The following is a 72,089-nucleotide window of genomic DNA, read 5'->3' as shown; positions in this document are numbered from 1 at the left end:
GTACATACAAATTATTATTATAATTTTTACAAAAGAAGAAACCTTTATTTTCATCAAAATATTTACCATCTGTAATAAATACTTGTCCACACTCGAATCAATGACCGTGTATATTTTCTTTCCTAGCAAACATTCAAGTCTCAGAATCATTTTAAATGAGACAACAGAAATATTTGATTTTCTAAAGATATTTTTATCAGTTCAAATTCGAATATTCCGCTGGTCAAAATGGACGGAACATGTCTCAAGTTTATGAGGAAGTTCTTTTCTAATGTAACAACTATTGTCATTAGTTGGGAAAGTTTCCTTTGGGGATATAACTTTTGAAAACTAACTCTCCTAAAGACCTTCAACATTATCGATGAGTTATTAACGGAGCACTGAAGGAAATACCCATCAAATCTTCAATAACTTGTCTCTCATCATTACACTAGAAGAATAAGATACTTAAGTACTATTCTTGCCGTAGAGGACGACTTGACTTACAAGTACGGCGTCGCGGTCAAAGGACGACGATTAACTAATCGGCCATCGCCATCGCCGACTTCTTCATTATTAAATATTTTCTTACTATTTATGTACCATTCGCTCGAGTACACATGCTATTTCACTAATCCAATTGAGTTTCAAAATGGTAGATACTCAATATTCCGCCAGAAGCCGTCTCACACTACACAATCACGCTAATAAATTCATTTCAAAATACATGATATATATGTATATATTATCAAGCCATATAACTATAGTGTAAAGCGTGGACCGCACTCACCCGATGCAACGTCATGCGACGCTACCCGATGCTACCCGACGCAAATCCTACGTCCATTTTTCAATAAGATTGTATTACCCCCGTGCACATCTGCCCGATGCTATGCAACGCTACCCTACTCTACGCTCTGCGATCCCCACTGTCCAGATTTTCGTCGGGTCGCATCGAGTACAGTCGAAAACAAAAGAACCGGACACTCATATTTTTATTCAAACTACATGTATTGTTGTAGTTATGTTAATTACAACAAACTTATTTTATTATAAAACAAATCAACCGAGATTATAAAATTCATGTTTTTATTTTTAAAAAAAATTAATTTTAATGGTTTGGTAGAAAATTGATCAAAACACCGGAATACCATTTTTTGATATAATTAAATTAACTAACAATTTATTACACGGTTTTTCTCATAAAATTTAACTAACAATTTATTACATGGTTTTTTTCATAAAAATTCACCATTGTCATCGAGTAGCGTCAGAACAGGACACTCATATTTTTATTCAAACTGCATGTATTATTGTCGTTATATTAATTACAACATACTTATTTTAATATAACCAAATTAATCGAGAACAAAATTTGATTAGTATTTATTTTTTAAAAATTAATATTAATGGTTTGGTAGAAAATTGATCAACACACCGGAATACCATTTTTTGATATAACGAATTTAACTAACAATTTATTACACGGTTTTGCTCATAAAATTTAACTAACCATTTTTTTTATGGTTTTGCTCATCAAATGACACCATTTTCCTCGAATAGCGTCAGAACAGGACACTCAAATTTTTTGTAATTTATTTCAAACTAAGTATATGTAATTTTGTCGTTATATTAATTACAACAATTTTATTTAATGTAAACCAAATTAAACGAGATCAAAAATTCATGAGTTTTTATAAAAATTATTTAATTATGATGGTTAGGCTTAAAATTTATCAAAACAGAGGAATAACTTTATTTAAAACCTTTTCAATTAAATAAGGTTTTGGTTGAGACAAAAAAGCCAGTGACACAAGCGGGATTCGAACCCACGACCCTCGGTTAAATACGCCGCTGCTTAATGAATTTAACTAACAATTTATTACACGGTTTTGCTCATAAAATTTAACTAACCATTTTTTTTATGGTTTTGCTCATCAAATGACACCATTTTCGTCAAATAGCGTCAGAACAGGACACTCATATTCTTTGTAGTTTATTTCAAACTAAGTATATGTAATTTTATCGTTATATTAAAGTTATTTTAATGTAAACCAAATTAAACGAGATCAAAAATTCATAATTTTTATAAAAATTATTTAATTATGATGATTAGGAAGAAAATTTATCAAAACACTGGAATAACTTTATTTAAAAAAATTAAGTTTAACAAACAATTTATTACTTGGTTGTGCTCGAAATAATGCATTAAGAATAAAAGAGGCGTTGCGAACTACTAACGTCGCATACAGGAATCGGACACCCTAAAATTCAAATTCAACCTGTTATTTTGGGATCAACTTTTTCTGGCAAAATGTTTCTATAACTGAATTGGAGATGAAAAATAACTACTTTTTGATTTCATTCTTTATCCGGCGTCTTAATTGTTTTCAGATCTGGTGTAAAAACCTTGAATAACTTTTTTTTCTATTTGTTAGTCAATTTTTCATGTAATTCTTTGCTTCATTAATTAATTAATATAAAAACTATTAAAAAGCAAACCGTTGAACATAATTTTTTGTTTCTATGTGCAAATTACTTTATTATTATTATTTTTTTTTTTTACGAGGTTTCCTAACAACAGAGGTCATTTCAACTTTCGGGGTGTCGGTTTTTTGAATGCATGTCGCGCGATGCTAGATTCGAAGCCTTAGGACATAATATAAAGACACACCGTTTAATTAAACGCACACCGCGATAGTGTAACATTTAATAAACTTTTTATGTAAGATTTTGGTCGAAATGAAAAAGTTAGTGTCACGAGTAGGATTCGAACCGACGTTCGGCTCAATACGCCGCTGCTCTAACCACTTGAGCTTTCGTGGATTCGAATCCCGCTTATGACACTAACTTTTTCATTTCGACCAAAATCTTACATAAAAAGATTAATTAATTGAAAGAAGTAATTTGGTCAATAGACCACTAAATATAATGGATTTGATAAACTATTGAATTTACTATCCTGATCATTTTTTCAATCTATAATGCGTATTGAATCATGAGATGAAATAGCCCAAAGCTGGCTCATGACCTTCAAATGAAATCATGAGCTGAGACCTAGCGATTTGCACTGGACGATAATAGGTATTATCTCAGGACCAAAAGACGAACAGTGTACATCTTATACATTTTATAAAAATTAAATCTCGTCTTTAAAAAATACGGGTAGGGAAAGTGTTGAAATTCTATATTTAGACATTTCAGCAAATTGTATGCACCATTTAATCAGTTCAACAAAAGCACGGGCTAACAAGTGCTCACAAGCTCGCACTCTTCTCTCTCTCACTCTCTCTCTCTCGCTCTTTCTCTCTCTCTCTCTCTCTCTCTCTCATCTCAGTAAGTAAAGAGGGTATTTTTAGGCCGAGGGGAAAGCGGGTTTGTACGGTTTCAACTCTTTTACGGTGAGAAGAGCGAACCCTAAACTTTACCAAGGGAGGAAGGAAAGCCGCCTTAAGGACGGAATCGTATAATTTTCAGAATCAACCTTACTCCAACCCTAAACTTGCATAGATATACTTCCTACTTTCCTGGCACTTACTATAGATTTTTTCCGACCGAGGGATAAACCTACAGTTAAAACTTACCCGATAACCAGAAATTTACTCTAATTAGTTTGGAGATTCAAACAACTTTTACATTTACAACTTTTTAACGTAAGCTTCTCTTCGAATACTGTTTTTCGGTGTTTCAATTCACAACGTTAAAATTTATTCTGTGAACTAAAGCAGAAAACTCAGATACTGAATAATAAAAAAAGAAATAATTTGTTCAAAAGTAAGAAACACAGTTCATTGACTATTGTAAAATAATAAACATCAAACAAGCTTAAATAAAAAATTAATTAAAGAAAATGGATACTCCATTGAATAACTACGTTTACAGCTATAATAAAAAAGTAATGTTTTATTAAATTAATTTAATCATTAACTGAAGGAACAATGGACAAAGCCATGGCTTCATTTTATTCGAAATTTTACTGTTACTATAAAAGAACTGTAACTTTTTCGTTCCCTTCTTAACACATTTCCCCGAGGAAAAAAATTATTTCACTGTCGTGTTATGGTTTCACAGTAAAACTGTACATAAATATGTGTGCGGGTGTGAGTGTGTAAATTTTTAATATAATATTTTTTTTTTATGCTTGTTAGATTGCTGTACATGAAAATTGCCCCGCCCATTTTTTGTATGTTTAATAAAGAGGAGGTTTGAAGGAAGGATAATCCAATTGTTCAGGCCATATACCCTGGATAATCCCTAGGAGACTGTTGCTGCCCCGGCGAAGAACATAATTTACTCCCGTGCGGTCGACAGTTCAGAAAGAAAAATCCAGCTTTTGTGGAACTAGTATTAGAAACTCGGAACGATGCCGTCTGGCGACAACTAACTGTAAATAAGTACGGGCACGGTTATCGCTTGAATTGTCTCTAATATTGTAGTACAACGTTGTTTTACAAAATAAAATACAGTAGGAAAATCTGTAAGCTAAAAGGTTCACTATGGCCGTTTATGCGGGATTTTAAGCAGCGATGATAACATGTAATTAAGGGTTTTCATGAATAGACAATCGTCGATGAAAGGTGGTAGAAAGGGCTTTTGGACAAGTTTATCATGCAAAGTGGGAGAAAGGATTACGCAAACAATATACGAGACCGTCTTTGTGTAAAACACCGAATGAGGGCGGGAGAGGCAGCTCTACTAAACTGTGAAGAGAAGAGCCGAGGTATATAGTCTAATGGAGGTCCCAGTGGAGCATTTCACCACTTAGGAGCTAACCCCATTAAGCTATAGAAACAGAAGGGCTCCCACAACTAACGTAAAAGGCCTGTGGCTCGCCTTCCATATTTTTTGAACCCATGCCAAAAGTTTTTGTACGCCCTTCATACCGCCACACTAGGCTGAATAATATCGACTTTCAATTCAAGCTATATTGCTCCGACTCATCAATCTCTCAGCCCTTATTAACGAATGAAAGCTGACGTTACTTGATAATAGAGTTTTTGACACTCATAACTAAATAAAATTTACATTTATAATGATTATGTTCTGAGTGTGCTTTGCCCCAAATATTACGGTAATTTAAGAAGTCATTTATATTAGGAAGGAAAGTTTCAACATTCCGTTGTTAGATCCTTTTTAAAAAGATAGTTCATACTCACAATAAGTTGTTTTGCATTGATAGCACTACTATCTAATTATTGTAAATTCAATAACAAATTTTACGAAATGAAAGGTTTACCAATCGGGTCTCCATTATCCTCACTTTGTGCCGAAATATTCATGGACAATTTCGAAAAAAATCTTTTCAAATCAAAGAACAAATTAATTAAATCTGTTCATTTTTGGAAACGCTATGTAGACGATATTTTATGCATATGAATCTCAACGGATTCCTCCAAGTAATTAATTCTCTACACCGTAATATAAATTTCACATTGGAAATTAACAAAGATGGTTGTTTGAACTTTTTAGATCTAAAATTGTCCATAATAAACAACCTAATAGAAATAGACGTATATAGACCACCCACCACCACAGACACTATGATACCAGCGGATTCTTCCCACCCATGGTCCCAAAAGGCTGCTGGTTTCATTTGGCTTATTATGGACCGTATGTTAAAACTTCCATTAACACTTGGTAACTATAAAAAAGAATTAGAAACGATTAAAACCTTACCAAAAAACAATGGGTATCTAGAAATATTTATTGATAGGTTGCTAATTAAAAGAATGAAAAAATGAACTTCGAAAGAATCAACATTAGGACTCAGCCAAGTCTGGTGTGACGTAGGTTTTAGAAAAACATTTTCTATATCGTGCCAACGTTTCGATCTTTATTGAGATCATCTTCAGGGCCTGGGATTTACAAACATTGTTTAAATTTAACAAATACATGTAGGATGTGGAAACGTGTGGTTTCTTATTAAGGTTGAAGGATGACGATCTTTGTCGATTCGTCGACGATCTCTGCTTCTACCGTACTGATACTTCTACCATATGGCGGAGGTCGGCGATAAACGTTGTGGCTGCTAGAACCGAGGAAACCGGGTTTACTTTATTCACGTCGAAAACGGTGTGTGTCCAGTTTTGCAGATTGAGCGGGGATCATAGCGCCCTCAACTCTGCCTGAGAGGCACAGCTGTGCGGTACGTCGAGATGGTGCGGTTCCTTGGCCTCTTGTTTGGTGAGATGTTGAGATGGCAGACACACATCGATTGGTGGTCACTTTAGATGGTGAGAGGACATGGAGACCCTGTTAAAAATATCTGACTCGCTGCTTCGTTCCAGAATCTTTTATGGATGAATGGCTTCAGCCAGAAACACACTTACCCGATGCTACGCCATGCGACGCTACCCGACGCCTTGCCACGTTTTGGTGGGGTGTGCACATCTATCTGACGCAAGTACACGTCGCGTACAGTCCACAGCGTTTGTCACAATGGTGGCATATGGTCAACTAGTGGTAACAATACAACCATCGAGCTGCATTAGAGGTGAAGAAAATCAATTTTTTTTTTTTTTTTTTTTTAGTCCAAACAAGCGAAACGATGATCCCATCTGTAGATTATGCAATAAGAAGGAAGCAAAATCCACCCATAATATCTTCGAATACGAATCAACAGCTCAATGGAGGTTAAAGCGGAGAACTCACTTACCCGATGCAACTTTATGCGACGCTACCCGACGCCTTGCCACGTTTTGGAAGGGTGTGCACATCTATGCGACGTCAAATGCACGCCACGTACAGTCAGACAGCGTGTATGACAAGTCAATATCACAATCGCAACGCATCTTTTGTTCTTAATGCACTGTTTTGAGCAAAACCTTGTAATAAATTGTTTGTTAAACTTAATTGTTTTAAATNATTTCGAGAGACCCTTCAACCTGATGATGAGGTAAGGGCTCGAAATCCGGATCGTTGCAAAACAACTTACTGTGAGTAGGAACTATCTTTTTAAAAAGAATTCAGCACGGCACGCATTCCATCATCCATAATTTCTATTCCATTGTTAGATTCCCGATTGTTTCACAGTTATTTCATATTCGTTTTATCTGAATTCTCAACATTTATAAAAGTAAATAATGATTTAAATTGATTTTATCATCGCGATCATAATAATGATTATTTGGAGATAGTGACATGCGGTCTGGTGTGACGTAGGTTTTAGAAAAACATTTTCTTTGCCGTGCCAACGTTTCGATCTTTATTGAGATCATCTTCAGGGCCTGGGATTTACAAACAGTTTAAATTTAACAAATACACGTAGTCAATTTGAGTAGAAATACTTTGATTGAATATAAATAACATTTTTTTGCATTGTATCCAATCCACATCCTACATGTTTTTGTTAAACTTAAACAATGTTTGTAAATCCCAGGCCGTGAAGATGATCTCAATAAAGATCGAAACGTTGGCACGATAAAGTAAATGTTTTTCTAAAACCTACGTCACACCAGACCGCATCTCACGATTTCCAAATAATCATTAACTAACGGTCACTAAACACCACACGATGATAATAATGATTATGGAATAATAATCATAATACAAAATAATTCGCGTCCATCAAAATACGAAGGTCGACTTTTTGTTTTGGCTCGGGATCCGATTCTGACGGTGAGCTACAGGCCGATATTTTTGACAACCTGCCAGAAAAAGATCCAGAAATCCATGGTGAGCGGTTTTCAGTACCTTGAGACGAAGGGGACTTTTCCGCCGCATCGTTCCGCAATTTTTCAAGTCTGCGTCAACGAAAGAACACGTTTGCCTTTTTTTCACTTTTCTAAACATCATCTACAACAAACTATTCACTACTAAGAAAATGTCAGTAGTACGAATAAACTGCGTACCCGTCACATGTTTTATTTTAATTTATTTTTATTTATTTTTTTTTTGCTGTGAGTGAAAAAAGAGATTACTAGCTTCAAATCAAAAGATTGAGTCCTCTAATCTAGCCCACACCACAGATTCGGAGAAGTAATAAATTTTGTTCATCTAAGTACTTTTATCAGAGCTTTAGAGATATCAGCTTTCATTTGCTTTACGCCGTTCAATCCTAGACTAACACTTAGCAAACTATGGAGACGGAGAGTGAATGCTAAAATGAGAATGATAAAAACAATATTAGACAAACCGATAGGTAAGTAGAGATATGAAGAAGAATGTGGGGAGAGAAAGAGAATGAGAATGAGACAGAGAGTGAGAGAGGAAATGATATGTTTTGGAGGAGAGTGAGAAGGAGTGAGGGGTGGAATTAAGAGTATTATTATAATTTTTTTCGATTAATTAATCTTTATGTAAGGTATTGGTTGAGGTAAAAAAATCAGTGTCACGAGCGGGATTCGAACCCACGACCTTCGGCTAAATACGCCGTTTTTTTATACAACTTCTGGAGAAGTAAATAGCGCACTATTGCTGTTTTATAGATTAATTTCTTATTATCACCGAATGCCAAACATGTTCCATTGGAATGATGTCAAGACTTTGAGAAGGACAATCAATTGATTTTGGCGAACCGTTTTGAAACTTGGCAAAGGGCCTGCCAACAAGTTTTGCATAGAAGGGTGGAGAACTTGGTCCAGCGTATAAGTGTGCTTTTTGCTCTTTGTCATGCCGTCACAAATAAAATTCCGGTGTGTAAAGCTGAACTATACAGCAACCGTGATAACACTTCAAAGTTTTTCAGTATGGCGAGATATTCAGTAACTTTTCACGAATGAAGCACCTCGATTACAGTCTTTATTATATTATTATAAATTTACTAATTAAACAGTTTTGAAAAAATCAAATAGAATTTTTTAACTTTCTTGCAGTCCAGAATATCAATTTTTCAATGTTGGAAAGAACTGCAGATTTAATAATTTAATTTTTCAAACTGAGACCGTATAATGAAAAAGCTAGATCATATAATGTTTATATGATACTTTGAAAAAAATAAATAAAATAAAAATAAAATTTTTAGGTGAGGATTATGACAAAAGCTGCTTAGCAAAAAAAGTTATTAATTGTACTCTGAATATTGATATGTTACTCTGAAAGAAGGTAATATATTATTGTATGTGGATTGCAATAAACGTTACGCTTTTTGAGTTTCTATGTGCGTTAAATAAAATCGTTTGTGTCAATTTAAGTAAAAAAGTGCCCAGCTGTGTCACGAAGTTTATGAAGTATGTGGCTGGAGGAGTGGGCGAACATCCACTTGACAACAACAGAACCTGAAAATTCACAGCGCGGTTGCAGATTTATGCAGCAGCGGCTTTTCTCCCATATTTTCCATCATTGAAAGAACGAAGTCTGTAATTTGAAACCTCTTTTATTTATTTTTTACGTAGATATTCAGAACTTTTCGTCAAAAATGTTCGTGAACTTTCTCATCGATGGTGTTACCAGTTTATGGACCACAGCATTTCAGGTTATATTGTTTTATACTGTCATCAATATCATAAATTTTGATACATACGTGCTTTATAAAAATACCATAATCACAGTATAGAAACCATTAGACAAGTCGTTAAGTTGGCGAGAGTGGCCGAGAAGTAGAACTAACTAAGCATTACAATGAAAGCATTTCATACATAACGATTATGGAACATCATGGAACAGCAACATGGAAAAACATTTAGGTGACAGTACATCTAATGTGGTATAGAATGCTGTAAACTTCATGGTTTTATCTCAATCTGTTCAAAAGTTATATTCCTTTTAGTGTTTATTTAACAATTTTCTCAACTCTTATGTACGTTTTCCCAACTTTTGACCCCATTTTTAGGTTTATCACTAAATTTCCATTTAGATTAAACCATTTTTGTTCTAAAAATTGCGAAATGATAATTTTGGATCAACGTCTTGAAATCTTACCTCCTTTACATTACATCGTTATAATGTCAAACGAGCTAAAACTTCAACATTTTATAAACTTTCCAACGGTCTATTCGAATCTTCGATTATTTTGATTTTTTTTAAGGAAAATTCAGTTGGAATTTGGGAAAGGACGTATCCTGGGAATTAATTGCACGGCCCAAGAGTTGATCTGACATGTAAATTAACAATTAGCAAATACATTCTGAAATAATTTATTAGAAAAAAAAGCTGTTCTTCAGAATAAAAATCAAAAAAGAAAACGCACGACGGAAAAGGAGCTTAAGAACTTACATGTAACATTCTTCCTAGATCTGCTATCTAAAATATTTTGATTTTTCATATGGTAAACTAATGTGCTTACACGCAGACTCAAATTTGAGGCTGTTGACAAACTAAGTTTCAATTAATAAAAATTCCACCTCATAAAGACGATAACATAAATATCTCTTTGTTAGGCCATATTTTGTTGGTCCAATAAATTCTTCTTAACTTCAAATAAATTTATTTTAATTTCAAATCTATCCTTTTTAACTTCAAATTAACATTAAAAATGACCAATTAATTTGGATTTAATATCAAATTAACATCTTAAAAGCGTTTAAAAATACTTAAGAATTGGTATGAAATATGAGCATGTAAAGTAAAATTCCTGCATGTTTGTGATAATAACAATCATTTGGCTTTTAGAAAACTATATGAAAATTAATTACAATTAAAATAAAAGAATAATATAAAATTAATAGTTTTTAATTTGAGATGAAGTATTTGTTCATTGTTCCTAAAACTTGGTAACTTGGGTTTTTCATTTATGTTGATTAATGTACTGAAGTCATTATTTTCAATCCGTTTGTCTTCCGGTGTACGAGATCAGGAGGGAGCTTTAATTGTATTTTGAGGTGCAGTCTGGAGTTGGACAAGGTTGCTTATTGAGTCCAATACTGTTCACGTTGTCCCTCTACATTCGAATTTAATTAATTGAAATAACTTATTTGGTCAATCGGACAACGCAATATAATAGACTTCTCAGAAGGTTTAACAAAACTTCGAAAGTGCGATAAAGCAAGTAATTAAGAGTAACTTTTAAAACTGTAAAAATATTATTAGTCTTTCATTTTATCTTATTAAAATCACTAGTTTTCGTGGGCCGCTTGACCAACTAATATCTTTCAATTAATTAAGGTTTTTAGTTGAGATAAAAAAGTCAGTATCAAGAGCGGGATTCGAACCCACGACTTTCGGCTAGATACGCCGCTACTCTACCACTTGAGCTATCGTGACTTCGATTCCACTCGGACACTAACTACCCATCTCAACCCCCTCATTACTCTTAGTAGTAGAGTAGCGGCGTATCTAGCCGAAGGTCGTGGGTTCGAATCCCGCTCTTGACACTGACTTTTTTTAACTCAACTAAAAACCTTAATTAAGTGAAAGATATTAATTGCTCAAACGGACCACGAAAACTTTGAATTTAATATTATTAGTCTAAACCTTGTAAAATTTTACTGCATTCACAAATGATAATCTCCATGTCGAAGACTACAAAATATTAACTGACAACTGAATGTGTCTTTTTTTATTACTGTTTTAGATTATCAAAATAGTTAATAAAATTGAAAAACATTAATCGTGGACCAAAAGACAAAAATGAAAAATGTCTATCTTGGGGAAAACACTCAATAGAGTAAAAATTCCACCAGTTTTACAGGTTAATTTTTGTAAAATGTTGGGATTGTTAGTTGAAACAATTTATCTCAACCTAGTTCAAAGTGCGTGACGTAGAGTGTGATAAGATAAATACAGACACAAGGATCAATTACAATAGTAACGAGCTCCGTTTAATTTTAACTGAAAAAGTGGCTGCTTAAATCTAAGGGAAGAAAGGGGCTACACACGAATGTTTTCTTCACGCTCGAATTCCCATTCCTATTTCATTCGTTGCCTTAGGACCCGTGGACGTTTAATCCTGAAAGCTTGCCCTAAGCGACCTCTTTTAAAGAAACTAAATGCAGCTTGGTATCTACATTAGGCCAGTTAGGATAGATTAATAATAAATTCGGTACTATGTTAAAAGATTATAAATATATAATATAAATTGTCGGCAATTTTGTGATTAAAACGGCTTTTTTCTTTGTCTACGACTCCGTTTTAAATAATCAAGCATGTAAAAATGTTAAAGCAACAAGCAGACTCTTTATGTAAGCAGTTAGTTCAGTAACATAATGAGATAGCTTGGCAAACATCCCCCTATGCAAAAATTGCATGGCTTTGTTCACTCAAATTGACCGTTTTTAAATTATATACTGGGTGGCCCCAAATCATGGGTCGTCCAATTGGAAAAGTTCCATCATTCGGCTGGGGTTGGTCTAATTTGACGGAGAATTCCATCGCCGACAAGGTTTTATTCGAAATATTTTTTAGTAGGGGTGCATCTTTCGAATTAATCGATAAAATGTCAGAAACGGTGAATCTTTTGTGACCCTCCCCCTGCGAACTTTGAAAAATCAAGAAAATTACAGTTCTCAACCAGTCAGGCATTAATTCAGTTTTAGACTCATTCGATGCTGAGATAAATGCACTATGAATGTTATTTGGAGTCGATTTATGGGAGTAGTGGCGGTTTACTTACTATTTCACAAATAAGTCAGAAAACGTGGTTTTTCTTAGTTTTTCCACCCTAGCTCTGTACTGAAGGCGGACCCAGGTTTATACGACCTTCTTTACTCAACGTTCAATTACCTATAAGAACTTGAATTTTTGACCCATGATTTGGGGCCTCCATCCTTTTCAAATTACCCCTTTTTAACCTCAAAATAACATTTTTAATTAAAGCATTAGGGGTATTCACGATGTTTGTAAGATGTTAACTCGTGTTAACTGGAATAGAGAAATGTCCAGTAAGATCGTGAACGCACCCTTCTTTTCTTAGCATGTTAAACGTTAATTTTTCAGCAAAGCTGCGCGTGGCGATTGGTAGAACAGAAAATAATGCCTTAACAGTCATTGAAGACTTGTTGTTTGTTTTGGTCTTGTTTTCTGTTAAATTGTAAAATACCAGAAGTTAATAAAAAAGGAATATTAATTCATTCAAAATGCTATCTATGCACTCGAAAAGTACTGACAAATAACACGTTTCAATTCGTGCCGACATCCTTAACTTGTATCATAACATCTAACAGCCTACAACTTTATAGGATGGGGATATATCTATTATGAATGAGAGTATAAGGACAGGTCAGAAATTAACAAAAGAAATACATTAGTCTGATTTAATTAATGCGTATTTAAGAATAAAAATACGTGTAAACAAAAAACAGCTGTTAAATTCATGGCTGCCATGTTGGTTACCTACGCCCTAACGGATAGCAATGTGACTACATTTTCGACCTAACATCTAACATTGGCCCTGGCCTGTTAGAACGACAATGTTAATTAGCCGATTCTTACAAGTCTACGTCATCATTTTTCTCAATCTAACAGGACCTAACACAGTTAACAGGGTTAAGACAAAGATCGTGATTACCCGTATTGTCTACAGTCTGATTGTTACTTCGGGCTTCCTTTATTATTACTTTATTCGATAAAGTCCCTTATATCTCATTAAATGCAAATCTTACTGTAAATTTGATTATACCACTGGAAAGAATATTGAAAACCCTATGAGGTACATATTTTTTTATTGAAACCCGAAAAATACAGGATTATTTAGAAGATAAACTTTTACGAGTTTCCAAGTTCTAGCCTAAAGTTTAAATAAGCTTACAGGATCGTTGGCACTACTAATGGATTTCGTTACGTGTACGTAATTTCTAAAAGGTCAGTTATCACAAGTGTAAAATTAAAGTTTGATCCGTAAAAATTTGATTTTTTTCGATTGCATACTGTTAAAAAATAGCGATTGACATTTCAAAATTTCAATTAAAAGTTAAAATAATAGAAAGTAAAAACACATTGGTAGTACAAAACTAAACATAAATGTTTCAAAAAACTGAATTAATGTTCAAAATGTCCGCTCTCTTGAATTTATTTGAATGAATTATTAATTTAATTTTTAAAAGCTAAAAACTAAAACCATCTTGATAAAATATTTGTGTAAGCATTTTTCCTATTGGAAATGGACATTATTGTTGTTTATAACTAGTTGTTCATTTAAAGAGTTTGGGAAAGGTGAATCTAATACTCAAATTAAGCAGTTCTCTTTTCAGCATGTAATTAATAAAAGTTAGAACTGTTGAAACATAAAAAACTGTAATTTTTATATGTTTATTTACTATAACTCGGTAAACTTTTAATGAGTTCAGAATCTTTGAGCCGTTTGATTCTTGTTTATTCTGAAATTCCAAATTTAGTTGTCAACCCAAATTGTTGTTGTAGTATCAACCCGCAAGGCTAAAAATACGTTAAGCTTTGTTAATAAACTGGATTTGATTAAATTTGGACCGTTTGAAAAGTAATTTATCGTACTTTTCATCAAAATTTGAATGAAATTTGTCCCGAGCGCAAAATATCTAATGCTTTGTGTGTGACCCTAGAAAAGCCTATTTCTTTTGTATCATAGCAATGGGAAATTTGTAAAATTTGGGGTGGGATTGCTGAATAGTTGGAATTTATCATGGCATTTTTTCTAAATTACGATTGCTTTATAATCAGAGCGGAAATTTGTATTGCTTTAATCATGCTATTATTGGAGAGGCGTTTGCCATTGATAAGTGAGGCCAACCGTTCCAAACATATTTCCTTAGCCATCTCACGAACTTTGATTATGAATTTTTATAAAAATACAATTATTATACATTTGCGATTTGTCAGAGAGCTGGAAAATATAAATATCATAAATAAGAGTCTTGATTTAATTAGGTTTTATACTTGAGGTATAAAGGTACTTCATTGAGCTTCGCAAGGGATTACTTTTAGTTTTTAAATCCATGCTTATACAGCTTAAACGATTAGATGTACTTGAAACGATCGAACCCCATCAAATTGTTGAAAAGGTCAATTGATTTTGTAATAATGCACTGTAATAAATTGTCTATTGAAATTTCGCAGTTGAATGGTGTTCTCGTTTAAGTGTACACGTTCATTCCTGATGGTGTTAAAAGTTCATTTTCTGCGTCCAACTCGGCCATGTAATGGCCGGCCGCATTGTTTCCACTTAAATGCAACAAAAAAACTGGTATTGTTCACCAAGTTCATTAAAGTGCCAGTGGGGATTCGGCGAGTAACAAAACTAATAGGTTCTACATACGAGGGGCGGGCTAAATTTAGCAATTTATAAATATAGTTTTATTTTCCGTCAAATCAAACCTTAATCAATTCAATTTTACTTGAAAAACCTTTATCTAAGGTGTTGAAGTTAAAAAAGGCTAAAACAGTCAGTAACACAGTTGAAGATGGTCTTGGATCAATGAAGATTTTTGCAAAATGCGTTTCACCGGCGGAGAAAGAAAAAACCTGACTTTTATTTTTCTACAGTGTGTAGGCACATCGCCTTTTTTAACCTCAGATGCAAAAGTTATTTGTTTAAGGATTATCCGGAGATCGTGAGATGCGGTCTGGTGTGAGGTAGGTTTAAGAAAAACATTTTCTTTATCGTGCCGCCGTTTCAATCTTAATTGAGATCATCTTCAGGGCTCAAAGTGTTTGTATTCCGTGTAGAAATACCTTGTGTTGTCTGCATTTCAGCAAAAAAGTTCTCTGATTGATAGCCGATGCAAGTTTCTTCTCATTGTTGGCGATGTCCTTTAGAATACTCTTTGCTTGGTGTCCGTATGTAGTTGAAATTTGTTCATACTATCCCATGTTTTCGTTCTTCTCGTGTAGAAATGTGTGGTGTTTAGTGACCGTTAGTCAATGATTATTCGGAGATAGTGAGATGCGGTCTGGTCTGACGTAGGCTTTAGAAAAACATTTTATCGGCCATGCCAAAGTTTCGATCTTTATTGAACCCTGAAGATGGTCTTTTGAATTTTGAATTTTTGAAAAATGGCAAAAAGGAGGGAAAATTCAAAAGGTGTGGTTGAGATGGGAAGTTGATGTCCGAGTGGATCGAGGTCACGATAGCTCAAGTGGTAGAGCAGCGGCGTATCAAACTGAAAACCTTAATTAATTGTTCTTTTCATTGTGTTTTTTCCAAATATGAAAAGTACAAGAGCTACGCGTAGATTTAAGAAGAAACCCATAAGTAGTTTAAAAAAAAACTTAAAATGTTGAATATCGGCGAAAGGGTTGAGAATCGGAACTTAGCTAAAACGAACTTTGCGTTGTTGCACCACAAATGCAACAACACAACAAACAGTGGGATTCGAACCCACGACTTTCGGCTAAATACGCCACTGCTCTACCACTTGAGCTATCGTGAACTCGATCCACTCGGACACTAACTTCCCATCCCCCCCCCCCATATTATAGAATATTATAATGTAGAAGGATTCGATATGTAATATATATAATGGAGTTCGTGGTATGATTGACCAAAAAACGTTTTTCAATTAATTAGTCTTTATATAATGCATTTGTTCAGAAAAAAAGTCAGGGTCACGAGGGGGATTCGAACCCACGATTTTCGGCTAAATACGCCACTGCTCTACCACTTCAGCTATCCGACTTCGATCCACTCGGACACTAACTTCCCATCTCCCCCCCATATTATAGAATATCACAATGTAGAAGGATTCGATATGTAATATATATAATGGAGTTCGTGGTCTGATTGACCAAATAACGTTTTTCAATTAATTAGTCTTTATATAATGCATTTGTTGAGAAAAAAAAGTCAGTGTCACGAGGGGGATTCGAACCCACGACTTTCGGCTAAATACGCCACTGCTCTACCACTTGAGCTATCGTGAACTCGATCCACTCGGACACTAACTTCCCATCTCCCCCCCCCCATATTATAGAATATTACAATGTAGAAGGATTCGATATGTAATATATATAATGGAGTTCGTGGTCTGATTGACCAAATAACTTTTTTCAATTAATTAGTCTTTATATAATGCATTTGTTGAGAAAAAAAAGTCAGGGTCACGAGGGGGATTCGAACCCACGACTTTCGGGTAAATACGCCACTGCTCTACCACTTCAGCTATCCGGACTTCGATCCACTCGGACACTAACTTCCCATCCCCCCCATATTATAGAATATTACAATGTAGAAGGATTCGAAATGTAACATATATAATGGAGTCACCAACTTCCATTTCAACCTCACCTTTTGAATTTTTCCTCCTTTTTGCCATTTTTAAAATGTATAATCTATTTGATTCTCGGCGAGAAATGAAATGGCCACGGAGACCTTTGGTGAAGATATACTTCATCTTTATTTATTAACACCATTAGAGTTCATGGTCCGGTTGACCAAATAACTTTTTTCAATAAGATTAAATACTTTACGTAAGGTATTGGTTGAGATAAAAGTGGATAGAATTTAGCCGAAGGTCGTGGGTTCGAATCCCGCTCGTGACACTGACTGTTTTATTTCAACCAATACCTTACATGAAGATTAATTAATGGAAAAAATAATTAGAATATTTTTAATTAATATAAATAATTTTTTTTAAATTAACGATACAATAAGATGTTAGGCTGGTGAAATGTCTACATCCCAGTTTTTCACAGCAATTTGTTTTCTTAGAACCTTCCTCTGTGCAATATACGGCTCCTCTCACCATAATTTACAATTCCCTCTCAAGCTGTAATGTAAAAGGCCTATTTTTAAAGAGATTGTTAATCAAGAATTAAAAGTGGCTCGTTTTCCATAACGTCAAAAGAAAGGCTTAGTTAAAAAAATTAAATTAAAAAAATAAAATTAAAATAACGGGAGGCCGTTCGTTAGCGACTTGAGGTTGGAAAGGGACGCTTTATTATATGAGCTTCTTCCACGCAATAAGACCTTAAGTTCCGGCTTACACTACCCACAAATGGAAAAGTTAAAATCTCCAATTGAAGAAATCCTCCCTGGATTGGCAAATCTGCAAGTTGTTTTTTCACTAACGCCCATCCTCACTCATTACATTACCCGATAAAAATTATTGCACGGATTTCTCACGTGACCTCGCAGGGCCACATTTCCACCGATTCGGGCACTGTAAAAATTCGATTACATCGATAGGCTGTACAGTTTCCAAAAACTCCTTGAAGAATTTTAACACCTACGACCATAAATTGCGATGTCTAATAAAAAAGAAAATAGCAAAATGCGGATTGATAATCCAATGAACATCGATGGGTCTTAATATATATGAAACTCTGTAGTAAAATGACGTTAATCGATTGTTAAAACAATAGTATTTTATTAATCACAAAATTGTAAACAATTAAAAAATCTAAAAGAAACATTAAAATAAATCCGTACCTAAAACAATAGAACTGAATAAGAGTCAATGTTTTAGAGTTTGTTCACTGTTTCTGTCTTCTTACATTCGCTAAGTTTCATCACATGTTCTAAACTTCCAAAACGAATGAATATTAATTCATTAATTTAGGTGGCCATGTGAGCATGCAAATTACATTTATTAGAATTTACATTTTGATAAAATTATACAGGGAGTAAAATACGTCAATAGTTCAGGAGGTCATCCTACATAACAAATTGGACTAAAAAGGTTCTGTTCTCGAAAGTCTGATTCGCAATTGTATTCAAGATATTTCAATTTTCAGGTCAATTCATCCTTTCCCAACTTTATTCCATAATGTCCCTTGTGTCTCGTAAAAATGTCAATCATCGTGCAAATTTGCTTACACCAATGGAAAGGGCATTAAACACCTAAGTGATTCATTTTTCTTTTTTACCTTAAGAAAACAAAATACAAAATTACTTAGAAGATAAACATTAGGATTTTGTTGTCTTAAGTTCGCGTGAGATTTTCTTGGTTTTGATTATTATGGAGCGTACACAAAAGTTGCCCTAAGTAATGGTTACAACGGTTTTAAGATTTAGTCATTAACATTTCAAAACTTATATGACAAATTATGAAAAAAAATCTCTCAGTACTGGACAGAGAGCAGTAAAATATGTCAGGAAACGATGTCAGAATTGCATTCTTCAAAGGAACATTTTGAACATTCGATTTAATTTTTTTGAAGCATTTTATAAAATTTGAGTACTTGAATGCATAGCCCATCGAATCTTATTCGATATTAATTTAGAATTTTTCTTTATAGTACATTTTTATCGGCATCGTCAGAATATCTAGTACCACGACGCCGGTTTGTCGCTGTGAGGCCGCGGCGTGTTTTCGGAGGCGTTGCGGGAGTTCCACTACGCACTTTCCGGGTGTTTCGGTCCGAGGGGCATGGCTCTCATCGCTAGCGGTGTTTCCCGAGGAGGTGGGAAGGGTGAAAATCTGTGTTATGTTTTTCTTGTTTTCTTAATGGCAGTTTGACAACCTGAGATAACTTCGAAAGGTCGACAAGCTAAGAAAACAGGAGACACATTATAAGAGAGCGAAAAAAAAAAACACGAAAAATTTTTCGTTTAAAGGGCAAAGGGTTACTACTTGATGTATGTCGGTCCTTAAATAATACATTCATGGATATTGTAAATTTGTTCTGTTCCATTTGTCCGCAACGGGTAATTAGACTTTCAGCCCACATGTAAGACACAAATTACTTTAACTTAAATCACTGAAAGAAAGAAAATTTTATAATCGTTTGATCGTTAATCATCTTCATTACATCACCCTATCCTGAAAAATCTATTTCAACAGAAAATTGATTTTGTTATTGGAAAACGAATTAATATAACTATTATTTAACGTACTTACTTACTTTTAGTGAAGCAATATCACTAGTAGATTTTTAAAAAACACGACTACTTGAAAAATTATAAAGCTCGAATTTATCCCCGAAGAATAGTCATGCTTGTTATCAGATTCTTTAACGAAATGGAATTAAATTGGCAGAACGGTCACGAAACTATTATTTACCTTGTATTCTCGTGCTTAAAGCCAAAAGTTTATTTGATATTTTTCTGCTGTAAAATACTTTTAAAAGTAAGAGGAAGATGGAACTCGTGCTTGTTGAGTAAATTTCTCTAAAGGGTCTAGAAATTCAAAATTAAGAGACTGAAATTTCCTTTTAAAACTTAAACCAATTTACAAAATCCTCGATTATAAATATTACGTGTGGTGTTCAGTGACAGTTAATTAATAATTATTTGGAGATCATGAGATGCGGTCTGGTGTGATGGAGGTTTGGAGAAACATTTGTTTTTATCGTGCCAACGTTTCGATCGTTATTGAGATCATCTTCAGGGCCCAGAATATCTCACTGGCACTCTCAACACGAAAAACAGTAATGACACATCTACACGGAAAACAAACTCTTTGAGTCCTGAAGATGATCTCAATAAAGATCGAAACGTTGGCACGATAAAGAAAATGTTTTTCTAAAACCTACGTCACACCAGACCGCATCTCACGATCTCCGAATAATCATTGACTAACGGCCAATAAACACCACGAATACGTAATATATTAGCGTGAAGGGTGGAGCTACCCTAATTTTTTTATCAACCAGCGGAGAATGATTTTGCAAATCAAATGCTTTAGTGAAATCTAGATCCCCAGATTGACAGTGTTTAAAGCAAAATGTAACATTTGTATACGTTTATCCACGTGGCATACCAAAATGTTCCAAATTAATTTGATGTCTCATTTCTATCTTAATCCAAATCTTGACGTACTTTAAATGGATTTATTATCCCTAACAGCAGATAATTCACGCTAAACTACTTTTAAAAATTACAATGCAAAAAATTATACAAATACGTGTAAGATGTGAAAAACTGAATTTTTACAATGACAGAAAATTTAGACTCAATCAAAGTATTTCTACTCGCTCAAAGTGTTTGTTTTCTGTGTAGATGTGTCATTATTGGGTGTCGTGTTGAGACTGCCAGTGAGATATTGATGTTTTATGTTTACTTACGTTGAATTTTGAAGGGGTGGGGAAGGAAGTAGGGATAGAAAAACAAATTTATATGAGGAGTCGGCTTCTTTGAGGTGAAAGGAGTCGACAATTGGGAGAAATGGGTAATGGTTCGGCCTGATTATCCTTTCAGGATTATACAGACTGAGATAATTAGGGAAAGGAAAGACAAATTGTTGAAGAATTAGACTATGTAGAAATGTTTGATGTGTGGAATGTGATAATTGTTTTATATGTTATATTATATGTTTTGTGTGATGTGATGATATTTGTATATTATCGATATTAAATTTGATTAATGATATTAGCGTAGCTGCGACTGAGTCTGTTCAGTAAATGATGCGGTGCTTAACTCTGTGCTTGATGTAAGCCATTTCTAAAAACTTACTTCTATATTTGTTTTGTTCTGTGTGTAATATTTTTGGATTGTTGATCCTACATGTACTTGTATAATTTAAACAATGTTTATAAATCTCAGGCACTGAAGATGATCTTAATAAAGATCGAAACGTTGTCACGATAAAGAAAATGTTTTTCTAAAACCTACGTCACACCAGTCGCATCTCAATTGTGTTGGTGTTCAAAATGGTGGGTAGGCAGTGCTGTAGGATTTTTTTTTTGGGTTTTTTGCAATCATAGATAAGTTAATTTACACTCTTATTCCTATATTGGGATGTAATATCGATGTAAGTTGCCGGACAATTTAAACAATTGATTTTGTATATTACATCAGATATATTTGTTACGGGTGTGAGATATTTAATTTGGGAAAAAATGTGTGAATTGATTTATAGTTTTTATCTTCCTATACTGACTTCCTTCCCCACCCCTTCCAAATCCAACGTATATAAACATAATCAACAATATCTCACTGGCACTCTCAACACACAATATTGACACATCTACACAGAAAACAAACACTTTGAGTGAGTACAAATACTTTGATTGAATGTGAAATTTTCTAGCATTGCATAAATTCATTCTTGTTTTAAATCTAGAATTTTCTAGTATTGTATAAATTCATTTTTTTTAATCTAAAATTTTCCAGCATTGTATAAATTCATATTTTTTTAATCTAAAATTTTCTAGCATCATATAAATTCATTTTTTCATATCCTACATGTAATTGTATAATTTAAACAATATTCAAAAATCTCAGGCCCTGAAGATGATCTCAATAAAGACAGAAACGTTGGCACGATAAAGAAAATGTTTTTGTAAAACCTACGTCACACCAGAGCGCATCTCACGATCTCTAAATAATCATTAACTAACGGTCACTAAACACCACACATTATGTAATGCAATTTTTAATTTCAATTTTAATTTATTTTTATTTTTACTTGAAGAGCCCAATTATTTACAATATGCAAATATACTGGAATTTTATTTTACATTCTTATATTTTATACCAACTACTCAGCTTTTTAATTGCTTTTAAAATAGGCTAATTTGTAATTTAAAAAGGTAATTTTAATTTTAAAAGGGTAATTTGTTTTAAGAAGGGTTAATTTGAAATCGATTCGCTTGGTTAATTTGAATTGGTTAATTAAAAGCGTTAATTTGACGGAAAAAATCTAAACACCAAAACAGAGTATGAATAGTTTTATAGTTTTTGAAGGGTATTTTAAAGTTATCAGAAGAGAGAAATGTGTTTAATTTATATGATAGGCCGTGAATGAATGGCTAGGATATGAATGTAAGTTTGTTTGATTATTTGATTATTTTGATTATTTGATAGAATTGATGAAGTGTTATTGCTAATAGCAGACGGTGTTCGTGTTGAGTTGTAGTTGTTGATTATTCTAGTAAAGTAAAGAGGATCAGGGATGAAGCCAGGCAGGTGAAAGAGCCAACTTGTTTTCCTGCTGTCGAGCTTACGGCTGTATTTAACGCCTTCCTCAGGACTCTATTTAATTACGATCAATGTTTCATTACAGATTACATATATAAAAAAATATAATGATAATTCAACAACTTACTTGAAAAACTATTTAAAAAAACTTTAAAATAAGTCCGGACATGTGGTCCAAATAGAACGGGCCGGATAACTCAACCTAGACCGCCAGGAGAGATAACAACATGTTATTTATCTCACACAACAATGATACCAATGGCTTACGAAAGATCTTAAAGTAATTTTCTTTGGTTACAGAGATTTATCAACGCTAACAATTTCACATATAACAATTACTATTCATAAATAATAAGAACAAATAAATAAATTACTAATAAATAAATAAATAAACAACGAACAATGACTATTTTAGTTAAGAATAGAACTATAAATATTACTCAAGTTAGAGATATCTGTTCTCAAATTACAAGCTTTATTGTCTGCTTTTATGTAGCGCATTACTTTAATTAACCTCTTCCCTAAGTTACGTTCCTTATCAACAATCTCCACTTTCTCAAAATCAAATTTATGTTTGATTTTGGGATAATGCTGGGAAAGAGCTGTTCCCTGTTTGTCTTTGTCCCTAACTCATATTCATGTTGCCTACATCTGTCCTTGAGTAACTGTTTGGTTTGGCCATAATGTTCACTTTCATAAACCTTGCAAGGCAATTTGTCGACAACATAACTACGTAGTTCAGTAGGTACTGAGGACTCCAATTTTGAAAATACATGGTTTCTAAAATTGTTCTTATATTTGAATGCAAATTTAAAATTCAAATTAGACGTTCTATCCCTAACCAAATTTAACAATTTGAATTTTCTTGAATTTGAATTTTGAATATTTGAAATTTCTTTAACGTAGGTAATTGTTTTATATATACTTAATGTAAGGTCACAATTCCTCTCAGGTCAGTTGTATTGCAGTTAACCATTATAATTCTATCATTTAATAATTTTTTGACCAAAGGTACAGGATATTTATTATTGAATAGAATATTGATCACAGTCTTTTTACAATCAGGGTAGAACTGGGCAGTTTAAACACTCTGTCAATTAAATTATAAGCCACATTAATTTTTAACTTAAACGAATGGAAGGCATTGAAATTGGGAATCCTTTCCGACGATGAAGGTTTCATATACCATTTTGCTGTTATTACATTGTTAATCTACAAACTAACATGTACAGGTAAGTTAGTTCCCCATTTTCTTTTTCTATTGTGAATTTTAAGTTATTTTGATAATCATTAAACACTCTCAGAACAAATTCTATATGGGCTGTTGAAACTACTAAAAATAAATCATCTACATATTTCTTTAGTTGTTGATTATATGAATACAACTATAAACAACACGATAAAGAAAATGTGTGGTGTTTAGTGACCGTTAATTAATGATTATTTGGAGATAGTGAGATGCGGTCTGTTGTGACGTAGGTTTTGGAAAAACATGTTCTATTCTATCTTCAAGTATTATTTTACATTATTTTTTATATAGATTCCAATAAAAAATATAGTAAAAGCTATCACAGTTTATCATTAACGAAAAAATTTCTAAAAACCAAATATTTTTCATGTAAACAGCTGAACAGTACACTTGGTTAGGTATCGAAACACACAAAGAAAAACAGAAAACAGCAGCGAGTAATTTGGAAGAAATACAATAAAAACATCCCTACCAACTATGTTTTAAGGCAATTAACATAAATACATATACATATTAAGTGGGGTTATAATGATAATTTTTTAATAGATTTAGAAAGACAAAATTAAGTAACATTAAATGGAACGAAGTGTTTTATTAGGTTTAATTAATCAATAATTATTAGATATTTATAATTTTTACATCAAAATATAGTATAGGCTAAACCCGTACAACGTCTGTGTCTTGCCGAACTGTTGGCCCGTTGTAGTTATTTTGTAAATATTTTTTTTATTATTGTATTTGTACCTTGCTTAATAGTAATTTTACAAAACTGATTATGTGGCACTTCTTGTGAATAGACTCCGGTTTTTTTGAACATTCAAATTTTCCTTTTTTAATATTTTCATTTTGCCGTTATACTTACTCAAATGAACTATGAGAAGCATGTGTGGTGATTAGTGACCGTTAATCGATAATTATTCAGAAATCGTGAGATGCGGTCTGGTGTGATGTAGGTTTCAGAAAAACATTTTCTTTAATTGTGCCAACGTTTTGATCTTTATTGAGATCATCTTCAGGGCTCAAAGTGTTTGTTTTCTGTGTAATTGTGTCATGTTGAGAGAGTCACATCTCACTGGGACTCTCAATACTACACACAAGAATGACACAATTACGCAGAAAACTAACACGTTGAGCCCTGAAGAAGATCTCAATAAAGATCGAAACGTTGGCACGATAAAGAAAATGTTTTTCTAAACCTACGTCAAACCAGACCGCATCTCACGATCTCCAAATAATTATCAATATTACTTACAGGGATCTGTAAAAAACAAGAGCTGAACGGTTTGCAGTGTAACCGAAATTAACCCTTTAGATGATATTTGCATATGCCGGTCTTCAGCCGTATTCGTTGTAGCATGGGGATCGCAAAAATAGATATGTTCTTCCTTTTCATTTTCATATTTATGAAATACGTTTATTTTAACTTTACATGAATGTTGTGAACAACATTGCATGTTAATTGGTGTTAATGTCGTTATATCTTTAAATATACAAAATGTACGAATCACGATATCATTTGACCCAATCTGTGTCTCCAAACAGCCCATATCGCTTAATCCGGCTCGACTTATCTCAATCCTCTGTTGAGACCGTGTTCTCTAATAGTCCAATCCCTGCTCACGTCTCTTGCTTTAGTCCCTGGATCCACCCAATTAGCTTTTAAATTAGTTGCTCTTTAAGCAGGACGGAAAAACTAACTAAACAACACTTAAATTCAACTGAATTACCTTTATTTTGCATAATCATAAATTGTACAAACGTGTAATCGTATTATAAAATCTGATGATGTAGTTGTATTATGTAAAGAGGCGTATAAGTGGTAGGACAAATATTTATAAAACAAAATTGCTTTAATTTTAATCAAAGCGGCCGTTCAAATTAGCTTTAATCGTTCTGTTTGATTATCCGGTCAGTCTGAGTGTAGGTTTAAAATAAAATTTAGCTTAGCGTCAAATAAAATACCAATTGAACCCATTCTGTGGAATTAAATAACATCCCGTCAATCAGCTCCGCGGTAAATGAACCATTTAAGCGATGGAGTGTATAAATAAATTGAACTTCATTATATCTAAACTGATGGCTTTTAATCTAACAAAGCGGAAAACACGATTTTATTAGTCAGATACCACGAAAATGATTTTTAACTGATCTATGGAAACCTACAGAATTATAACAACTTAAAGAATATCACATTTACCTTTCTTAAACTAAATCAGCCTGAATTAATCGGAATTTAGCATTACAATTAAACTGACCTTAAGATAACCTCGACCCAGACACCCCTCCCCTCGTAATCTTTTCAAAAAGGACCTGATTTCTCAAAAATCACGCAGCCAATCACTACGAAATGATGAAACGCGCCTGACAGACGAACCCAGCGAGGAAATGCGGACTAAATTTCGGCCCGAGAGTACAGCGAATTTCTCGGGGTTTCACTTTCTGTACTAATAAATTAATTTCAATTGTTTCTCAATTACCATATTCATTAGAGCCAATAAATACAATCAAACAACAAATTTCGTTCATTAGTGTACTTGGATATTCATCAGGTCTGGCCCATCCATTCTTGCTAATAAATGCATTTTTTCTAATAAATATTTTACAAAAACAAACAGATAACAGTGACCAGAGACACCCCACCGCCCACAGTTATAAAAAAGACTTGACTTCAAAAAATCACAGACCCAACATTGGAGAAGCCGTACCCAGCAGATATGTATAACAAAATGATCGGTAACAACCAAGTAAAACATATGGTAACATTTACGATAGCGTCACGAGCGGGATTCGAACCCACGACCTTTGGCAAAATACGGCGCTGCTCTACCACTTGAGCCATCGTGACTTCGATCCACTCGGACACCAACTTCCCATCTCAGCCCACTTTTCGAATTTTCCCTCCTTTTTTTCCTCATTTCTCGCCGAGAATCGAATAGAGTACAGGACATTTGAACAATGGCAAAAATGGAGCAGCGGCGTATTGAGGTCGTGGGTTCGAATCCCGCTCGTGACACTAGCTTTTTCATTTCAACCAATACCTTACGTAAAGATTAATTAATTGAAAAAAGTTACTTAGTCAATCTGACCATGAAATTTAATGGATTTACGATAGCGTTTATCTGGCCCGAGAATACTCCATATTCATCGGGTCTGGTCCCTATGTTCTTGCTACTAAATACATTTAATTATTTATTTTATTAATAACCTTATTTTGTCATATTACCTAGAGCGAGTTATATTTTTGTGTTGTGTTTCTGGAGAAAGATGAGCGTGAAAAAAAGATCACGGACAACGGACTCGGCGACATATTAAGTGGAGGAACTATTAGTGAAGTTATACATCGTTAAAATTCTTGAACATGGTTTTAATGATAATGGCCCTGAGAGCGCGCAATATCTTCACGAATAACGAATAGCGGGGGCGTCGGTGGTAGCAACGGTATAGACATTGACACGGCGCTCATCACTGTAAGGTAAAGGTCCCGGGTTCGAATCCAGCGCCCCTGCGTTCCCGGCATACTTACAAATGGGCGGTAAGAAATTGAGGTAATCAGCTTTATTCTTTCATAAAATGACGAATAATATTAGTTTTGAAAGAAAAGTTTTGAAATGTAATATTTATTTTATATTCTAGAACTAGCTCCTTTGGACCGCGGTAGCCGAGTGGTTAGCATGAGAGACTCTCTCGCCGCGGTCGTGAGTTCGATTCCCACCGTCGCCTCTGGCCCTTTTTTCCACAATAACCCCCCCAAAAAATTTGAACACACATATACGAATTGTCACATGGCTAATATGCATAGTTCATAACGAAAAAAAAAAACTACCTCCTTTCTTATTAATTTAATTATTTCTTGAAAGAACAGACTTAAGTTTTATATAAACATGTACAAAAATTAAACCACTTTCAATTAAACATGTTCGACATAGTATAGATTTTATTAAAATTAACATTTAATGCAATCGAACCCGACATACTAACAAATTGGATTTTTTTTTCAAAACAACGGCACCCTGAGGGTTTATATGACCTCTGCTGTTGAGAACCCTCGTAAAAAAAGCTAACGAATAGCCTATATTATATTGTAGATCTGAGAATTTTTGAATGCAAAATTCAAACTTGATATATTTGTTGTAGTTGAAAAAAATTACAGAGCATGTTTTACGAATAGAAAAGCAGATTCTGTATTGTCCTGGAAAAAATTGAATTGGGACTGTTGTTGATTGAAAATAGGACATTTGTTTGTATTAATATTTTTTTGGCCCACATGCCGATGTTAATTTCACTGAGTGTATCTAATTGATAATATTATACTTCATTAATTTAAGTGTCGCCTGCATTTCGAAACATGATTTCATTGAAAAAAAAGTTGGTTTTTCGTGTTTCAACCTTTATAAAGAATTTTTATTATATTCAGTATGTGTCAAATTTAAACATATTTTAAACCATGAAGAAACGTGCCAAGTAGACCATTATTTAATTACTTAATCAAAAATATTAGTGATATCTGTCTGGAAATTTATGGAAGAGTAGCTGAAAGTGACATTGGGGGAAAAAAGATGCAAATAAACATGCCTTTCGGAGACGGAGAGGGTATCGTTGTGAGAAGAGAGTTGGTGACCTAAAAAAATGCACGATCCCATGGGCAGCGTTGTATAAAATTGCATAATTTTCATTGTCGTTTGTGTGTGTGTGGAGCATTTTCCAAACGCGGACTTTTTTCATTTCATAATTTCATTTTAAGCTACTGGTTATGATAAAAACAGATGTAACTGAAAATGTTACGTTGGCCTATGATTACATTACCAAATATATAACGAATTGCAAAATATAGATGATTCCCTTAGAATAATTACTACTATTCAATCAACTTATAGGCTTTACCGTTAAATTAACCCTTTTGAATTTTTTAAATTTCAACTTTACTTTTTTGACCTAAAATGTATCTTTTTGTTTTCAAGGGAACCCTTATAAATTTCAAATTAACCTTTTTCAATTTCATATTAACCTTTTCTTTGATGATTTAAAAACTGAGGATGTGTAAAATATAAGCTTGTAAAGTAAAGTTATAAAATTTGAGATTTATTTAAAATATAAAATGGCATCATATAAACTCATGAAACCAAACTCATAAAAAACCTCATGAAAATTAATTACAATTACAATTAAACATTTTATAAATTTAAATATACATTTAAAAGCCTTTCAATTAATTAAGGCAAAAAAGTCGGTGTCACGAGCGGGATTCGAACCCACGATCTTCGGCTACACCGCTCCTCATGATTTCGACAAATTATTGAACAACCGGTCGCTAAATACCACACATTAGTTTATATATTATGAATTAATAATTACAACATACATTTCTGAGTCACTTGTTTCGCTTTTTGGAGGATATGGTTTTTTTTATTATACGTAGATTGGTTGGTTTTTTGTCATGTGTTTTGTTTGAGTGCGTGTAGTTATTAGTGTGGGAGGTGAGGGTCATATGGTCAAGCAGTGTGTGTGACTAAGTTCGATGACGCGATATTCCTAAAAGTATCCCATCGACTCTAATTTAGATTAGTTTATTGACATTGTGTGAAGGTAGATGGAGGATTATCGAGTGACTACTTCCCGCTACCGACTAATCAGAATGAGTGCGATGTATGAATGTATTTATTTGTGCGACTGTGTCATGGAATTTAGTTGGTTTTAGGCCTGATTATAAGTTTGCATGCATTGGCGGCTGAAATGACCTCACTGTCGAGAGCCCTCGTTGGTTGTGAAGCGACAATCTCCTGACACCTGGCTCAAGAAAGGATACTAGCGACCCATTCACACGAAACAGGGTAGGTGAACTCCTGTAACGTTTTGACCCTGCGGTCAGCACATCGGGTCATGACAATCCATCGGGGTGAAAGCCCGAATAAGTAAATAAATTTTAATTTATAAATAATTTATTATTTATTATAATTGTTATATAATCATTATATAATTTATGAATATAATGAAATTATATTTATATAATTTTCTTCGCACCTACTCACCCGAACAACCAAAATAGCAACTAATTTCTTTTATCTTTTATTTGTCAGGTATCTGTCTTTAATTTACTGATGCTACATCTTATAAAGGTATGTTAGCTTCGTATAGGTTAATTATTTTTTCAATTTCATCTTTCCCCAATTTTTTACTAGATTCACAGACATGTTGAAGATAATGTCGACCGGAGCACTCTCACAATACTTAATCTTTTTGTATTCTGCGTGCTGCTCTAGGAGTGGGAGAGAAGAGCGTGTCGACTAGGGAGCAAGCCGAGAGATGTCAGATCTCTGAGTGTCGGCCGCTACTTTTCCATGAGTACACTCAGAGGTGTGTCCACTAGCGAGTACAGCTCTCGAGAGCCTCTTCAGAGTAAATACTCTCAAGTGGACAGGCACCTCAAGACTGCGGGCGAATGCCGCAGGAGAAAGGATAATGCGCACAAGTCACAACTCAAGAATGGGATATCTTCACACGCTTCCGGTCACTAAACACCACCAAAAAATCATTAAAAACGTACCAATTATCTAGGCACAGCAAAACCTTGGACGGCCACCGCTTCCACGTGACAAGTTTAACAGTTGTACCAAAAAACCTAGGAAAGAGTATTCACCGCGAAAATGAAACACAACCGTAGCCTATCCTCTCTGTTTGCAGTCTCAGTAACGCGTCCCATACTGATATTTCAAACCATCTTCTAAGTTTTTTTAATGCATTAAAGAAAAAATTTTGAAATTAAAAAGGGTTAATTTGATGGAAATAAAGCTATATTTTCTAACCTTACGAGTGATGCCAAAATAAAACTAGATTTCGCTTCCATTCTCAAAATAAAACCATTTATACATGTGGAATGTGATTTGCACTCAGGAGAAAACATCAAATCCTACCATAATTTAAGTTAACTGATATTTGGCCTTCCGCCAGGCCAAAGGGTCGATCAGTTCCCAATAAAGGAAATCGTAAAGGAAGTGTCTAAGTCTGGTATAAGTAAACTGGCCAATATTCTGATGTAAGTAATTCCATGCCATTTCCTTGTTGTCTCTATATCTGAATATATTGTTCACAAGATTTATGTTAAAAAAAACTTAATATTTCAATGAAAACAATACCGATAAATAAATGTAAGAAATTTTTTTTTTCAGACTAAGACATATATATTGTATACACGAACTATTCGTCAATTTTAACGCAAATAGTAAATAGTTTTAATTTAATATATACATTCGTCTGTTAAATATTTTGTCTAAAATTTTATGAGCATAGTCAAAGAGCAAATAATTGGCAATTAAGACTATTAACTCCAGGCAGAGAAACTTTCTTAAACGCCCCGTGGTTACACCTCTCCTTTACTGCACTTTATAAAAATTTAAGAAATAAACATGACACAGTACTAAGTGTAAAATCAAGTTTGAAGCCCTAAAAAACGCTGCAGCATTACAAGCAGTACGACCAATTGGTTTAAAACTATTAGTTGCGACGATATTGTACTCTGAGGGCCCGTTGCACATGGTTTAAACTCAATTCAGTATGAACCAAGTTCAACTCAAAAAGAGCCGTTTTCAATTTGTCTTAAACCGAGTTCAAACGATGATCCTGGTTCAAATTGGAACAACGTCCATTTCATAATAATATAACCTGTATGTCGTTAAAGGCATGATTCAATTTTTGATTTTGTTCACGCGTTTCAATAAAAATTTATTAAATTTTGATTTGGAAACCATTGTTCTTTCTTATACATGGTTCTAGTTGTCTTAATTTTGTTTTTCTAATCAGGAATAGTAAGTCTGACAATTTGTATTATTTTATTTTTTTGCACTAGAACTCTATACATTTTATTACGCATATGTATGTATACTTATTATGTCGTGTCATTAATAGGCCAAGAAGTTCATAAAATCATAAATTCAATAGATTTCGTGGTCCGATTGACCAAATAACATCTTTCAATAAATTAATCGTTATGTAAGGCATTGGTTGATATAAATAAATCAGTGTCAAGAACGGGATTCGAACCCACGACCCTTGGCTCAATACAACGCTGCTCTACCACAGAGCTAACGTGACTTCGATCCACTCAGACACCAGCTTCCCATCTCAACCCAACCTTTCGAATATATGGGTACATATACAAAAGAACTGTTTTTCGAACCAAACAAGACTGTTTTCACGAATGAGACAATGGTGAATTCTTTAATATATTCAGCAAGTCAACAAAAATTTCGTTAAGTATGTTGGAGGGGGAACAACTAAAACACAAAAATACTAAATAAAAGTCTACGGAAAGTACTACAACAACCAACGTAATTAATGAGTAAATTCTATCTGTTCGCTAGCTGCCAATACAAAATGGCGCCGACGAACACCACCGATCATAGAAGAAAATTGAAATCGAAATTATAAAAAGAAAGGAATTGATTGTTTCGGCACCAACGGAAATATAAATTTCCGATTGAATAAAGGATAAATGGAAGTAAAACAAGAATAATAAAATAGAGGATGGAAATAACTCACTGCGTAGTAAGATCACCAAGTCCTGCAAGTGTCATGATCTTCCTCGAAGATCAGTAGGCGATATGCAACGTTGTTCGGCGATGATTAGACCAGTGCAAGGGCCTAAATCCAGTAGAGGCGATGAAGATGATGGATGATGAATTCCAAGGCGATGGCAATGAGATGATGAAAGAAGTCTTCCGGGGATCATAATGGATAATGGTGCAATGATGATGAGGAAGGATGGCGATGAATGGTGATGCGATAGAAGATGAAATATCCGAACAGAATGGACGGAGATACAGATGTTAAAGGAAAAAGGGCTATGCAAGGTTTGGGATTGAAAGGTTGAAAGGAGATGGATTGAACGCGACGTCCCGAATCGGATGGGGCATTGGAGAATAATCTGTTGAGATCCTCTTGGCGATGAAAGTTTAAGACATGGTGATAAAGGAAAACCTTAAACGGCGGTAAAACACTATGGTGCAATACTCTGGGAGCAAGTGACACGGAGATGTACTCACGTTAGAAGCAAAATTTTGTTGAGAAAAAGGAGGGAAGAGGGTTATGATTGGTGAATTTTCAGTAAACGGGGTTGCCGATCGGGGTGTACATTGTACGTCATAAATCGGTGCACTATCATTAGCTATTATCGTACAAATAGACTATAATCAGTTGTACCAACTACTGGTTGAACTAGGATCAGTTGAACAGTGGTCCCTTACAGGTGAAACGCTCCCCTCTCTGAACTTAGTTCAAATTACGAACGACGTTCCAGTGAACACCTTTCTAACCAACGTGCAACGGGCCTAAGTGCCGAAATAATCAGCTCGTCAGAGGACCGGAATAAGAGGTCATTGGAAGAAGGCCGGAGATGTATGGTGAGCGAGTGAGAATTCCAGTTCGGCGAAGCACTGTATTGTAATTTTAGTTATTAAAAAATTAAGTATAGCTTGACCAGAAGAGCAAGTACCCTTGCTGAAGTTGAATTGGAGTTGCAAATGGACATCATTAAACGACTCAAACTCAAATCGCTACAAAATCGCACCTAGTCCATTCACATATATTTCTATTTTTTCGCAGACAAAATACATAATTTTCTAAATACATATTTAAAAAAATGAATGAATGTTTCTTTATCGGTTAAAGGTATAAAAACCTAAATTATTATAGTCCGCTTTTGGAAGCAAAATTCGTAAAAATGTTAAGTCTAAGTCTAAGAAGTCATCTTTAATTTATTAACCAAAAAGAATTAGATTATACAATGTTACAAAACCTGTTCTAGAGGACAACAGCGTGCCACAGGTAGTCAAATTTAATTTTTGAGATACACATGTCACATTTAAAGATTTACAAATAGACAAAACTTGAATCAAGGATGGCAGCTAGTCAATATCTAAGATGAGCAACGATATTTCAACGTTATTGCCCTTTAGCTGTGGAATTGAAATCATTTGTCTTTCAACTTACACACGACCTAGTTAAATTCTTTCTACCTAATCAATAGTGGCTAGCTTTTTTTTTTAATATTCAACACATATTTTACAAAACGATAAAAAAATTTTAGACGACTATAAATTTCTATAGTGTATTTACACTAATTTATAATTTAATGGGCATAAAAGTCACATTAACATTACTTTTAAACGACTTATACATATTTTAATGTAGAAAAGTATGATTATTTGGAGATCGTGAAGTGCGGTCTGGTATGACGTAGATTTTAGAAAAACATTTTCTTTGTCGTGCCAACGTTGCGTATTATAATAATTCATCTTTAACTTGAAATTATTTTTAAACATGTAATCCAGCCTGAGGGGGATAAATTAATTTGTTTTGAATAGCAATTAAAAGGAAGAAAAAGTACAGAAAACTTCATTTAACTAAATAACTTATTTATTGGAGCTCATGCCCCTTTCAAGACGGCTAAAAGGGAGAAAAGGTTTTCAATCTCAGTTATTCATCGTTAAGGAGAGGAGAACATTTAATTATTGCTTAACTTACTCACTTTACCTAAAAATAAGTAATCAATTATTTAAAATTAAAATTATACTTTAGTTATGATGACCAACAAAAACATATAAAGAAATACGGTGTATTTTGAGCGAACAGGTAGTTATTATATATTTTAATTATCAATCCAGTAAAAAACACTTTGCGAAGAACGTCGAACGAACAATCTATATAATCTTTGGAGGAAACGAGTTTCATCGTATCAATGTTCGATGGTCAATGAAATTAATAATTCCGTTAAATGTTTGGTCAATAATTGTTCATATTTTTCATTTCAATTTTCGTTTGCTCCGTAAACTCAAGCGCGTTGTTCCATACACTTACTACCTAATCGTAAAACCTCATCTGTCCACTAAGTACTTTAAAGAAAGAATCAGAACAGAAACGACCTTACCCAGTAAGCACGTTGTTCAGCAAGGCATCACAGAAGTACCCTTTTTTTCAATACACAGTGCACACATATATAACAATGCCGTTACAATACCGTCACATATGCGAACGTACCGTTAACTTTTCACCAAGCCAAGGCAGCTTTCAGAAAATTCATGACACCTAGTAGAAAAAATGTTCCAAGAAATGGACAATCAGACAAGACGAAACCAAATTTCTTCAACTATTATTCACCCCCTAACGTGTCACATCTCCTTCAAATTTACTACAACTGAGTTCCTCACACAGCAACCAATGTCGTCCGATATTTGGGAGAATAAAACCCTGGATCTTTATTCCAACCCTTTAAACCAACCCCTTCCTGGATCCCTATACTAACATGGGTTGGTTGTCACGGATTTGAACGAAACTTTTTTGGTGGTACCCTCCAAAATATCGGACACGTATTCAACACTTTTTGGGAATAGGCAGGGGTCTCGCCAAAAAAATTGGAAAGTTGAAATTTTTTACTCGTTTTTAATACGATCCAGTTCTACTTACTCAAATCAACTATGCGAATATATTATTTTACAGTATTTTTTTATATAGATTGCAATAAAAATATAGTAAAAGCTATCAAAGTTTATAAATAAAAAATAATTACAAAAAACCGAAAATTTTCAAGTAAACTAGGCCATAATTTTTTTTTTGTAAAACTTATATAAAATGTCGTTTAGGGCGTCTAGAGACCGTGTAAATGTTCGAATTTAAATGTACCGATTTTTTTAAACTAAAAAATTTTTCGGATTTTTAAGAAGTTGTTGTCGGAATAATATATGATTGAAACGGATATAATTCAAAAGCGGTTAAATTTTAACGTCAGAGGAACCATTTGAAAGAAGAGAAACACAACTTTTTATCGACGTATGTACCGTAAGAATATACAGATTTGTGTAAGAAAATATATCAAATAAGAAAATATTTTTGTCAGAAATGCACCTTGTTTTTGGAATGGAAATAATAGTCTGGTTTTAATGTTTTATACAGTTATAAAATGCACATAACAATTTCTCCTGTCTGGAAACCTCAACCCCTTAACCCCCAACCCATTGAGCGCCAGCATTAGCTCGTTTATCTTGGCATGTGTCTTCCGGGTATACCGCTGGCATCAGCGTTAGTTCTGTGATCATTGAAAAAACGGTTTGTGATCACTTTTGTAAAATGTAATAGTAAGCAAGGTACAAATAAAATAATTTAAAAAATAAATAAAACGGGCCAACAGTTCGGCAAGACACAGATGTTGTACGGGTTTAGCCTATTTTATCTCGTTATGTAAAAATTATAAATATCTAATTATTACACCAGTATGCAAATGAAACTTTTTTTGAGCGATGATTTCATCATATCAGATGTTTCTGAATGGTTTTTCAGTGCTGATTCTGAAGATGACTTCAGTTTTTTTTCTACCACGTCAGGATTTTTCACAAATCGAATTCAATATAAAAGCAAATTTTATTACCGGAATCAACGGGAACCCATAATTTAGACTAATTTATTGAGAGATGAAACTCTTTATAAACTTCATATTACTATATAAGAAAACTAAATACATCTGTACAGTCATATATAAAGTAACCAAGTTCATTTCTAGGTTAGTTATTGAATTTTCTTTTCTTGGTTTTCCGTGTTGACCCATCATCCTTCCAGTCTCGCTTCAGCATCCAACAGTAGTCTGCCATCATACTCGAATTCCAGTTTCCCTGGTGTCTCCTTTCCATTTCTCTTATATCCTGGTGGAACTTTTCACCATGCTCCTCGCTGAAGTCACCAAGATTCTCGGGGAAATAGTCTACGTGTGAGTGTAGAAAATGTACTTTCACGCTCATATTGCATCCTAGTTCTTGAAAGCTCAACAGCATATTGCTCGCCGTATTTCTGAAATCTGGATGTTTAAAATTGCCCAAAACGTTTTCAGCGAATGTTTTAAATCCATTCCATGCGAGATTTTCTTTCATTGACATAGTTTTTAAAAACCCTTCATCCGGGAAGAGCTGATTAATTTGAGGGCCAATGAAAATGCCTGCTTTTATTTTTTCGGCAGTGATTGCAGGCAATTTCGAAGCCAGATATTTAAAGCACTCACTCTCTTGAGATAAGGCTGTTACAAACTGTTTTATGAATCCCAGTTTTATGTGTAATGGAGGTAGGAGTATTTTTTGAGGGTCCACAAGGGGGTTATGTTTGATGTTTTTCGTGCCTTGAACAAACTTCGTTCTTCGAGGCCAGTCTTTCACTTTCCAATGTTTCTCTCTGGCTCGACTGTCCCATTCACACAAAAAAAGGTAATTTTGTGTAACCTGCTTGCTGTCCAAGGAACAAGCCAATTACTTTGAAATCCCCGCATATCCTCCACTTATGCTCCTCATATCTTAGGGTCAGCAAAGTCTTCATATTTTCGTAAGTCTCTTTGTGATGTACCGAGTGGGCCACAGGTATGGAGGCATATTGATTTCCATTAAATTCACACGTCGTGGGTTCGAATATTTTTATTGTGTTTATTCCAAATTACTTTTTGCTGTTTTCTATTTTTATTTGTATGTTTCGATACCAAACCAAGTGTACTGTTCAGCTGTTTACATGAAAAATATTTGGTTTTTACAAATTTTTTAGTGATTCATAAACAGTGATAGGTTTTACTATATTTTTTTATTATAAAAATTACTGTAAAATAATACTTCACACATTATTCAGAAATCCTGAGATGCAGTCTGGTGTGATGTAGGTTTCAGAAAAACATTTTCTTTATCGTGCGAACGTTTCGATCTTTATTGAGATCATCTTCAGAACTCAAAATGTTTGTCTCTTGTGTAATTGTGCCATTCTTGCGTGTCGTGTTGAGTGCCCTCTGAGAATTGAGCCCAACATCACACCAAACCGCATCTCACAATTTCTGAATAACTATCGATTAACGGTCACTAATCACCACACATACTTCATTTGAGTAAGTATAACGGCAAAATGAAAATATTAAAAAAGTAAAATTTGAATGTTCAAAAAAATTATTGAATCCGGAGTCTATTCACAAGAAGTGCCACGTAATCACTTTTTAAAATTACTATTAAGCAAGGTACAAATAAAATAATTTAAAAAAAAATATTTACAAATAACGACAACGGGCCAACAGTTCGGCAAGACACAGACGTTGTACGGGTTTAGCCTATACTATATTTTGATGTAAAAATTATAAATATCTAATAATTATTGATTAATTAAACCTAATAAAACACTTCGTTCCATTTAATGTTACTTAATTTTGTCTTTCTAAATCAATTAAAAAATTATCATTAAAACCCCACTTAATATGTGTATGTATTTATGTTAATTGCCTTAAAACATAGTTGGTAGGGATGTTTTTATTGTATTTATTCCAAATTACTCGCTGTTTTTTAGAAATCTTTTGGTTATTGATAAACTTTGATAGCTTTTACTATATTTTTTTATTGGAATCTATATAAAAAATACTGTAAAATAATATATTCACATAGTTAATTTGATTAAGTATAACGGCGGACTAAAAATATTAAGAAAAGAAAATTTCTACTTTCAAAATTTTTTTTTTATGTCATTTGTAAGTATGACGGGTTTGAATGCAGAACCGCTGGATTCGAACACTGGTCCTTCACTCCAACCCCGTAGACCAACATCTTTCATCCCAACCCCTTCCTCGATTTCGCTTCTCAATCCCACCAACAGGTTTGCTTTATGAAAATCCGACAGCTCCCTCAACATCCCAGTCCTCAACTCCTCAACGAAATAATACATTGCCATTCTTGTTTTGAAATTAAAAACAATATAGTACTTTAAAATACACAACTTTTTTTAAACAAGACCCTTTTCACCCGTATCGTCAACTCCATTAGGAAGTAGAAATACATCCCAACCGACTGTTGAGAGATGACATTTGAAACAACAAAGCAAACGTACTAACAATAAAACTGAATTAAAACAATACCAGTATTCAACAGTTAAAGTCATAAAAAATTATGTATGTTCAGAGTTCAATCGTTATTCATTAATTTGTAATGCGCATGAGCTAATGTTGAAATTTTATCTTCCATTCCAATAATCTCGGAATTCAATTTCATTTTCAACTACACTTTTTGATACTCTTTTTAAGAGATGTTGCCAATTCCGTTTGCAAAGAGTACATGTTTGCTCTCAAACCGACAAATGTCGTTATCAATTTTCGTCCAACTCCATCTTTTAATTTGACAAACACGTTCTTATTTTCTGTTTTATAACAAGGGTGGGATGGAGGATAATTCAATGTCGTTATGTTCAATCATTGATAGCATACGTTTATAGAAATCATTAGTCCTAATAAATACACAAATGAATCCATGTTTGTGTACAATAACATCAATTTGTGAGAACCGTAGGAAGCATGGTTCTGTACATGCTGATTTTGAAATCTAAAATTTTCCCCCACATATATTGGTAAATTTTAAACTTTTTCTTTTTCTAGGCATGTGCAGTAATTTTCCTTATATACCGTTTCATCTAAAAAATCCGGGTTTGTAATCAATATTTTTAATAACTTTATTACTAATAACTAACTAGTTTTCGTGGTCCGCTTGACCAATTAATATCTTTCAATTAATTAAGGGTTTCAGTTGAGATAAAAAGGTCAGTGTCACGAGCAGGATTCGAACCCACGACCTTCGGCTAGATACGCCGCTGCTCTACCGCTTGAGCTATCGTGACCTCGATCCACTCGAACACTAAGTTCCCATCACAACCACAACATTTTGAAATTTCCCTCCTTTTTGCCATTTTTCAAATGTCGTGTAATCTATTTGATTCTCGGCGAAAAATGAAATGGCCACAGGGAGCTTTAGTGAAGGTATACTTCATTTTAACTTATAAATTTCACTAGTTTTTGTGGTCCGCTTGACCAATTAATCTTTCAATTAATGGCAAAAAAGAGGGAAAATTCAAAAAGTGAGGTTGAGATGGGAAGTTAGTGTCCGAGTGGATCGAGGTCACAATAGCTCAAGTGGTAGAGCAGCGGCGTATCTAGCCGAAGATCCTGGGTTCGAATCCCGCTCGTGACAATGACTTTTTTATCTCAACTAAAACCCTTAATTAATTGAAAGATTTAATAACTTTTTTATGTCAACCAAAACCTTAATTAAAGATTAATTATTTGAAAAGAATTTTTTTGGTCAAACGGACCACGAAACCTAATGAATATTTTTAAATTATTACAACTTATAAACAATTCTATGTTCATACCGATTCTAACATTCTCCATTTTTTCCGTGTACAGCATTATTTAACTATTTACACTGGTCAGACTTGAAATCATTTGGCGTTTGCAGTCTTAACATGATGTTATACTCAACATAATTTTCGACCATCTTTGTTGTCGAAATATTGGAATAAGATTTATTCTACTCCATGTTCTATAGCTCGTTTCCAGTGTATGTAGTGTTCCACGTAGTTTTTCCGGTTGTGAAAGTGATGAATTACACACATTTGCACATTGCATTCCAACTGAGGCCTGGGAAAGTAAAGTAAAAGGCTGGATCTAATTTATGCGTTCGAAGGCTCAGATTTCTCAAATTTTCAAAAATATCAGTAAGACAACATCAGTTTTTAAGTATGTATTACGATAGTCTCCAATAGTTTGGCAATCAATTGGACCGCATATTTCTGTTGTTTTATTGTGATCTTCATCTGAAATACGTTTTCTTGTCTGTCTACTATTGTATTGTATGATTTATTTATGGGCCGACAAACATCAAGTGGTCATCGCCGGCCCTCTGCGCTTTAAGCGAAAATTCTTGGTTTTTGTGCTTTTTCTTTCGCGCACCTTTGTCACTGACTCTCATATTTTGTCTCCTGTTTGTTTATCTTGCCAACCTCTCGAAGGTGCCTCAAGTTGTCAAATTGTTATTAAGAGAATTAGAAAAACATAAACACATGCGTAGAGGAAACTCCCCGCAATGCTCAAGCGAAGCACCTCCTCTAAAGATTCCTGTTAAATGACAATGTTTCAGTAGTTTTTCGTCATTGGCCGTAAATTGTTTATCGCATAAATAACAAGTTGTAGCATTTTCAAAACATATTTTTTTCAGCTGATGATAAATTCATTGAGAGATTTGTATATTCGTATATAATTTTGCGGTTGCATTTGGTCTTCTTTATAGATAAGGCTTGTGGGAAGGGATTTCTGTATCCGGAAGACTGTTTCAAAAACTCATGGATTCGTCTTTGGTCCATTCGTTAGTATACAAATTTTCAGTTGAAGGACTACAACCTTGTAACGGCTTCAGAATCGATTCCAAATCTCCATAAACTACATATGGTAATTTCAGACATAGGTCTGTTTCCAAATTTTATGAAGGGGTTTTCATGGGGTATGTCCGCTCTGAGAGCTTCGTTATTATCGCAAAAGTACTTACGTTTTTCCATTTTTTCTGCAGCAGAAACCCCGTTACAGCTTTGATAATGTGAACACCAGCTTTTACATACTAAACATTTATTTATATTAAGAAGGAAAAACTATAAGTAAAAAAATTACATTAAGTAATCCAAATTGAAGGCGCCGTAAACAGGTGTTATTCTTCTGCAATACAAACTCAAAGTTTCGAAAGTAATATTTAAATAATTAAGATATATCAAACATTTAATTGTGGTTATTTAATTTGATGGTCTTCAAATATTCATAAAATATTAAACAATGGACCAAACAGTAGTGATTTTACCAACTACCTGAAACACCCCCTTGGCTACTCCCTGCCTTCATCGTACGGTGGGATTTGGCAAAATTAAAAAAGAACGAGACACCCCACTATGTATATAAAGGAATTTTTGATGCCCTGAAAAACGAATATAGAGATGCCAGACCCGTCTTCACAGACGGGTCAAAAACGGCAGAGGGCGTGGGGTGTGCCGTGTACACGGAGGGAGAAACAAAAAAATTGTCCCCCCCTCCCGCCGCGAGCGTGTACACGGCGGAACTAAATGCCATATCCCTCGCACTGAGCATAATAAAAAGTCAGCCTCACAAATCATATGTAGTATATACCGACTCGCTCAGTGCGGTCCAGAAGCTCAGGAGAAGAAGCTCCGTGGACCCATTAGTAAACAAAATAAAACAACAATTAAAAAGGATCGGCACAGTTGGGAAGAAGGTCGTATTGGTGTGGGTTCCCGGCCACATAGGGATAGCCGGGAACGAAGCAGCAGACAGGGCGGCCAAAGAAGCAGCCAGAGGACCCCACGACGCTTCCCAACAAATACGCCCAGCGGATCTCAAGTTATTAATTTCAAATACATTAAAAGAAGAATGGAAAAATCGCTGGGCTCGGCAAAATAGGAATAACCCTGCCAAACTGTGGCAAGTTAAGAAAGACGTCGGTCCCTGGTTCACGGAAAATGGGTCAAAAAGGGAAAAGGTCATACTGACAAGACTACGCATTGGTCATACAAGGATTACACACGGGCACCTTCTAGCAGGAAAGCGACCTCAAAGGTGCCCATTATGCAAAGATAGAGTAACAGTTGAGCACCTTTTCAATTGTAGAAGGCTCGACGTTTATAGGCAATATTTTGGAATATCGTCGGACCTGTGCGTAGTCTTGGGGCACGGCAGCGGGCAAAAATCGCTGTACCGGTACCTCAGGGCTATAGGGATCTTCAAATGTATATAGTTTATGTGTGTTTGTTCTGTGCTTGTGTTGTGTCTGAAGTGTTTGTGTCGTGTTTGTGTGGTGTTTATGTTATTACATTAGGATGAACGTAATTTATTAGCGTGAAAGGAAGGGGTTATTTACCCCGCCCCGAGGAATATCGAGTACTCTGGGGTGAGTGTGTGATGTCTGGGGAGCAAAAGTAAGTTATTAGCGCGAATGGAGTGGGTTCGGCCCCGCCCCGAGGAATATCGAGTACTCTGGGGGAGTGAATGTGACCAGACTTCTATGTTTGTGGCGATATATATGTTATGTATTGTATGTTGTGTATCTATTCTTAAATTGACAACCTGAGGTACTAACAAGAGGCTAGCTTTTTAAAATAACGACGTAATATACAAGTAAAAGCAGAGAGTCAGTAACCAGATCGAGATGCTCAAATGGCTGCAGTTGAATACAAAATACGCGAGAAAGACAGGAAAGAGAAGGAATACATGCGGAGGGCCGGCGATGACCTCAGCTGTTTGTCGGCCCATAAACCTTCCACTTTATATATATATATATATATATATATATATATATATATATATATAGAGTAGTGATTTTCGGATTCGACCGTTTGCAATTGTATCAAGAATAGGTAAAAAATCCTATAAACAATATATTTCAAATCGTCGAGCGTAGTTGGGAAACTTGAAATTGTTGAAATTGTAGACAACAACGTAAATTCATCCTGGCCCACGACAAACTTCCAAGGTGCGGGAGGTTTGGAACACGGTAAACGGGTTAGTTAAGGACAGAAAAGGGAATTCCCTTTCTGCTGAAGTTTGCGATTACAACAATTACGTTAGCTCTGATGTGCCTCAGGCAATTCAAGGTCGCTGGGAAATTATTTAAAATTAACCCTTCCTCTCGCAACACTTACCACGTCTCGTTGTTCATCTCCTGTGTCCACATTTTTTTTTCCAAAATCACCCGTCTAACTTAGTCCAACGGTAGAAACCAAATCGAAATTTTCCGTAGGAGGCGAAATTATGTTATAATTTGTGTTGTGGAACGGTGAACAAGCTAAAATAAAGATGAGACTGGATTCCCCAGTTTGCTCTCCGTATTGTTACGGTCTATGCATATGCGAGCATGGTTCACTGACTCTTACGACCCAAGGGTGAATCAGAAACCCATGTTTGTACAAAAAAAATCGTTACGTTTATATTATAAGCACATGGCAAAGAGCTACCATTTGACAATTTTATCATTGATCATTCAATTAAAATCTATCCAGAAATCTGCAAATATTTTACTACTACTACACAATAAATCTTATATCTCAAAATGTCTCTTTTAATGTCATACAGGGTGTCCTTTAATGATGGCCCGGCCGACTTTCTCTTCAACCAATGACGCGATAAAAAAAAATTGTATAATATTTTTTAGACTAGTGTCGATTGTTTTTGACGAAAATTATCCGGGTTCCTTGGGCCCAGTTCAACGTAAAAATTTCGTGTAGGACCTTATACATCCTGGTACATAATTTCAAAGGATTTTTTACTCTAAAAACAATGGCGCAATCGGATTTTAACTTGTCAAAAAATGACAAAGTTATGGCAAAAACTTTTGAAAAAACGGACATTCGGTTTGCTATTTATTAATTACATTTCATGTTCGAACTGCCTGCCTTGCGTAAAGATGCAAATTTGTTCATTTTAATGGATGGGTTGACAATCATTTTTTTATCCTTTGTCGAAGTTCTTCAACTGAGGTTGCTGGGTTATGATTGGCGTAGACACTGTTTTTTAAATGACACCACAGAAAATAGTCAAGTGGAGTTAAATGGGGTGACCGAGGAGGCAAAGAATTGGATGAGGGACATCCACCAAGCTGGAGAATCATTCTTTGTCGTTGTTGCAGAGGATCATAATATAATAGTGTTGGTAAAATCTCCGTAAAAAATTGAGGAACTGAGCACCATTTAAATTATTTTCGTAGAAACAAGGCCTAATTAATTTATTTCCTAGAAGTCCACACCAAACGTTGATACTGTGAACCACCTGATGATGACAGCAATACCAAATTCTGGGGACTCTACCCATCTTCGAAAATTCCAACGGTTTAATATTCTATTAGAGGTGAACTCGAATTCATTACTCCATAGGATATATGGAAGAACGTTTTCTCCAGCCTCCTAAATCGATATTTGTGCAAGAAACGTTGGTCGCCCGTCATGATCAGAGTCCCGCAGTTCCTGGACAAGATGAGCGCGATGCAGCTTAAAATTGTATATCCGGAGTACATCTCTAAATTTATTTTTTGAAAAACCTAAACCCTGATGTGTCAGCGTGTATAGAGACGTATTTGAAATTTTGAAGTTGACCTGAGCCTGAGTTACCCCGTATAATTGTCCTCCAAAAAAGGTAAAATTTTGAAACTAGACAAAAAAAATATTAAACACGTATTTTTTGTATTTTTGAGAGCGTCATTGGTTCAAGAGCAATCAGCCGCGCCATCTAAACAGGACTTTATTTTTAATTCTTTTTTTTTATTCAAAGCTATGTGGAATAATTTATAATAAATGAAATTCTAAGGTTTAAAGTACATATAAGGACAACTTTAAAATTTACAATGACTTTAAAATCCTTTTTGTGATGAGTCCTTGCAAGATGATAATAGAGATAAAAATCTCGGAGCCGAGCTTTAAAGGATTGTGGTGTCACTGTGTTAACGAAAAAAATTGTTATGGCCTAGCTTACTTGAAAAATATTAATCCTACTACTAATACTGTAAATTTGATTACACCATTCAAAAGAACATTAAAAATCCTATGGGATTCATTTTTTATTTTCTTATTGTTGCCTTAAGCAAACTAAATAACAAATCTTTTAGAATATACGTTTTTATGTATATTTATACAGTTTATTTAGGGCGTCGGTGGCCGCAACGGTTTAGGCGTTGACACGGCGCTCATCACGGTAAGGTGAAGATCCCGGGTTCGAATCCAGCGGCCCTGCATTCGAACCCTACATACTTACAAATGGGCTACACCGGCACCCTGAGGGTTTATATGACCTCTGCTGTTGCGAACCCCCCCAAAAAAAGTTTACGATGTTTATGATTGAAGTTTAAGTGAAGTTTTCTGTAAATACTGACATATATGGCGCTTACAGAAAAGTTGCCTCACCTAATAAGCTGTAAAACGATGTACTTAATTTATAAAGTGCAATTATTGCCAATCTAAAATTAAAGGTTAATTAAACGGTGGTTTATTGTTGTTAGATGGTTCGTTATACTACATATCTATAAGTAACTACCAGTGAACTGTAGTTCTGTAAGTATAGTTATGTATACTGGATGAAAACAGAATTGATTAGTTAAATAAAAACTAATTGTTATTATTGATAAACCATACAGAGAACAAATACGTTATAATTTACATTATAGATCACATACATCAATAGCTCTAAAAACATAATCGTAGAGGAGAGGACGTCGATCGGAAATATCACCAACAGCGAGAATAGGCGGACAAGTTATGATCAATTAAGATCAAACAACCATTTGTCGTTACTGCCAATTTTCCCGAAAACCTTGCTGGATATTGTAGGAATTTATCGAAACCGCCAAGTAGTTTCCGATAGTTGATAGCTTTACTATTTTTTTTTCTACTGAAACAACTTTGTTTTCTTACTTGATAGTAAGTTTAATGAAAATTTGAGGCTACTGCGACCAAAATCAAAATTTAATTTCTATTCTCTTTTTTTCCGTATTTGGAAAGCTAAATCTAACTAAAACCAGATGTAATAAAATTACCATATCTCCACTTTACAGTATTCATCTATTGACTTGAATATTTTTGATGCCATATATGTTTTATGATTTGGAATGATTTATATTATTTATTGCTTTAAACTTATCCGCTGATAGCGAGTTATGTTTGGCATTCAGTGTTCATTATTTTCAGCCTTGTGACTGAAACACACAACTTTATTAAGTGATTTGTTGAAGTCGTGAGAAGCGTTCAATATAATGAGATGGTTAAGAAAAACGCCTTTTTCATTTTTTTGCCGGCGTTTCGACCTTTATTCGGGTCATCTTCAGGGCATAAATTGTGGTGCTTTTCTTCTAGTTTCATACTGATTTTGGGTGAAAGTGTTGTGAACGTTTGAACACAAAACAAATATGACACCGCAGGAGAAGCACCACAATTTATGCGCTGAAGATGACCCGAATAAAGGCCGAAATATCGGCAAAAAAATGAAAAAGGTGTTTTTCTAAATTACCTCGTTCTTGATCGCTCTTCACGACTTCAACATTAATGTTAATTTTATTAGAGTTTGTGGTCCGATTGACCAAATAACTTTTTTCAGTTAATTAATCTTTGTGTAAGGTATTGGTTGAGATAAAAAAAACATTGTCACGAGCGGGATTCGAACCCACGACCTGCGGCTAAATAAGCCGCTGCTCTACCCCTTGAGCTATTGACTTCCATTAATGTTAATGTTATTATGCTTAACCTTATGTACAGATTCTAACCTCGACGAAAATTATGTAATTTTACGGGCCAATCATGAAATAAATTGTTATTTAAATTTTATGAGGACAATTATGTAATAAATTGTTAGATAAATTTAATTGTTTTAAATAAAGTTATTCAGGTGTATTGATAATTTTTCTGCTAAACCGTTAAAAAAAATTTTTTTAGTAAAAACTAATGAATTTTAATTGTAATTAATATAACGACAATAATAAATGTAGTTTGAATACAAATATGCGTGTCGGGTTATTTTGTCTTCGACTGTACTCGATGCTACCCGACGAAAATCTGAACAGTAGGGATCGCAGAGCGTAAAGCAGGGTAGCATCGCATAGCACCGGGCAGATGTACGCGGGGGTAATACAACATTATGGAAAATTGGACTTAGGATTTGCGTCGGGTAGCATCGCATAGCGTTGCATCGGGTATGTTCCCCGCTTAAGGGACGAGTACGACGTTGAAACCCTGGTCCTAACATCCTAGAAGAGTTGGACGCGGTTGTTCTTCTGAAGGGGATAGAATTCCTAAGGATTTTTTTTTTCTCCAAGGAAATGCAAAAGCGTTTAATGGACGAGCAAGAAATATTCGGCATTAAAAGTGTCAAAAAAGCTTTTTTTTTCATGCAAAATATGAACAAACCTCAACTACATTAAAATTGATGGGTGGTGCGTTAATTTTATTCACAAGTGTGTGTGTGTGTGTGTGTGTGTGTGTGTGTGTGTGTGTGTGTGTGTGTGTGTGTGTGTGTGTGTGTGTNCTGTGCCTGTGTCTGTGTCTGTGTGTACGTGCGCGCGCGTATGTCGGGTGAAGAATATGAGTCTAGAATTATTATAGCTAATTAATTGTGTAACTAATTAATAACTCATTGTGTCAAGATTATTTTATTAACTGTATTGAATCATTAGAATGTGGATGTGTAAATGTCGAAGTAAAACACATTCCGTGTCTTCCCTGGAGTTGAGAATTCTCTCCAATGTAAAGCTTATGAAATGCAAAAAAGTAAAGACAGGGGGTAGTAGCTACCACGGGAAAGAAATCCCTACGAACCCCTCTGGGGAGGTTTGCAAATAGCCGGCGCTACACACAGGTTTGTCACTAGTCACTAATCAGTGGTTGACCATAATGTCATAAATATAGTTTTACACTTCTTCTTCATCTGGCGTCACACGGCTTACTGGCCAAAAACCGAAGTATCTGAGGTATTATAATTGATTCAAGTAATAATACTTACAATTTTTCTTACACTTGCGTCAAAACGTCTCCCCAACGACTTCGCATTTGGTTTTAAGTTCAAAAACATAGGGCGATGGGATCATATTAAGTAATGTTTATTTGGAGATCGTAAGATGCGGTCTGGTGTGACGTTTTAGAAAAACTTGGGTTGTGGAAGTCGAAATTGTGTTGGTGTTCAAAATGGTGGGTAGGAAATGTAGGATTTTGTTTGAGTTTTTTGCAATCATAGATATGTTGTTTTATTCTCTTATTCACATATTGGGATGTAATACCGATGTAAGTTGCCGGACAATTTAAACAATTGATTTTGTAAATTACATCAGATTTATTAGTTATTGATGTGAGCTCTTTAATTTGGGAAAAAAGAGTGTGAATTGTTTTATAGTTTTTATCTTCCTATCCCTACTTCCTTCCCCATCCCTTCAAAATCAAACGTATAAGTACATAAAACAGCAATATCTCACTGGCACTCTCGACACGACACACAATATTGACACATATACACAGAAAAGAAACACTTTGAGTGAGTACAAATACATTGATTGAACCTAAAAATTTTTTAGCATTGTATAAATTCATTTTTTTATCTCAAATTTTTAGCATTGTATGAATTCATTTTTTCCCATCCTACATGTATTTGTATAATCTAAACAATGTTCATAAATCTCAGGCCCTGAAGATGATCTCAATAAAGATCGAAACGTTGGCACGATAAAGAAAATGTTTTTCTAAAACCTACGTCACACCAGACCGCATCTCACGATCTCCAAATAATCAGTAACTAACGGTCACTAAACACACACATTATACACTGCAATTTTTAATTTTAATTTTAATTTATTTTTATTTTTACTTGAAGAGCCCAATTATTTACAATATGCAAATATACTGGAATTTTATTTTACATTCTTCTATTTTATACCAAATACTAAACTTTTTAATTGCTTTTAAGAAAGGGTTAATTTGTAATTAAAAAAGTTAATTTTAATTTTAAAAGGGTAATTTGTTGTTAAAAAGAGCTAATTTGAAATCGATTTGCTTGGTTAATTTGAAATTAAAAAGCGTTAATTTGACGGAAAAAATCTATACAGCAAATTGCATGAAATATCTTGTAATGCCCGATCCATGCACCGGACATGCAACGTCCATTTAATGATTCGTCACCTTTCCAGTTATTGAAGTTATCTGTACTTTGTTATCCCACTTTTAATTAAGTGGCCTCATTAAATTGGAAAAACAGCTAACCTGTTTTCTCAAGAGTTGCGAAGTATGATTTTGGCTCAAGCTTTAGTAGGTCTAATGAAATCGGTGTGATAAATAAGTGTTCGACCGAAACATCGATAATTAAGCCTGTTATTAATGAAGTAGACAATGAGAACAAATAGTAGTAGTTGTTTTCAACAGGATGCTTGAAAAATAGTTTTGCCGTTTATTTTGATTCTGGGAGCCGACCTTTGAACTCTCATGGTAGCCTAACACTACATGAACTGTTCTTCCTTGTATTTTAATACAATTATCCTTTCTATCGTCATTCGTCGTTTCATTGAGTTATGTCAGAGTCTCATCGTCAACATAATCCACTTTTCCAGTTTGACACTTCCGGCCGCAGGAATTAATCACTTTCACCATAATCTATATGGTTTTAGTGGTTTTTGACTATAATTTTAACAAATTATAGTATGTATTGTGTAATGTATTGCGACATTGCTGTTGAAATTGTTTCTTTCTGGAAATGAATGGATAATGTATTCAAATGTCAATGAGGTGCTGTTGATTTGAAAATTGGATGCATACTGATCATTGATCGATATATATTACAAAGATTATGATTTATTTATAACTAAATTCACTTATGTATCAGGCGGATTATGAGAATAACTAATACACAATAATAACTTTTTAACAAAGCAAGATAACAATACCGTGTTACTTTAATAATTCAATTTTAAATTAAGTTTGTAACCGTATGAACACATTGCGCAACATCTTTATCAGGGTTTCAAAACAACCAAGGGATTCAAATCAAACAAAAAGTGTAAGAAAATAATCGATTTTATAAAACAGTTCAAATACACAAAAGCCTTCTCTGTTATTCAATTTACTTCAACTCATGTTTGATTAACGGCTCAAAATTCTGTTGAAATGTGGATTCAGTATACAATTCGCCAACAACCAAAAGTTCACCGTCAATGCAAATATCGACGCCGCTCCCCTCGAATTAAAAATATCCAGCCAATCAATCAGGACAGAAAATGAAGTTTTTTGGCAGTAAAGTGTACAAAGTGTACTTCATTATATCTTAACAGTTTGCTTTAATTCAACAGCCAAGAGATTAAAAAAAAAAGGAGAAGTGGATAAACTCTAGCGGCGCTAGGCACAGTAAACTGACGATGAAACAATCATCACCAAGACTGGCAAACCCACTGCTGCAATTGGAGAGGGCTAGTCAGGGCTACTCAGAGGAATCGTAGGACCGGTCACTGGCATCTAAGAAAACATCACACAACATGGGCATATAAAACGAGGATCCATCTGCAGATTCTGCAATGAGGAAGAAGAAACAGCCACTCATATCAACTTCGAATGCAAAGCAACAGCTCAATGGAGATTTAATCTAACATACGAAAAAAATCAGCAAAAAAATGTAGCACGGACAGTCAGTGACCAGATACTTCTAAGAAGAAGGACTGAGCCTACTAGTCGAACTAGGGAACTAGGAATTAGATTAAATGGGTGAAGACATACTGGGTGGACGCTGGAAAAGACGAAAATTCGTCTAAACAGGGAGTGGACTGGAATTCCTTCGACAGCGAGACGTTTGAGGTGGGAGAAGAGCGTTTTGACGCCTAGTATGTCATCAAACACGAAAAGCGATTTTTTAGACGCGGTTTTAGTTGTCTAGCGTTTAGACGCCCAGTATGTCATGAGCCATAGCCAGAAGGCTGCATGCCTGGGGAGCAAAATCCCCGCTTCCTAGTATCTTCATTACCATACCAACAGCCTAGAAAACTTCATTTTAGAAAGGTCGTACAATATGAAAACGGCTTTATTTCATTTTTATTTTTTTTAATGCCCTCGTGAACTTTGCATATTAGCCAAGGAACGTGATATCTTATGCAATACTTCCGGGGGTGGGGGGGTTGAGTTAAAAACAGGGCCAGGACGACGGTGGGAATCGAACCCATGGTCACGGGGAGTACAGCCCAAGAGTCTATCATGCTGGCCACTCGACTACAGCGGTCCCCGAAAACTGCTTTTATCTGATCAAATAAAATAAATTTTTAACCTGTGACAGTTGAACTGTATAAAATTGTAATAAATAGCGAAAGGTACTATAAATTATCCATTTACAATTATTACCTTAACCGCTGGTGCTAGGTTAGATTACTGGGTAGCATATATGCAAGGTAAATGGCTAGGGAACAATAAAATTGTTCAAAGCTGGCTCTCTCATCCATCTACCCGACCATTATCTTCAACGTCCTTATGGTCTTTTCCATCGTCATGGTCTAGCGACGCTTCTTATTGGCCGTTTCTGGCTTTTATTAGAACAATTCTTCCTACCATTGCCGGCCTATGATTTAGTGACTAATTGTAATATTTTCAGTACAAAACGTGCAGCAGTCAGTTTACACACCAGGAAATTTCCAGTAAAATACCACTTAAAAATTGAGACAGTCAACAAATGACCAACATCGACGGTGTCGAGAGGAAACTGAGATAACCGAACAAATCAGCCTTTGCGAGTGTTTGGCAATAGCAAGGAAAAGATTATGGTACCTACTACAGCCATTCCTTTAATTAAGACCTCGATATCATTCCCCTGAGAAAGATTGTGTCTTTGTGAAAGGGAAATCTTCCAGAGAAATCAGTAATACAATAATACACATACACGAAAGTTAAGTGTATAAGGGAAAATCCCAGTTTATAATTATTTAATAATTGTAATTTGGTCTTTACTGATTTTGGTCTGTCTACCCTCCCTGGGTTGATCTGTCAGACGTGCTTCGGCATTTCGCCATCTTAAATGTGTGATTATTGAAAATTCCAGTCTTTTTTACAAGGTCGTTTACAACTACGTTTGTCACCGCGGCGTTATCTTTGTCTGTCGGTATCTCTAGTTCTGGGCCAGGGATACTAGAAAAATCCTTAAAAAATTGAGGTGTAGTCTGGTCGTTTAATGTTATCTTGGTCCGTCCATCGAGTTATGAACTAAATTATACGTTTACAAGACAGCAGACAAAGTAATACCATTCCCACTGAAGATGCTGGAATGGCGAAACGTGTCTGACAGATTAACCAGACGAGAGTAGGCATAGGGGCGTCGGTGGCCGCAACGATTGGAAAACTTGTTTTAGCCTTAACGTTTCCAATTTTGGTACAATAAATTTCTTGTACCGCTGACAGTGAGAGATTTGTTTACTACTTACACTCACAAATCGAAAAATAAGCGACAAACATAATAGTTATAAATTAATTATGTTGGGTGGGGGGGGGGGTTCACTGGGCTTTACAAAAGAATTAAACACTTTCCAAAGGCACAGCTGATTACAAAAACGGTCAGTGTATTTTCCCAGAACAGGTCGGTGGCACTTCATCAAACTAATTATAACTTTGCGAAGTTATATGATTGGTTGTCTAAGCATAGCCTATTAATTTTGTCATGGTTGCCATGAACATTCCGGTGAATACGAAAATCAGCATTTTAAAACTTGTTGAGTTTGTTTTCAGTTCGTTGTTTCTGCTATTCCAAGTAATTGTTGAAATATTTACTTCTTAAGTTTTCATTTTTAATTCCTCGTTCCATTTTTAACTCGCAAAAGTTAATAAAGAAGTACAAAATTAAGGTTTAAACTTTGATAAATAAAGACCTGATTCCCGTGCAATTGCAGCTTTTTATTGCTAACTCCAATTGCAATGAAACGAAAGACAGAAATGCGGATCATGGAAAGGATGTTCTTTCATCTTCGGCTAAATACGACGTTGTGTACCTCAAGTGGTAGAGCAGCGGTGTATTTCGCCGGAAGTCGTGGGTTCGAATCCCGCTCGTGGCACTGACTTTTTCATTTCAACCAAAAACCTTACATAAAAAGATTAATTAATTGAAAAAAATTTCTATGTTCTATCCGCCGATCCACTCTATTCCAACATTTGCGAATTTTTCACTTGTCATTTCTCAAACTTTCTTCGGCGTGGGAAGAAAACAGAAACACTTAATAAATAAAGCTCAAGTTCGTAGGACTGAATTTTCAAAGTCGCGGCTCCAGGACTACCAGGAACCGAAGATCGATGGCCAAATTTTTTGAACCCTCCTCTGGCAAGGGTTTAAACTGTAATTCCGAGGCGGGTCGTCGATGACCGAATTAAAATTGTTTTCAATTTCATTTACTGCTACAAAAAATAAACTATCGATCATAAACTTTGAGACAATAGTTAATTTAATTAGATCAATAACAATTTTACTATGTAAAATGGTAGTTTTTATCTTTATTACACAATTTTGCACGTTTTTGAGGGTTTTTTGCACGTTTTGAAGGTTTTTAATCCAAGAAAATTCTGTCTTTAGCTTTCAATTTGGGATTTAAATGAAATTATCACTGCAAACCTCAAATTGGCTGATGAAGAATAAATGGCTGAGTTGAAATTTAAATTTAGAAAGACAAACAATGAGATCAGACAAATAAGTAGCAAAATCCCATTTATTAAACATGTAGAACATATTATGGATATTTTTTTCATCTATTTCAAAATGACTGTCAGATTCAACTTGGCAATTGTTGCCCAAATTAAGGTGGCTATTTTGAAAATAGGGAGTTTTTGATTCCATTTTATCATCTGCAACTGTCTAATTGTTACACCCAATCAGCAGATGGGATCTATATTTTGCGAATGTTGCATTATTATTATTTTTATATAGAAAGCTTCCTACCTACCCCTATTTTGTTCAGTTGCGTACGGTGTAACTTTGTGGAATAATTCTTCACTCTCGGAGTAAAATTGAATAAGCATCGAAGTGTCTAAAAAGGCACGTTTCGTTTAAAAGGAAGTTGTTTGGGCTTAATCAATTATAGCCAGTCAAGCCTAAAGTTTACAAATTTGCATTTATCTTTTTCGGCCAAAATTCTATCCACTTTTGCACGATAGAAAATCGTACTTATGGGTTAGTGTGATCCTGCTACTCAACGTGATAACGGCTTTAATTGGTTTTATTAGAGAGGAAAAAAAGAAATCGGTTTTTTTATTTACATAACACGGGGCAAAAACACTTATTTAAAAAGTAGTTTGATTGAAAGCAATGTTACATTTTAATATTGAAATATTTAGCCGATCCGTTAACCTGGCACTCGTACATCCATATACACATGGAGAATGTTTAGGTTTTAATGGTGATCACAATCATCTGTTTAACATAGCTAGGGCAAGTATCAAGGCATAGTGGTAATGTTGAATTTCAGGGATCAAACTTTTTTTCACAAAGATTGTGATTTTTCAATTGTCAACATTTTGGGTTTGTAACTAAAGGGATAATAAATGTGGGCACATCTGGAAGCAGCTTTCTTTACTCAGATCTCTAGTCCCTGGATTACTGAAATATCACCTTTTACTATATTAAATAGCAATATACAGTTGGAAGAAGTGATATTCTAGCTTCTTGAAACACGTCTGTCTCTACGCTTCTCAATTTTTATGAGGCTACGTGAGAAAGAAAAAGAGAGAAAGAGAGGCTAAGTGAGAAATAGAAAGAGAGCGAGAGAGGCTGACGTGAGAAAGAGAGAGAGGGATAAAGAGAGAATGGAGAGATAGATAGATAGAGATAGGTGATAGAGAGAAAAAGAGTGAGAGAGAGAAAAAGGGAGAGGGAGTGGGAGAGATAGGTAGGTAGAGAAAGAGAGATTTATTGAAAGAGAAACAGGGAGAGGAAGAGAGAGAGAAACAGGGAGAGGGAGAGACTGAGTGGGAGAGAGAGAGAGAGAGAGACAAGGAGATGGAGAGGGAGTGAGAGAGATGGGTAGGGAGGGAGGGAAAGCGAGATTGAGTGAGAGAGAGAAATCTATCCATCTGTCTATTTCCATTATTCTCTCTCACTCACCTGCACACATTCTCTCACTAACTGAAACTCAAACGCCCAACACCCAATCAACAAAGCATCAATCAATCAAAGCAATAAATCTTTTATTTTCTCTCTTTTTTCTCATTTCTTCATTTTGAAAAATTGCCCGATGTTTAAATTGAGAGAAATTTCTAAAGAAACCGGCAGTAAAAGGGAGAAATGTACATTTTTTAATGACATTAATCAATTCTAAAAAATCTATTTTCAAAAATTTGGAGGGGAGGCGGCGTTTATACGTTTCTTATATCTTCACATTGTTTAGAAATACGAATGAGTTTTAAATTGTTGTTACATTTTTTTTTCCTCACAAACCCTCGTTTATCTTCTCATGTACACTGAGCACGTTCTATCAAAGGCTGGTGACCACGGCCGGAATTAATGGATAAGTTGTTTTTAAAAATTGTAATTCATGTGAGCTGAAGTAGGATTTAGAGGTTAGAATAAAGCGGGGAACACACATACCCGACATACGAGACGCTACCCGACGCCTTGTCTCGTTTTGGTAGGGTGTGCACTTATGCGACGTCAAGCGCACGCCACGTGCAGTCACACAGCGAGTATCGCAAATCAGTATCACAATCGCAACGTCTCGTTTGCTTTTAATGCATTCTTATGAGCAAAACCATGTAATCAATTGTTAGTTAAATTCGTTCTATCAATAAATGATATTCCGGTGTTTTGATCAATTTTCTACCTAACCATCATAATTAAATAATTTTTATAAAAACTCATGAATTTTTGATCTCGTTTAATTTGGTTTACACTAAAATAAGCATGTTGTAATTAATATAACGACAAAATTACATATACATAGTTTAAAATAAACTACAAAAACCATGTAATAAATTATTAGTTAAATTTTATGAACAAAAGCATGTAATAAATTGATAGTTAAATTCATTATATCAAAAAATGGTATTCAGGTGTTTTGATTCATTTTCTACCAAAGCATTAAAATTAATTTTTTTAAATAAAAACTAATCAATTTTTGAACTCGGTTAATTTGGTTTATATTAAAATAAGTATGTTGTAATTAATATAACGACAATAACACATGTAGTTTGAATAAAAATATGAGTGCCCGGTTATTTTGTCTTCGACTGTACTCGATGCTACCGACGAAAATCTGGACAGTGGGGATCGCAGAGCGTAGAGTAGGGTAGCGTTGCGTGGCATCGGGCAGTTGTGCACAGGCCACAGGGTAATACAATCTTAAGGTCTTTGCCCACTAGAACGTATCATACTAGGACCGTAACCGTACCGACAATGCAAATAAATATTCTTTACATCATTTAGTATTAGAAAATGCCCACCGTTCCGTCACCGGCCAACACCGTACCGTGCCGTGCACGTTCAGTCAAAAATCGGCTGCCGAGAATATTTTGCAGGTGTCGGTTCGTTGTGCGCATCCGGCCTACTGTGTTGCTGTCCCATTCCACACAAGTTCTTTGCATTTGACGAAGAGATCTGTGTTTGTGTTCTATTGTATTGTGAGTGTTTGTGTCTTAATAAAAATGGAGGATGAACAACTAATAGAATATGTGTGTAATTACGAGTTTTTATACAATTTACAACATCTAGTGTTTTTTTCCTCTTCCTCGTCCAAAATAATGGCAATCATGGCCAATTCTCGTATAGATAATTTTCTAATAGCCATACTTTATTTAACAAATTCACTTCACAAAAGTTCACCAAGGACGCGTTTTTAAAAAAGAAATGTACGACAGCGACTGAAGCAGGACGGCTACTTAAGGCTCAAACACACAGAACGCGTTACTACGCGACGCTACTGGAACGCCCCGTAACGCGGCGTTCGGCGATGTTGGCTATTTCACACACGCAGCGTTATCTGGGCTGACGATCCAGTACTGTGGTTGAGTTTGTACAGCAATCATGAGTAGTTCTGAGGAGGAGGAAGCTTTGGTTCTTCTTGCTTTAATTGAGAGTGATAAGAAGAGGCGAGACTGAGTTCACCCAGTAAATAGAAGGAGGGAAGACCTGGGTGAATACCACCGTCTGTGCAGGGAGCTGCGCTCTCATGAAGATCGCTTTTTTGATTATTTTCGAATGTCAAAACAAAATTTTGAAGAACTGCACGATCTACTGCTACTTTGGTACTTTCTCACTTGTTCAATGAGTTTCTCTGTATCGTCACCCATGTTTTCGAGAAAAAAGAGTCACCAATAACGCAGGTAACGCGCGTTACTTTTGTAATTTTGTACAACCCGAAAAGTTAACGTCGCGTTCCGAAAGGTAGCGCTGAGTGATAACGCCAAGTGTGTGGCCGGGATGATGCAATGCAATACAACTGTATCGCCGTAACGCGACGTTACAGTAATGCCGAACGTCGCGTAGTAACGCGTTCTGTGCGTTTGAGCTTTAAACGTTTTTCCATACGCGTTACAAACGGGTATAGAACGCGGTTCATCCGTTGCAGTGGCCATAGTCGTGACCGGACCGTTTTTGTTGTTTTTTTCGTGCCTGACACGGTCCTAGTATGATTCTAGTGGGCAAAGACCTTATTGAAAATTGGACATTGGATTTGCATTGGGTGGCTTCGGGTCACGTCGAAAAGCGTTGCATCGGGTAAGTGATCCCCGCTTAAGTAATACTTTTAGATTATTATAGAACTGGAAAAATACAAGATTCTCCGGAAATCAACTTAAGACTCTATTCACTCAATTAATAATACCAATGTATTGGTTATTAGAATTTTAAACATAGTTCTCACTATGATTGAATGAGTCAACCAAAAACCAGTTTTATTGAAATATCCCTTGCAGAAAGACCGTCGGTCGTGCGTAAAACGAAGGTAAGTGAATCGTATTACGTTCGATTGGTTGAAAATCCTTAATATTCATAGCAGGAAGGGAAGTGAAAAAATTATCGCTCCTTGGGTTACAACGATGGGGGTTGAGACAATATAACTTCCATCGCTAGTAAATCCGAGACCCTTTCGACGTTAATGCGAATACAATCCGGGCCAGAGAAAACTCCGATTTTGGAGAAAAGAAACCGTTCTCCCGTAGCGCAAAACTTAAGAGAAAATGCTAATTTTGACTAATTTCCCCCTGAAATATCATTTGAACAAAGTGGATATAAGGAATCTTCTTTTTCACTCTTGAAATACAAAAAATCCGTCTGATAAATTTTATTAATTTTTAAGCCATGTTTTCATTTTGTTGACTAATTATAATTGTATTTAAACACACGCAAATGAATTTCGGTTCTTACCCAGTGTTAGCAAAACCGTAAGGTTTTTTTTTATCTTTCAATTTCTGTAAGGAAGACATATTAGTAAAGAACTGTGCGATATATCGTGATGGTGAGCGGGTGTGGTGGATGTGATTTTCCAAGTTTGTTCTAAGAGAATTTGCTGGCGGAAGACGAAGAAAGTACGCTCAGAAAGTCCAACAACCGACTTCGTGCTCTAATAACGATAATAACACGGAATGCCATACAAGAAATGAGTGAAGATCTTTTTTCACACGCTATTTGATATATGTTAATATGCAAGTAGAAACGTGAATAAAACTCTCAAACTGTTTTAGCAATAAGATAATTTTAATTGCTCTGTTCATGAGCCTTTTTCGACCTTCTTATTTAAAAGATTGTACGCGTAGATGGTTATGTGAGTACTTAGTTAATAGAAACAGGATAAATCTGTTCTATGAGGAAAACAATCAGCAACAAAATGAACAATAAAATATTTTAAACATTAAAATTCACTAATTTCGTAGTCCGCTTGACCAATTAATGTACTACAATTAATTAAGGATTTTAGTTGAGATAAAAAAGTCAATGGCACGAGCGGGATTCGAACCCACGATCCTCGGCTTGATACGCCGCTGCTCTACCACTTGAGCTGTCGTGACCTCGATCCACTCGGACACCAACTCTCCATCTCAACCCCACCTTTTGAATTTTCCCTCCTTTTTGCCATTTTTCAAATGTCGTGTAATTCGGTTGGATTCTCGACGACAAATGAAATGGCCACGGAGAGCTTTAGTGAAGTATACTTCATTTTTAATCATTAAATTCACTAATTTCGTGGTCCGCTTGACCAATTAATGTACTACAATTAATTAAGGTTTTTAGTTGAGATAAAAAAGTCAATGGCACGAGCGGGATTCGAACCCACGATCCTCGGCTTGATACGCCGCTGCTCTACCACTTGAGCTATCGTGACCTCGATCTACTCGGATACCACTCGTGCCATTGCCTTTTTTATCTCAACTAAAAACCTTAATTAATTTTAAACATTGCAAATATTCCTAGGAATGTGTAGGCATAATCATAAAAAATATTTAATTGATCAGTTCAATTTTTTGTTATGTTTTTGTATTGAGTCCGTGTCGTTTAGCTTTTCTTTCTTTTTAGACGACCTTTAGAATGAAATTATACATTATGTGTTTTGAATGATCGCAATCTACCATCATTTCAACTCCGGAGAAATAATGCGTAAATGAACTAGGTCACAGGGTTGGCTGAGTATAAAAAGTTGATTGAAAAAGAATGACGGAAGAATGAAACGAATGAAATCATTATGTATTTATGCATAAAGGAGGGACTGCCATTTATATAAGTTTTTCCTCTGCGGTAGGGTCATTGGTGAATTGAATGCTTTCTATTTGAAAATTGTTTAGTTATACGTTTTCTGGCCATCAGTGTGTTGTATAAATTTTTCTCTAGTCTCGTGTTGGTAGGTAGTTATCTGAGACATTATCGTTCTATATGAAATTATAGATGCATTGCTTTATGAGCATGGCGTAAAACCGAACCATAAAATAAGGGATGGTTTTTTTGTTTTTTGTTTTATACGGCGAAAAAACAGCAAATAAAAAGTATTTAGTTCTAGGGGGAAAAGAACAATAATGAATTCCGTTAGTTTATTGGTTTCACAAACGTCGGGCATGGCGTGCGAGATAACGTTTTTATCTAATGTGTGCCTCATCTTTTTTTTTTTTGCATTTACATACAACACGAACGAACAGCTAAGTTTCCTACAATCACGCTACTATTTTGGAAAAAACACATCGATGATAATACTGGAATAAAGTTAATTTGTAAAACAAATTCTTAGAGAGGGTATGGGGGTATGGTGAGTTTTAAACGATAACCACCCACATACACAAGCATGCCTTTTTGAGTTGTAACACTTGTCCTGCATATATTGGCTCTCAGTAATTTAAGATAATTTGTTTCCACATAACTGTACACACAATGAATGACTGTAAGGGTATTAACTTTTTTTGTGATATTAACAAATAACATGCAAACCTAACAAAGAGCGTAAATATCCATGTAGTAAGTTTTACTAAGATTATTTTGGACCCAAATGTGCTTTCCTTAAAATACAATATTAATTATTTAATTAAAGGTTTTATTGATTATTAAAAATATTATAATTAAAACATTTAAAAATCGTTGAAACTATAAAATAATTGTATTAGGTTTCGTGGTCCGCTTGACCAAATAAATTCTTTTCAATTAATTAAGGTTTTGGTTGAGATAAAAAAGTCATTGTCACAAGCGGGATTCGAACCCATGACCTTTGGCTAAATACGCCGCTGCTCTACCACTTGAGCTATCGTGACTTCGATCCATTCGGACACTAACTTCCCATCTCAACCACACCTTTTGAATTTTCCCTCCTTTTTGCCATTTTTCAAATGTCGGGTAATCTATTTGATTCTCGGCGACAAATGAAATGGCCACGGAGAGCTTTGTGAAGTACACTTCATTTTGCTTATTACATTTTATTCGGTTTCGTTGTCAAATTCATGCTATCTATAATGTTCTCCCCGTGTTTTGATCAATTTTCTGCCAAATCATTAAAATTAATTTTTTTAAAAATAAAAACTAATTAATTTTTTATCTCGCTTAATTTGGTTTATATTAAAGTAAGTTTGTTGTAATTAATAAAACGACAATAATTCATATAGTTTGAAAAAAAAATATGAGTGTCCTATTCTTTTGTCTTCGACTGTATTCGATGCTACTCGACGAAAATGGTTTAATTTTATGAGCAAAACCATGTAATAAATTGATAGTTAAATTCATTATATCAAAAAATGGTATTCAGGTGTTTTGATTAATTTTCTACCAAACCATTAAAATTAATTTTTTTAAATAAAAACAAATGAATTTTTGAACTCGGTTAATTTGGTATATATTAAAATAAGTATGTTGTAATTAATATAACGACAATAATACATGTAGTTTGAATAAAAATATGAGTGTCCGGTTCTTTTGTCTTCAACTGTACTTGATGCTACCCGACGAGAATCTGGACAGTGGGGATCGCAGAGCATAGAGTAGGGTGGCATAGCATAGCATCGGGCAGATGTGCACAGGGGTAATANAAGATGATCTCAATAAAGATCGAAACGTTGGCACGATAAAGAAAATGTTTTTGTAAACCTACATCACACCAGACCGCATCTCACGATTTCTAAATAAATATCGGTAAACGGTCACTAATCACCACACATTGGCTTAAATATTCACACAATAACACACCACGGAAATTTCATCTCAATGGAGCTGTTGGGATTTTTATTAAGTTTACATAAAAATGCTATCAATAAGAACGTACCGCAGTAGCTGTGCTATATTATTAAAATTCTAGTGCAAACAAATTGTGAACAACGTCTTTCGCAGGGGAGTGCAAATTAATAATCAACAGCAGGATTATCGCATTGATTAATTCACCGAGAGGGAGTGCTGGCTGATATACATATTCATTTAACATTTAATACTAGCATTTGTATTTATTTATTTAAACTTATATATTAGAGAGAATTACAGATTAGCTGAGACTGCTAACTTTGTGCTGCAGGAATAATAGATTGTTTTAATTAAACAATTCTATTCCTTTGCCAGCTCTCGAGATCAAAAGAGAAATCAGAAAATAGATGAAATACTGTCCAGAAAGAAAAGTGGCATTCCTTTTTCAACTTCATTTCAACCTCCCAAAACTCCAGTCGTTGTACTTGTCAATTTGGCATGAGCCTAAAGTTTATTTATTGTTAGTTTGATTAGATTTTACACAATTTAATTTTTTTCAAAAATAAACGAACACTGTACTTCATGATGAATCGTAACTCATAAGAATCTTAGTTTACCTACCATAATTGCCTTATTGTAGAATTAACACGGGCTAGCAGTATCGCATAACAAACATGATTGATATTTTTTACTCCCCTTTTCCAGTAGTTGACTTTTTATATTTTTTGGGTTTCTTTTCAGGAACCAATCGTCAAACTGACTCAACTGAGATTGATGGTTGTATAGTACCAGAAAAGAAATCCGAATAATATAAAAATGGTTGATTTTTCGATCAGTGACACGTTTTTCTTCTTCTTTCTTTGGAGGATCTATTCTCCCTAGAAAGAGCACTTTTCTTCAGCTAATTGGGCACTTTCTTCGGTGCCTGTTTGCTTATGTTTAAAAACTTTTTCAAGGATGGGACGAATGTGTTTTAGAAGTTTTTCACGAAGTTGTTATTACCATACCGGAGGTTTAAGTTTAGCTGAATTTGGTTGTCTTATCAAGACAGTACCGTGGTCCAGAGAATTCGTGAGTAGAAAAGTGGACGATATATCTAACACTTATGATTAGAAGTTTTTTAACACTGTACCGAAAAATTGCAGCTAACTGATGAGGTGATATGTCGTAGGAAGAGAGACAGAGTTGTCGTACATCGGAGGAGAAGTGACAATGTTTATTTGCTGGGAGTGGACTTCGTTCAGTCTGACCCTCCATTTTTAACCATTCATCCAAACGAGAGAGAGAGAGTTCTGAAGATTTTTTTAAAGCCACCAGAATTCTGGGTTGCTGAAAGGATAGTGCCTGCATATATTAATTCTATATCGAGATTGATAGGGTTTCTGCGGTGTATATTCAATAAAGAATGGTCCGAAGATGTTGCCTTGAGGATCACCCAATTTTATTCTTAGTATAACATTTTTTCATTTGGCCGTTATTTTTTATCCACTTTTATTATGCAAATCAATTATAAACTATTCACATCACTGAAGGTTTGCTTGTTTGTAGCGCTAGAAATTACTGACGTTAATCAAATTTGAGTTCTTAGAAGAGTTAATATGTTTAACAATATTTTATTAAAGGGGAATGGTTTCAATTCGAGAAAAGGTCTTTATTACTGTAAATGCTTTACATTATTTATTCCATTAAATTTAATAGTTGGTAACATTCAAATAATTCGATATGCGTCTATGCAATAGTGACCGATTCAATCCTAATTGGCCAAATGAAGGAAACTTAATATTTCATTACAACAGAGATGTAATTAAGATTATAGACTTAAGAATAAAGAGTCAAAAATCTAAGTCTGGCTTTGCTTACTGGTTTATTAATAAATTTTACATTAATTTAAATTGAAATAATTAAAAGTGAGGCATTTTTGAACTCCGAGAATTTAGCATATACCAGAAATGATTTTAATTTTTTTTCAAAACTCGTCATTCCAAAAAAAAACATAATAAACTTTTAAATTCTATAAACTTAAATTCAGTTATTGAGAAGAAAAACTGTTATGGAATCTAAATGAAGACCCGGTCTTCGCCTAATATATTTCAATATGTTAAAAGTGATCAATGGCACCGCATGGTACTTTATCAAAGTCTCGTATTCTCTCTTCTTGGTGCTGGGTCATCTAATTACCTACACGGATTTACGGTGGGCATGTTATGTGGATTTTAATTGATACGTTTCACCCAACCGCCGGAGATTTCCTCTCATACATTACATTACCAACCAATCGATCCATTCCAATAGCATTGCCTAATAGATATTAGTTACTTGGAGTTAATTTAAACTATATAATTAGATATTTTCATGAATGGCGTTAGTTTTGCTTTTAATAATTATGGAAGACTGAATGAAAAGCTTTAGGTGTTGGTTAAAAATAGCTTTTTTTTTCTTAATAAATCGTAACGTTATGAACTCTTGATTAAAAGCAAGTTTTCATGTTTTGCTCATTTATAATACACTGACAGGCAAAAAGTTCCACCCAACTAATTTTTCTCATTTTCTCGATAAAAGAAAATTCTGCCCTTAATTTGCCTCATTGTTTTTACCAATTCACTAGTTTTCGTGGTCCTCTTAACCAATTAATCTTTCATTAATTAATTAATTTAATTAATCTTTCAAATAATTAAGGTTTTTAGTTGAGATAAAAAGGCAGTATCACGAGCGGGATTCGAACCGACGACCTTCGGCTAGATACGCCGCTACTCTACCACTTGAGCCATTGTGACCTCGATCCACTCGGACATCAACTTCCCATCTCAACCCCACCTTTTAAATTTTCCCTCCTTTTTGCCATTTTTCAATTCAAAATTCAGGAGATGGGAAGCTGGTGTCCGAGTCGATCGAAGTCACGACAGCTCAAGTGGTAGAGCAGCGGCGTATCTAGCCGACGATCGTGGGTTCGAATCCCGCTCGTGCCATTGACTTTTTTATCTCAACTAAAAACCTTGATTAATTGTGAGATATTGATTGGTCAAGCAGACCACGAAACTAGTGAATTTATGTTTTAACTGATTTTCTACTTTGTTTGCTTCAGATTAGAATGAAAAAACAGATGAGACTTAGAGAATTTTCAACAATTGATTTAATCAAATGTACACTAGGATTGCTTAGTGGTCATACTGACCACATTAGTTATTTCAATTAATTATTAAGTAACTTCGATCTACTCGGGCACTAACTTCCCATCTCAACCCCACCTTTTGAATCTTCCCTCCTTTTTGCCATTTTTCAAAAGGAAGTTAGTTGTTACTTTAACAATTTTGCGAAACCGGCACCTTAATGTTGTTGAAGCTCCAGAAAGATCGGGGTTCCAAATTTCTGAACGCACTGCTCGATGAAGATTAAATCAGTATGGTCTGATGGCTTTTTGCTCCGTAAGGGGACCAAAATTGACCAGAACACAGAGAGTTGCACAGCTCCCATTTCCTCGAGAATACAGATATTGGTCTTTGTAGATTTACTCAACACTCTTTAGATGGGCGTGAAAGAGTGTGGAGAAGGCGAAATGAAAGATACGAAGCCTGTAACTTTTCCCAGAGCCTACCTTTGCAACGTAGCTCAGTGGTTGTGTGGGCGGGAACTTCAATGGAGAGACGCACAGAGTTAGTTGTTGTTCGTGGAGGGTCATTGACGGCCACTCGCTATGTGGATGAAATTTTGGATGGATGGATCATGCGTTCCCTATACTCGATGAAATGAGCGACAATCCTATTCTAACTTCAGGGTCTTAGCCTGGCCAGCCCGAGAGACTTGAATCCCATCGAACATTTGACGATGACCACAAAAGACGAATAAAAGCACGTCCATCACTTCCTGATATTCACCACTATCTTGAAAGAGCTCTTCGTGAAGAGTGGGCTAACCTCCAGCAAAGAGACTTTTCCAGACTGTCAGAAGAATCAGGAAGAATTAATTAACTTAAGTTTTCTTGATTATTAAATGAGTTTGGTTTCTTCTGTCAAGATTAATTTTTTTTGTAACGGTGTTGGAATGATTTGTATATATTAATCTTTCCAAATAACTGAAATTTTGAAGAAAGAGTTTTTGTAAACTTACCTGGTTATATTTCGTTCGGTTATTATTTTTTAAATGAAAAAAGTTTTCCAAAACGAACTTTATTCCATTAACCAATGGGCCGTTAAAAATGTCCTCAACCTCAATTCGACAAAGTCCTCGACCATACTCATCGGATACACACCATTCCTCAAATCCCTCCCTAATATACTTTCTCTTACTATAAATAACCAGCCCATTCCCTTTCGTACCTCCGTCAAAACCTTGGAATTCCTCGACTAAAACCTCTCCTGTCACTCCTCACGTTTCCCAAATTTCCCGCCGCTGTATAGCCTCCCTCAACCTATTCCGTCGGTTCTGGCTTCTCTTGGGTCTTTCTCCACCCGTAAACTCCTAATATCTTCTCATATCTTTCCCTCCTTCGATTATAGTAGTGTGGCATACGGGGCTCTCTCGGAGGGCAGAGCAGGGTGGAAATTTTTTATTCTTAGTACTTATTGTGTCGATCAATCTTTATTGCTCTCGTTACTTGTTATTTATTTATTGCTTTATAAATTTCTAGTCATGCTAAAAAATGGAATTTGATACTTCATAGGTCTGTACTCTTGCTGAATGTTCCAAAACAAAGAAAAAAAAAAGTTCTAATGTACGCTGATGATATTGTTCTCATCGCCGACAACGCAGCCAGTCTCCGAAGGAATATAAAACTTTTGGAATCCTACTGTCTTCAATGGAATTTATCGGTTAATCTAAAGTAAATCGAAGATCGTGGTATTTAGGAGGGGTGGAAGGCTGACTGCTAAAGATCGATTTTTTTTCGATAACAAAAAAATTGAAATTGTTAAAGAATATAAATATCTCGGTGTAACGCTATCCCCTCGTCTGTCTTTTAATNGTTTATAATGTATGTTAGTAATTAATGTAATTATTAAAAATTAAATTATCAATTGTAATATTTATTTAAGGATCAATTTTTTTTCTTTTGTACTTTTTTCTCTGTGTCGACCAAAAATTTAAGTCAAATGAAAATCGACCTCCGGCAGACGGACCCTCCATGCCGTAATTTTACTTTAAATTATATATTATGTAATGTTTATAACTTTTCTTTTTTGCAATAAAGTATTATTATTATTACATATTATTATTATTATTATCTGCTTAAACTATCATTGGTAGAAATCGCTGAACAGGAGCTGCACTATTTACAATCAAGTCCATCATTTTTCAGCTCCCAGTACCTAACATTACTACCGATGTAAAATATCTCTTAAAGAAAAAACATGTAGAGGAAAATAATGGCTCAATAGAAACTCTGAACAAAATTTGCTATTTTGAAACTTCACTCGGATTCATTTGCACAAAGAAGAAATTAACTCATAGTGAGGCAAAATGTGAAAAATCCATTTTGCTGTACAGCTCCATGTGAATTCATTCAAGTAGAGGTAAAAAACAACTTGAATGGATACCATAATTGAATGGATACCTAGCCATATTCATCTCGGAGGAACTCATTAAAATAAAAACAACCGGAATGACCGAAGAAAGACATCTGAAAGGGATTTACCTACTGCAGGAAGACAACAGCAGCATTATTTATAGAAAAACGGTACTCCAACATGAAACAACGTCTTTTGGCCACCCAACATTTCTCGATACTTTAGCACCGATACACAGGCAGCACATTGAATTCTTTTCACCCTAATGAAGTAAATTTGAAAGACATCGGCAGCGGACCAATATCAAAAATCAGCAAGCGTCCCACCATTTTCATTTTCATGGCTTGGGGAAAGGCCGCCATGACAATAGCCATCGTCAAATCTTTAATATTAACAGTGGCCTACTTGAGGAGGAAAGTCCGCCCAATATCAGGGAATGGAATTGGAGAAATCAACCCTCTATTCTAAATTCCTCCAGGTTAATTTCTACTCTGGGGGTGGAGGTATTACATCGCCATTATGCCCGGAGTCAGCTTAATAAATGCTGATGTAAACTGTCGAGCTAAGCATCAGGTATGAATGAATCAAGAAGGAATGCTCAATTTTTTGAAGAAATACGAAAAACGGAAAAAGCCAAAACCTGAAATTACTTCTTTACCGTCGAGATTCGGACAGGGGTTTACCTTATGCCTGGAGTCAACTTAACAATTGCTGATGTAAATTATCGAGCTAAGCATCAAGACCCCTCTTCTACTTCAGATCCACTCTGGACTCCGAACTAGATACATACTTCAATAGAACTCTTGTATTGAGTGTGTAAAAGTTTGTAAGTTTATATTAAATAAATAAATTGAATTAAATAAATAAATGTTTTTTTTAAACTTAGTTTCTCGCTTCGAAAATATAACTTATATANTATATGTTCGCAAAAGTTCTATAATCCACCATCCCTAACGCAAAAGAGCAGCTATAATAATTTGGTATATAAAACGAAACGTTATTTTATTTACTCATGATTCAGGGGTTTGGATTCAGTTTTATAGTTACCTCCAACAACATTCTCTTTCTTAACGAAATGGTAATTGCAGTTTGTCGAGTTTGAGGCCCTCTAGGCAATCCTGAACTGTACGCCATCACACGAGTAGTGAGCTAATAACCTTTGAATAATTCTGTACAATCTGCAAGCTCTTTCATCACTGCATTAATTTGCACAGCAACGTTTTGAACTGACCTACATTCCCTTCTCTTATGAAATGTTTGCACTTTTTCGTTCACAATTAGGTGCAAGCCAATTTGCAATTTATGTATTATTTTTCCTTCCGTACCTTGGAAAAATCTTCTTTTACAATCGTCGTGAGATATGACATGAGGTGAAATTATTACTATTTTTCAGCTAAAATGGCTTCATGTTTCAACATTCTTTATCCGGGATAAAAACTTAAAAATCGTTGTGATTTTAACGTATTTAGTTTAGGATTTTTCATTTTAATAGATTTTTACTATAAATTAGCGGGGACGTCGGTGGCCGCAACGGTATAGGAGTTGACATGGCGCTCATCACTGTAAGGTAAAGGTCCCGGGTTCGAATCCAGCGGCCCTGCATTCGAACCCGACATACTTACAAATGGGCTTTTTTTCAAAAACACCGGCACCCCGAGGGTTGATATGACCTCTCCTATTGCGAACTCTCGTAAAAAATTAAAATAATAATACTATAAATTAATAGTACTTTTGTATTATTTAACATATGATAAACAAATATGACCAAAAGGTCGGATCAGCAGAGTAGTTCCACGTATCTAAAATACTATCGATGTATGGCCCTCGAAGGATCGCAAAGAGGATTATCACCTGATTTGAAATAAGTCATGCAAGGTTAACCCACGGACAGATTGCACTCGTTTCCCACTCAATTGAAGTTTGCCATTCCCTGATTCCATAGAGAGCGAGTATGAATGCCACTAAAAGTGAGAATTGTGATTGAGCAGGTGTGTCCCCTGTTCCGATTGTTATAAGGAACAGGACTGTTTTATTGTATATAGTACTGATAGATATGTCATTTTGTGTTCCATTTTGGTATATTGAGACTGAACGTATTTATTAGTTGTGGTGTGTATTTGTATCTGGCAAATGGCAAGGTACTGATTACACCATTGAGAGATTGCGTTAAATGTACGAAAGAATAAAAGAAATGAAAGAATGTATTTAAGAATGAGTGAGGGTTTGTCTAGGTTTAAGAACGTCATGCGTTGAGGCTGAAAAGACCTAATTGTCGGTATCCCCTTGATTCTTCGTAAAAGGCCGAGTGTTAAGCCGGGAATACACTTACCGATGCAACGCTATGCAACGCTACCCGACGCTACAAGACGCCTTGTTACGTTTTGGTAGGGTGTGCACATCTATGCGACGTCAAACGCACGTCACGTACAGTCCACAGCGTGTGTCACAAATCAGTATCACAATCGCAACGCCTCTTTTGTTCTTAACGCATTATTTTGAGCAAAACCATGAAATAAATTGTTAGTTAAATTTTATGAGCACAACCATGTAATACATTGTTAGTTAAATTTAATTGTTTTAAATAAAGTTATTCCTGTGTATTGATATACTTTCTGCGCAACCATCATAATTAAATAATTTTTATAAAAACCCATGAATTTTTGATTGCGTTTAATTTGGTTTATATTAAACTAAGAATGTTGTAATTAATATAACGACAAAATTACATATAAATAGTTTGAAATAAACTATAAAAAATAGGAGTGTCCTGTTATGACGCTACTCGACGAAAATGGTGTAATTTTATGAGCAAAACCATGAAATAAATAGTTAGTTAAATTTTACGAGCGAAACCGTGTAATAAATGTTAGTTATATTCATTATATCAAAAAATGGTATCAGGTGTTTTGATTAATTTTCTACCAAATCATTAAAATTAATTTTTTTAAATAAAAACTAATGAATTTTAGATCTAGGTTGGTTTAATTAAATTATGTAATTTAAATTAATAATTAAAGTTTTATTAAAATAAATATGTTGTAATGTATATAACGACAGTAATACATTTAGTTTGAATAAAAATATGAGAGTCCGGTTCTTTTGTCTTCGACTGTATTCGATGCTACCCGACGAAAATCTTGACATTGGGGAAGCGTTGCATGGCATCGGGCAGATGTGCACGGGGCTAATACAATCTTATGGAAAAATGGAATTTGGATTTGTGTTGGGTAGCATCGGTTAGCGTCGCATGGCGTTGCATCTGGTCAGTGTGTTCCCGGCTTAAACCCGGATTTCGAAAACCCGACGTGGATGATTTTCCCGGCCTGTCTGGGGTTTATAAATCACACGAAAGCCGGAATTGCAAGCAGAACTGATCTTAAATAATCAATCTGTAAAAGTGAGAAATGTACACCAATTTAATCCAATCCCTTAGTAAAACACACGGTATTTAAAAATCAAATTAATCCCAAAACAAACAAAAAAGTTATTACATCTAATTATTCCTTAGCAACTGTGACGCAGGATGCGGTTGAAGCCAGGTGCCGGAGAGCAAACAGTTAAATTATTTTTACAAGTAAGTCTAAGTGGAGGCCACAACCTTACCTGTTGGAAGGATCGGTGGAGGGCAATAAATGTTTAAATGTATTCTTTAATTTCATTTACTACAGTTTATATTTTTAAGAAGTCATATTTTGGTTTTGGTTTTATTTGTGTTTGAATAAATGTCTGTTTTCTTTTAAAGTTAGTTTTCATTTGATCACCCTTAATTATTATTTACATATTAATTTTATTTTATTCTCTCCAGCGGTGGCGTAATCTTGATGAGGCTGTTCAAAGATCACGCCGAAAAAGTAAGTCAATCAAGTAAGCGATTATCACACAATAAATAGTTTTAATTAGTAATAACTCTGTTCAATATCAAACAATCGATTTATTTTTGCTTTTCTTATTGAATGATAGATTTAAGAGGCACCATATTTATGATGGTAATTTCAACCGACAAAGACAATGATGGCGTTCGCTACAATTAGAAATGTTACTATAATTTCCGTTGGACGCAGAGACACCTTTGATTGAGAGGCAATTAGATACCTTCAAAGTCGGGTAATTTCCTTTAAAAAGAATTACCTGGTGACAAGTCTACGGTGTAAAAGAGCTCGTTTTCCTTGTTTATGGTAGTGAACTAACAAAACTGCCTGCTTAACTGTCGGAAAAGCGGCTCATTTTAAATGCCAATAAATCTAGAGGCGTGAGCCTTCCCTAAGGGCTAATTATTGTAAATGGTGATTTACAGTTAAAAGGAGTAAAAAAATTTAAAACTGAAGTGGACCAATAATGAACTAGACTTTCACCCCGAATGATTTCACACCGGTGTGGGTCTTTACCCCAAGACAGTGCAACTACCCAGTTATGTGGCTGGGTCGCTAGTATCGCCCTTTAGCCTAGGGAAATGTCGCTACCCAACCAACGGGGTAGACACCAACGGGGACTGTCGACATCTAGGTCATTTCAGCATCCAGCGGACTACTATATCTAACCTAAAACTAACTAACCTATTGTGGAAAAGACAATTCATTTCCTACCATTCATTTTATTAGGGAGTTCCACAATTCAGGAAGGACATCATCAAAAAAATTGAAACTAACTAAATTCCATAAAACCGCCGCATAAATAAATAAGTTCATACATTACCCTCATTGTGATTAGTCGGTGACGTACTCGCTATTCCTTCTTCGACCTAATAGA

Source organism: Cimex lectularius, unplaced genomic scaffold (assembly GCF_000648675.2).
Source record: "Cimex lectularius strain Harlan isolate CLEC.00 unplaced genomic scaffold, Clec_2.1 scaffold78, whole genome shotgun sequence".
Taxonomy (NCBI): Eukaryota; Metazoa; Arthropoda; class Insecta; order Hemiptera; family Cimicidae; genus Cimex; species Cimex lectularius.
The sequence above is the reverse complement of the archived record's forward strand: the minus strand, read 5'-3'. Positions refer to the sequence as shown.